Raw genomic sequence first — 58,696 nt, forward strand, 5'->3', positions numbered from 1 at the left:
AACTGAGTTTATTGAACAAAATGTGTGGGGGGGGGATGAACCTCTGTGAAGACTGGGAAAAGGAGGTGGGAGAATGGAGTGGGAAACCTGGGAGGAGGGAGCTGGAAGGGGGAAGCAAGGGGAAGAAGGAGGAGGGGAAGCTCAGGGCCCAGGATTGAGGGTCTCACTGGACCAACTTAATTTTCATGCAAACCTGCTCCTGGGTTCTCTTGTGGCCTTTGGTGGCCAGGTTTGCAGCTATCCTGCCATAGATGGCTGCATTCCTCCGTCTAGTGCGGAGATCATGGACGTTGGGGGCATCCCCCCCAAACCTGAATAAAGTCCATGATCTCCACCCAGGACTGGGAAGGCACCCGCCTTGTCCAGCCCCTGTCAGGCTCCTGGGAGCTGGCAGACTGCTCCTGGGGAGCGGTGGAGGGCTGGCTGCCAGTGGCTTACTGGCTCATGTGTTGGGGCCACTGGATCAGGGGCCCCGGTGGCCACTGCTGGCTCTGGGCTGGCAGGCTTGGAGCTGGCACAGGCACTGTGGCCAGAGTCTACCCCTTTAATAGCTCCGGGGCTGGGGGAGAGGAGAGAAAGTTTTCCTGGTTGTGCCCAGAGTGGCCACCAGGGCTCCCTGGGAAGGGCTGGAGGCCCCCTATTTTGAATTAAGTGTCTACACAGCACTTAATTTGAAATAGCTATTTCGAATTTGTTGTTACTCCTCGTAGAATGAGGTTTACCAAATTTGAATTAAGTGCTCCGCTATTTCGAATTAATTTCGAAATAGCGATTTGCATGTATAGACGCTATTAAAGTTAATTCAAAATAACAGCTGTTATTTCGAATTAACTTTGCTGTGTAGACATACCCTAAGTGCGAAACTGATTGTTCCTTCCTAAGTGCAGTACTTTGCATTTGTTCGTATTAAACGTCATCCTATTTACCTCAGACCATTTCTCCACTATGTCCAGATCATTTTGAATTTTGACCCTACCCTCCAAAATACACACAACTCCTTTGGGGTACTTGAGAAAAGTTTGGGGGGTACATCAACACAACTGAAAGTTGAAGAAAACTGAATTTTTGTTTTAAATTTTACTGCGTTTTATTATTTTTGTACTTTTTACACCCAAAAATTTCATCACCCGCTTAGCTACAATTAAGTTGTTTAAACAAATGTGTTGCAATGGTAGAAAAAAATGTGTGTATCTGAAAACTGTAGGTACTGAGGATACTTATAATTATTTTGGGGGGGAGGAAGGGGTACATTATAAAAAAAGGTTGAGAAACTGCTCTATGCCAATGGCTAAATTGTTCTTAAGGTGCTTGTAAGAACTAATTCCAACTGCCTGTGTATAACAAGAGCATTACAGTCCCAGATTCTTTATCTGGGAAGCTCAGCCCGGAAAAGTACAGTCCCTTAGTACAAGTTGAACCTCTCTAGTCCAGCACTCTCTGATCTAGCAACATCTGTAGTCCAACATGATTTTAGTTAGCTGGATGTCCAATTTTGTATGGCCAAGTTTCCTGTAGTCCCATAAGATTTGTTTATAGCCACCAGTGTTCTGTGCTGTTATTTACTCCTAAATGTCTTCTAAGAACCCAGTGAGCAGTGGAAGTGTTGGTAATACTGCTAGACAATATTGCCCTCCTGTGGCTCAGCAAATTCTCTGGTTTGGCACCGGTCAGATCCCAAGGATGCCAGACTAGAGAGGTTCAACCTGTACCACAGATGAGGAGGGGGAAAATGCTGTGGCAGTATGGCAAGAGTCAGTGACCTATGACAAGGGTTATTGTGGAACTCAGAACAGTATCTCTTTTAACTGGATTTGCTTTTTATCTGAGGTCTGGCCAGGCCAGAGAGGAAAGAGTGACTTCAGTGGTTCAAAGTATCAGAGAGGTAGCTGTGTTAGTCTGTATCTGCAAAAACAACAAGGAGTCCTGTAGCACCTTAGAGACTTAACAGATTTATTAGGGCAAATATCTTATGATATTGTTGTTTCAGTGATTCAGAAATTAAATAGCTGTATTTCCCTTCCAGTCCCTGTGCTGGGAAAAGTTCCTTCAGCTCACTGAAAGGTGGGGCTGGTTTGTTTGTTTGTTTGGGTTTTTATGCTTTCTCAAGCAGCAACTTCTTTCCTATGCGCCTCTCCTTTCTAATATATTTGCATAATTCTTGTGGAATAGATTTAACCCTAGAGGCAGTAGAGTTACACTGCAACCCAGACTACCAGAGACTTGGTTCTAGCCTCACTTGGGAAAGCTTTCAGTTTGAGATAGAGTTATGTGTATGGAGGATGGCAGAATGTTACCTGGATTTTATTACACATTTGGGCAAATGATTGAGCCACTTGCTTGACACTGATTGTACAGTACATTTGTTTACTCAAAATTCTGATTAAGGGAAAGGAATCTGGTAATATATAACTTTGTGAGTCTCTGTATCCCTTCAGAACTTCCATCAGAGAAAAGGGCTTGGAGGGAGAGAGACATTTCCAGCTGCCTATCAAAAACCTATTTTTAGCCATAGATGATGAGACTTTAATTAGAGCTTTGAATGTGATTGGAGGCCAAGAATGTTTTGTTACCCAAAATGTTTTGCCTTTTTTTTTTGTTTTTCCCTCAACAGGAAATACAGAAAAGGAGGGAGGCAGTATTAACAATTTAAGTTTCTAGAATGTCATCCATGCTTCAGGGTCCCTGAGTATAGATAGATAACATTACCTGAAGAAATTTAGCCACATGTAGAGTTGAACATGGTAGTTGTTTAACCACACATCAGCTGTACACATAATTTGTTAGGCCATAGAGTGAAAAAGAATCCCATCTCCAGTTGAAACAAAAACAGAGAAGCAAATGTAGTTAACTTGGAATTTGACTAGGTCAGTGGAATTAACACCTTTACATTTATGTGGGTTCCATGGGATGTTTGAGGCATTCAGGTGGCCATGGCTTTGGTTTAGTTTCTGATTCTTAAGGTTGCACAGCAGCATAGCATTAGCATGTAACCAGTGATTTGTTTAGAAGTCCATCTTCTGAATTTTTAGCAACACTTCCCAAAACGTATGCTTTCTTAGCTTGTGATCCATAGTATTAAACAGGAAAAGATTTAGAATTTATATAGTTTTATATTTAATTAGGTATTTTTAAAAAAGTACCGAGGAGTAGAGACTTTTTCCTGTATCCCAAGTTTTGGCTGAGCTATTCTTAGCACAGCTCACAAGAAGGTGGTGCAAAGACAGCTTTAAGCCATCTTTGCATCATCCTGCAGCTATCTGACTACCAGCAAATAGTCCCCAATGTAAACTAGAATAGCATCAGGGCTGCTGTGTTTTTAGGCTGCCTGCCAGTGCTTCACAGGGGCTAGTCCAGCTGCAGAAAATAACCAACTTATAAGGATGCTCTAGTTTGGTCCCCTTTATCTCCCTTTTCCCCAGCTACAACTCTTGCTCAGGAATCCAAAAGGAGCTGTAGGAAAAGAATGCTGTAGGAGCTACTACAGTATCTGTATGCCAACTAAGGATTTCTCTACCCTTAACTGGGAAAAGTTTAAGTAGCTTTTAGGACTCCTTTGCATTGACAGAGTGGCACAAAACAGCTTTAATGGACTGGAGGATCTGGCCCCAGATTGTGTGTGTGTGTGTGAGTATGCATGCACATGTGTGCACAATTTGTGTGGTGTCAGTGATCTTCTCTCACCTGCTTTAAGGATCAGTTTGTTGCCTGTCTAGGATCTTAAGCTTGCTTCTGAATAAAACAATCGGTGTGTATTTAATGGAGAAAATGGTGATTAAAATTCACAGCCCCACACCCCCAACATCCATGAATTACATACAGCAACAGGCTAGAGGGAAACATTCCAATTACTCTATGCACTAACGTATCCTGTTTGTGATCCTGTTTGTATCTTTGCAATATGTAGATGGCAGTGTCTGCTACAGCACAGAATATATTTGGTATCTAATTGTTACATAGATACCCACGTGATAGAAGAGTTAAAAATAAGACAGATATTTCTTTTTCTGTATCTGTGCATTTTGTATGAATGTACTTGACAGTTAGTCCTTGTGGATTTGTATGTGCGTGCATGCACATGTAAGCATGTCTGCACAGAGTTTACTTCATTCACTGCTGCAGTAACTCATTATTAAGAAATACCTTTAGTCATTATGTTGCACATATAAGGGATAAGAGTGTTGTGTTTGGCAGGGGTAGTGGTTTGTTTGTTTCACTGGGAAAATCTAGATCAAATTCCTAAAGTATTATTTATGCAAAAACTGTGAAAGTTCCCAGCTTGCAAATGAAGTAAAATCTTTACTGTTTACAATAAAACAGCTGCTGTCAGCATTTTTGTAAGCCTCAGACACCTTAGGTCTTCTATACTCAGCCTTACATCATAGCAGCTGCAATAATAAGAGGCTGAAAGAGGTCAGAAGAAGGCAGTTCAACTATACCACACCTTTGTTTAACAGTGTTTAGATGATAAAATATCTTCATTGCTGATTTTTTTAGCCTGACTAGACTCCACATAGAAGCTGAGTCTTCAAATCTATCTTGCCAAAATCACTCTAACACCAGCAATCTTAAAGACAGTCAGGACACGGACTCTTTATACATTTTCCCTAGAAATATTCTATAGATCCAGTTTATGTTCCAAGATTTTTCAAAGCTAAAGATAATTTTGATAACATAATTTTGTGCTATTGGCTTTTTAAAGGTATACAAATCCTAATTTTCATGGCAGAAATTTTCTAATTTATATTAACTGAGATACCCTTTTGAAATTATTGAACTATATTATTGAAATTATTGAATTATATATCCTGGAATGTATTTTGTCAAGATAACGAAGTCTCAACAGCATGAGAGGTGGCTACTGCACTCAACTCTTCAATCTTTGCTGAGAAGAGAGAGACTGTCATTTTTATGCTTTTATGTTTATAAAGCATGTGGGCTGAGGTTCTGTTTTGTATATATAGTGTACAAAAGTATGAAAGAAAAATTACGGTCATAAGTCAATTTAAGAACTTTTTAATAGGTTTGAAATTAAATGTCCTTGAACAATTGCTGAAGATGTGTGTGGATCAGCACATAAGTGAACGTGTACTCATTACTGTTTTATCACACTATCCAGAAATTTAGTACAATTTGTTATTTTTACTTTAAGAATGAAAATTCAGAAATAGAACTAAGAAAGAATTTAGGCTGGTATGGCTGCAAAGTCCTTGTCCAGATTTAGTGTCTTTTGTCTACCTCAGGGGGAGTGTGGCAGTATTTTATTAGGTTAAAATTACCTAGATCCATGGTGGTCACATGCAGAATAATATCTATAAAACTGTTTAGTTCCTGAGTACCAAATAGAGCCTGAGAAACTGAAAGCTTTTCTAGCCTTGGAGTTTCAGGGTGACGTCACCAACGTCTCAGTTGATATCACAGATTGCAGCAGTATGTTGCTACAGAAGAGAATGTCAAGGTTGGAATGCAATATGATGCTTAAATAAATTCCAGCTATAAGACTGTATCAAAATGACTTCTACAAGAAACCACAAAACAGGAAAGGAGAAAGGAAAAGAAACAGAGAAAAGAGCAGTGAGCTTTATAAATCGCATATAGACACATTCAGAACAAAAGTATATGCGGGAAATTGTTGGCTCTAACTTGTAAATGTTACATGAGTTACAATTATTATTATGAATTATTTGTGTTGTAGTAAAATGTAGAGCTCAAGTCAGAAAGAGGGCTTCATTGGCCTAGGCATCCTACAAACACATGGTGAGTTACATTCCCTGCCTCGAAGTGTTTCTAATCTAAATGTACAATGAACAGGCATAGGCACAGAATACACAAGCAAAGTATTTAGGTTGATGATAATTGCACATATTTCAGCTTTTTACCCCAAAACAAGCAACATACAAAGTGTGGAGAAGAGAGGAACAATCAAAATATTTACATTTTTAAAAAACATATATTTGTTACGTATATAAAAAGATACACAGAAAGTACCATGACATTTATTTTGTTATTATCAATGTTTATATATATTTATAAATAACTATACAGACACAAACTGTACATACTATAAGGTTGTACTCATCTTTCTTTAGGTTCCAGACTGGTAATGTATCTAAATCATGTTCAGCTTGGTTCTCCTGCCTTAAATATCACCAAAAGCCCATGCTAAAAATATGGCATTCTATTCTATCATACTGGTGGAGAGAATATATTCTAGTGCTCTCACTGTAGGTATAAATATGCCTGTCACATTGCAGAAAACAAATAACGGCAAAATGTATTTTTCTGCTATCGATCAGAAACTTAACAGCTAAAAGAACTGAAAAATAAGTGTATAACTAGAATCTTGTGAATAGGATACTGAAATTCTATATGCAGTTATCTTTCCAGCATTTCCTTCTTTTTCTTTTTCTATCCTGTTGACTGAAAAAAATTTAAGCAGCTGTTTCAGTGTATATCTTACTATCTCCATTTCCAGGTGAGTAAAGCAAACTGGTTTGCTTTAGCTGATTTTTAACATTAACAATATATGCCCTTCTGCTATTAGAGGAATGAAACAGGGTTGTAGATTTGAGCAGGGGGTGGATTTCTGAATAATCAGGAAATTCCAGTGAGAGCAACAGAATGTGTAGAGCAGGCTAGAATTACCATGACAACCCCGAGAGAATCAGGTAAAGAAATTACAGTTGAATTACAGTTAACTTCTCAAAATTATTTTGTAGCCATGCAGTTATGAAGAAATATCTCCTTTGACCTAACATTGCGTGGTGTGAGGTCTGGTGGAAGTGCAGCATTGCGTGCAATATTGGAATAGCTTCATAAATGTGAACAGGTAGCTGTTATGTAGATTTGCACATATGACCCTTTTTAGTCAAATTAAATATCAAATGTGAAAATCAATAAAAATTATAGCTGCCTTCAACATTGTTTTGTGTTTCGCTAAAAAGGAGTTCAGGCAATGTACTGACAGTATATGTATTGTATGTATTGTAAATACTTCCATGCGTGTTATGCCTGGAACAATCTCCTTGTTTTCCAAATGACCACCATCTTCATTCACATGTTTATTTCAGATACTCTGGTCTATGTACCTTTTTAACAATACATCCAAATATAAATTTAAAGGACCTATTGTTGGAAAGCTTATAGGAAAAATAGGTCTTAAGAAATGGCTAGAATGAAAATGGTGGTGACTTGAATAATCTCAAGCCAAAAGCTACATATTGGCCATCAATTGATTAACTATGTAATCTGTCAATTACACAGAGTTGTACCTCTGTACATAGTAAAATGGATGTATATCTGCCTAGATTGTAAATTCATGGAGCAGGGGTTCATTTTCTTTTGTTTGTTCGTGGTTTAACATGGTGATAATACTCAACAATTAATTAAAAAATAACACACACAGTTAGATACAGATATATTGATTTCCAAATTAGAGAGGCCAGACTGGGTTTTTTAAATTAAATATTCAAAACTGGAAATTTTAAAACAGATATTTGACAAAGCACAATGTTCCCCAAATAGTTTTGTTTCTGTTTTATTTAAAATATCAATGAAGATATGCTTTGTTGTTTACAGACTTGCCTTTTTTGTATACTGTGTTCACAGATGTATTCATATATTTGATCTTTATAAAAGTTGCATTTTATATCCCTTGTTTCATAGAAAGGTCTCACAAATATAAAAGATAACACTATATCGTACCATGAGATTATGTCATGCGTAGAATTCTCCTTATTTTAACAGACATGAATTTACCGTGTTTCAGCAAAATATCTTCAGAGGAGCTAATTTTATTGCTATGGCAGAAAAAGAGTAAAATGTTGAAAATGATATATAATAAAATGGATGTACATTGCTGGTTAAAATATATGACGTGTGTTTTTGTTTATCTATATATTGAGATATGCATCTAGTTCATCACCATACTCAAACTGTGTATAGCTGAGGGCTATATTTATTTTAATCTTGGAGACTGTGATGAGCTGAGCTTCACTTTCAGGGTTTATACTGTCACCAACATATCTTTAAAAAGTGTAGCTGTATAGCAGTATTTCATTTATTATGCATACATCAACCATACATGGAATCTACATAATGGGTCCAATCCTGCTGAGTGCTGCAACTCCCAATGACGTCAAGTAGATCTGATGGCATTTGGTAGCTTGCAGGATTGACTCTAAATTAACTCATACCTGCCAACATCTGAAAACTGCAAATGGGGATATTTACAGGAAAGAAAGAAGACAGCTGTTTAATTCTGTTGAGAAACATTGAAATGAAAGAGATTTCTGGTGGGAGAGAATGAGGGGAAAGGATTTCCTTCTCATTCTCTTTTCCTCCTCATGGCTCAAAAAATCCAAGCACAGATTTTCACAAATAGGTGTCATTGGCAGGTATATGTTGATGTTGTTCAAAATGGTTTGGAAGAGTGGTGTGCAATACCTCACCCTGTCCTTTCAAACCCTCACTCCCTGCTCTTCAAGAGTTAACCTTTTCTGGAACATTTATTTCACCAACTTAAAAAAAAAAAAAAACCCTGCAGAGCTGAGAGGCTGCAGATCACAAGGCCATTCTGATAGCCTCCTGTCCCCATGGCAACAGCAACGGCATTTATCAGTTCCTTATGAGAGCAGGCACAGCAAATCTGCATTGCACATGGCAGCCTTCCAGCCTTTCAAATGAAAGAGCACTTTGAACTGTTGCCAAGTGTGGAAGGAGCAGAGCTGTCAGGACTACTTAATGCTGGCAGTTTGTACTTGGGAGCCTTTCAGTTCCCAGAATCCTTCAGCTATGGCAGCCTGCCAGGTACTTAGCGGAAGCTAAAATCTAACCCACAGACCATTCACTGCAGTGCACTCAAAATTTTCCACATGTACCATGTCACAAGTGCAGACTGTACAATGAAAGCAAACGCCTGCTGCTTGGGATTCTGATTTTATTAATAACCTAGGAAAAAGCAATTGCAGATTAGTTGGCTGACAGCAGTACAGTGTAGCCACTGTTTATAACTCGGTATGAGCGTGTCTCAAATGTATATCTCACCCTTCAGAAATAGGTTCAGTTTCAGACAATGGAGACCGCACAGCACAAATTTTGCATTTGCTACTGGAGTGTAGGAAGATCAGCATTAGCAGAAAAAGGAATTTTGTTATTTACAATAGATTTTATATCTAGTGTCACCAAGTGCTGAACAGTGAGAGATGGAAAAGAAAAAAAGTTGAGTAGTGGAGGGTAGATATTTTCTACCCTTGCCTTCTGCATTTTGCTGACATGGTGAGAATCTTTCAAACCGGCTGATGAATGCAGCTGAGAGACATGGCTTTTGGTGGGCTTCCTTTCAATGGAGAGTTTTCATGAGAACTTTTATTGTTTTACATTACCCAAGGCACAAGGACTTCTATTGGCAGAAGAAACAAATTGGCACAGTTCTGTTTTTTTTTAATCTGCACTGAGATCAAGGGGATGGGCTTCATTTTCCAGCACTAGTCATAAGCCTTTAGCACAAATAGAATAAAAATTGTCTGTCACTCAGGCAGTTGGACAGGATTCAGGAAAACTATGTCTGGCACTAATTCCAAAGTGGAGGTTTGATTCAATCCACCACCATTAATTTCAGTAAACTGTTTTTACTCATCTATATCTCACTAGTCAAGAGTTGTTTATTACTTTTTATCACATTAATTTCTGTAGGAGAGTAATGCAAATTATTGTATATACAATATATATACTTTTTACCTTCCTGTTTTTCACCGTTCCTTTTTTAGTCTCATTTTTTTTTCTTATACTCCTGATTTAAAAAAAAAAACACATCTTACTAAATAGAAGACCTAATACTCAAAGTACCACATGTGGGAAAAAAAACAGATGAAAAGCCCAAGAGCAAACACATTTCCACAAATTTTGTAGCTTTACCATAGAACAAGGAAATTTGTGCTTCTTTCTCAGCTTGCAGTTATCTTGGGTTGCAGCTTGAAAACTTGCCTTCATTCATCTAATCAATACGGTCTAAAAGTAATACACCAAGACAGTGAATTTTGGCACTTGGTGTCCTTAGGAATTTTACTAACAGTATTTGCAAAAAAAGTAAATTTTATTTTTTCTGTCTTCCTCTCATACCTCATCTTGACAGACATCCACCCTCCCCACCCTTTGCTTATTCCCACTCTTGTCTTATGGCCCTAACATCCTTCTTTCAATAGCACAGTGTTAATCAGCATTTATACTGAGCTGGGGGAGGGGAAACAGTGGGAATGTTTCATTTCTCTCAAATGGCCTACTTCCAGGAGGAATAGGGAGGCTATATTTTATCCGATAGCTTATAAAGATTTGAGTTTTTTTGCTTGCTTGGTTGGTTTCTTCTTTTTCTAATTTGGCTTTCTCTCCTCCTTCCCACCTCCCACTTTTTTTTAAACAGTAAAGTTTTGTTCAATTCTCAAGTGTTATTAATCACCGGTGGAGGCCAAAAGCAGGGATATTTTTCTTGGCAGCATGTTTTGATAAACAATCTGTGTATGGGGTGAAGGGAAGGGGGGAAGACTATCTTGCTGTTAAAGCTAATGTTTGGCAGATTCTTAACTGTCACAAAAGTACAAGTGCCTATTGGTGGGAATAACCTTTAAAAAACAGAATGTACTAATTCAGTTGTTTCATTATTGCTGATTGTTCATGTCATCCCCAGGATGTAAGATAAATACATAATCAATGGATAAAATAAAAATAACAACAATGGAGGACCCAGCATTGGAACACTGTGCCTAAAATGGACCATCCAGCAATAATAATTTGCAGAGCAAACAGAATTAATTATAGGTGTCTGCTTTTGCATTGTAACATTTGGAACATGTTGATGACCAAAAATTTGTCATCACAGATTTTTTTTAAAATAATAAATACAGCTGAATGGAAACTGGTTGGAATAGATAGAGAAACTATGTATGCTTTCTGGGGAAGAAACTGGACTTATGCATGGTTTAGAAAAAGAAGTCATTTATTTTGTACATCCAGATTAGTGCTTAGCATCATCATTGGAAGCAACAGAGCTCATAGGTAGAGGAACCTACTAGTAAGCACTGGCCTGTATTACTAAATGTTACTATGTAAGCAACAGTGCAGAAAATGGTAATGTGATAAGAAAAAAGGTGGAGGAAAATCAGCAATCCCCCCCCCCCCCCCCCCCCCGAGATAGTGCATTGCAAGAAAATGTCACTAGAGAGAATGTGGCTATAAATTAAGAAGATCATTAGCACCATTTACAAAAATAAAAATTAAGGAATGAAAATCCCTACCTAGTAGACTGAAAAACAAGTTATTCATTTATCAAGAGGCCCCAGTAGCTGAAATATTTTAGCACAGGGAGTGTAATCTGATGAAAAGAGTTAACTGAAATGATAAATAGAAACACATAATTACTCTCTTTTTCTTAGCAACTAGTTGTTTTGACACTTCCTGGCAGCTTATAGAAGAATACACTGCTGTTTAACTTTTAATTTGACAAAATTCTGGAATTCCCTCCTAAAGCATTTGTGATTTGACTTCACTAACACTTCCTTGCTCAGTCTGACCTCTTTTCAGTGTTACTAGCATCATTACTTTAATGAAATTAGAGATTTTATTCTGCGTTATTTTTGTTTATATTTTACTATACAACGGTAATGTTGTGTAAATCACACTCCTGATCATTCTTTTTTTTTCCTGCTTTTTTTCCTTCAGCTATAGCGCCTATTTTGACCACTGAGAGACATGCCAGCTCTGTAGGTGAGCTCCTGCAGAGGGAATTTGCTTGTTTATAACAGCTGCATTATGTGCAAAAAATAAAAAAAATAAAATAAAATAAATAAATCACAATTGGGCAGAATATCAAGAAAGATTTAAAAATATCTCTCCACTATTTAGAGAAATAGATCTCTTATTCTAAAAGTGGGGTCCTAACTACAACTGCTGAAAACTTTGGTTTTGTACTATATTGTGCATCATTAACAGTGGTCTGGTGATCAACAATTAAAAATAATACTCTTGTTATGAGAGTAATACTAATTCCAGTATTTTGGAAGCTAATGCACAAGCATGGCAAGGAACAGAGACCAGTTAACTGGTTTTTAGCCAGGCACATATTAAATTTGTTTTTATGACTTCTTAATGGTGCTTATACTCTCTACTTCCTATATCTTCTAATTGCATTTAGAAAGGTGCCTGCTGTTTTGTATTCATACAGTTGTTATTTCTGCTGATCATTTTCTTCCTTCTCTGATGTTAAAGCTTCACCTGTACTCTTAATTAGTATTTTTGGTAAATAAAATAGGAATATAGTAAAAGGAGTTATTGATCTCAAAGGGTATGTCTAGACTACAGTGTTTTGTTGGAAAAACGGCCGTTTTTCTGACAAAACTTGAATTACGTCCATACTGCAGTTACATTCTTTCACAAGTAGATCAAAAGAACAGAGGACTTTTTCCACAATTGGTAATCCCCATTGTACAAGGAAGAACGCCTTTTTGTGAAAGAGCTCTTTCGCAAAAAAGCGTGTGTGGATGGGGAAGAAGGAGTTTTTTTAGAAGAAAAGGGAAGAGGAAAAAGCACAGGTGCCCTGGTGGCCATTCTATCCATAGCAATCACTGCTTACATACGAGATAGCATCCATACAGTCTGGATGCTATCTTTCGAAAAAGCACATCACTTTTTTGATGCGCTTTTGCAGTGTGGACGCTCTCTTTTGCAAGAAGTTTTTTCAGGAGATCTCTTCCGAAAAAAGCTTCTTGAGCAAGAAGCCTGTAGTCTAGATGTAGCCAAAAACCTGGTCTACCCTAGAGAGTTATTTCAAAATAACACCCCTTATTTCGAAATAACAAGCAGAGCATCCACACTACCAAGTCTGTTATTTTGAAATAAGGGTCTGGTAATTTCAAAATAATAACTACTGCTTTCCTTGTGGAATAAGCTTATTTAAAAATAGTTATTTTGGGAGTTATTACTTCAAAATAAGTTATTTCAAAATAATTTCCTAGTGTAGACATGCCCAAGCTGTAACATTTATTCTTAAACTAAAGAAAGGAAAATGACTTATACCTAGACTTTAGTAAGGCATTTGATACGGTCTCGCATGATATTCTTATTGATAAACTAGGCAAATATAACTTAGATAGGGCCACGATAAGGTGGGTGCATAATTGGCTGGATAACCGTAGTCAGAGAGTGGTTGTTAACGGTTCTAAATCCTGCTGGAAAGGGATAACAAGTGGAGTTCCTCAAGGGTCTGTTTTGGGACCCGTACTATTCAATATCTTCATCAATGATGTAGATATTGGGATTGAGAGTACGCTTATTAAGTTTGCAGATGATACCAAACTGGGTGGGGTTGCGACTTCTTTGGAAGATAGGGACATAATTCAAAATGACCTTAGCAAGTTAGAGAAATGGTCAGAGGTAAACAGGATGAGGTTTAATAAAGAGAAATGCAAAGTGCTCCACTTAGGAAGGAACAATCAGTTCCATACATACAAGATGGGAAGCGACTGTCTAGGAAGGAGCATGGCGGAAAGGGATCTAGGGGTCATAGTGGACCACAAGTTGAATATGAGTCAACAGTGTGATGCTGTTGCAAAAAAAGCAAATATGATTCTAGGTTGTATCAACAGGTGTGTTGTAAGCAAAACTCGTGAAGTCATTCTGCCGCTCTACTCTGCACTAGTTAGGCCTCAGCTGGAGTACTGTGTCCAGTTCTGGGCGCCACATTTCAAGAAAGATGTGGAGAAATTGGAAAGGGTACAGAGAAGAGTGACAAGAATGATTAAAGGTTTAGAGAACATGACCTATGAAGCCAGGCTTCATGAACTGGGCTTGTTTAGTTTGGAAAAAAGAAGATTAAGGGGGGACATGATAGCGGTTTTCAAATATCTAAAAGGGTGTCACAAGGAGGAAGGCGAAAATTTGTTCCTCTTGGTTTCTGAGGACAGGACAAGGAGTAATGGGCTTAAAGTGCAGCAGGGGAGGTTTAGATTGGACATTAGGAAAAAATTCCTAACTGTCAGGGTGGTCAAATATTGGAATAAATTGCCAAGGGAGGTGGTGGAATCTCCCTCTCTGGCGATATTTAAGAACAGGTTAGATAGACATCTGTCAGGGATGGTGTAGGTGGAGCTTGGTCCTGCCTTGAGGGCAGGGGGCTGGACTCGATGACCTCTCGAGGTCCCTTCCAGTCCTATGATTCTATGATTCTATGACACATTTTACTTCTGATAGTAAAAATTATATCCCCTAGTCTTTGAAGCTACTGGCAGGTCATAAACTTCAGGTAATCTAAACAGAATCTCTACAGCTGCATCTAACAGCAATTGATGATTTTGACTAGAAAGAAATATATATTTACGTATCAATTGTTTGCTGCTTTCTTGCAGCTAATCCTCCACCCTATTATTAAACAAGCTACTGTGGATTTTTTTTTCTGATTTTGTTTTTGTTTGAACCAAATCATTTACCTTAATTGTTTGGATGCCTTCCTTTCCTCCTCCAAACATCTCTCTATATATTAAAAAAGTTTTTCCTGCAGGATGACAGAATGATGTCATCATGTCACTCTGTGTTCTGCCTGCCTCTTCCCTCTCCCTCCCTCCAGCTTGAGCGTGACCTTGCTGCTTCCTGTCTCCACTTGGAATTGCTATTTTAAACTAAGCCCCTACTCACCTTCCTCCACCCCAACCCCACAGGGTTTTCAATGCCAAGAAACATGGCCCAGGAGCTAGTAGACCCCACATTGCAGTGGTAACAGCCTAGGGACTGGGGGGAGGGTACAGTGTTCAAGACAGCAGCCTGGGGACAGGCGGTAGGAGCAGGGCTCCCAGCCAGGCTTATGTTCCAGCAGACTTTTGGGGCTCCCTGCCACCAGACTCTTGGGGATTCGGAGCAAGGTGCTTGATTGCCCGAAGTCCAGTTGCCCCCGTGGAGAGTCACCCCCTCCCCAGTGGCTGCACTTACCGTGGCATCCAGAGCACCACTGAGCCGCCCAGGGGAGCTGCCACACCAACCTGTCTACTCCTTCCCTTCTGCTCCCTGCAAGTGGACAGGCAGCCTAGGCTCTGCGGGCAGGGCTAGGGCAGTGAGTAGCGCAGGCAGGATGATGGGGGGTGAGAGATTGGGACAGCAGCCCCCCAGGCTGCTGCTTTCTCCACCTCAGAAGGCTGCAGTGTCCCGGTGCACTGTGTGCAAACAGCACTAACTGCACCTTAGTGCACCCCACGCGGGGCCAATAGGCACCCCTGCATCTCCCTGGCTGCCAGGGTTAGAGCCAGGCCTGGTGCATGCCACAGCTGGGAGGGGGAGGTAGGGGTTGGGGGTGGAAAGAAAGGGCCCGTGCTGACGGCGGGTGGGAAGGAGAAGGGACCCATGCTGGTGTGGCTATTGCCCAGCCCTCTCCAGTGGGCGGGGGAGGGGGAGGACCTCGGATTGCCTTCCCCATGAGAGGGGGGTTGGCGAGTACAGTGAGCAGGGGGCACAGCACCCTAGTAATTTTAATTCCAGGATTATTTCAGAGATAAATAAACATCAGACTGGCATAAATCCACGACTAGTTAGAACTCCTATTGGCCGACCACTAGCTTGGTAAAGGACATGAAAGAAAGAAAGCAAGAAAGAAAGAAGTGACCAAAAAGTCTCAGTGTCCTTCCAGGACAAATACAGCAATGTATTTTATCTTTGTTTGTTACATTGCAACCATTCAATCTATTTTCCTTTAACAGACTAGATTGATACTGACAACCTATTCCCTTTGAAGGTGCCATGACTGTGGCATTTATTTGCATTTACATTGCAGTTTTCTTCTCCAATCAGTATTCCTGATTGCTGCTAGCTGTATTGTTGCTATGTTGGCATTTCATCCCTAAATGCGACTTGCATAATGGTACAGTACATGCCCATGACCCAAGTTTAAATAAAAGTTTAATCATTACGGAAAAACAAACGTATTTCCACAAATGTGTATCCCTTCATGTAAAAATAAAGGCAGTTCTGTCAGGTCACCAATGCTAATCTTCAGTTTCTTTCTAGTCACAAACTATAAAGGGAGTCAACATCACCTATAAATGGTTTTCTGACGCTAGATTGTATCTAAAATTATTATTTACGTCCTCTGTAACGACTGTTTTTGTGAGCCAAGGAGTCTGCCTGTTACTATGAGGTGAGTGTTATCAAAAAATGGCTTTATTGAAGGATTCAGTGGAGCGAGGAGCCAGGATGAGGGGCAGTTCAAACAGGAATGCCTTGTCATTTGTTGAGTGTATATAACCCTGGGAATGAAATACAGTCAGGATATCCTAGAGTTCTGCATTCCCAGACACTCCAGATAAAAGGGAAAGCTTCAGCTCTCTCAATTTGATTTTTTAAGGGAAAAGGTGACCTTTTCCCATAGCCCAGCTCTCCTCATATGAAAAGCAACATACAGCAGTAAAAAGGATAGAAGAGCTGACCTAGTATGAATCAGAGAGAACACATGATTGTTTAGTCAAGTGAAGTCATATTAATGTAGAAATCCTACAGCCGACACTAAATCATTGTGGTTGTAAGGAGACTTTCACGTTAACTAGCTTTCCAGCTGGCTTGGTTGAATTTTGCTTCTATGAAGTCTCTAACTTGTTCACAATTTGGATATGAAATTCCTAAGTGTGAAATCCACTTTCCCTTGAGATCCTGGTCTTCAGAAAATTTGCATAAAAGAGACTCAGATAATTCAAGGACTTTTATCTCTATCTGGTGCCTCTCTGAGCTTTCCCCTTTTTATAAATAAAATCACTTTGTCAGAAGTGAGTCTCTTATTATATTGTATTTACTCCTGCCACGTCTGTAACTTCATTATTGTGTGCATTTCTTCAAGCTTTCTCTTAAAAATAAGATAATATAAATATCAAATTATCACTGCCTTCTTCGTAGATTATCACCAGATATATTAAGATGTTTTAGACAATTAGACAGTAAATGGAGAAGTATTGGTGATTTGAAGGGCATGTATTTATTGGAAGAAATAACATCACTAAAGTTTGAAATATGAATAGAGTGCAATAAAATTGACAGATTTGCTAATACTGTATGCCTGTGCGTATATACAGTAATTCCTCACTTAACACTGTAGTCATGTTTCTGGAAAATACTACTTTAAGCAAAATGATGTTAAGCAAATACAGTTTCCTCATAAGAATTACTACAAATGACGGTGGGGCTAGGTTCCAGGGAAATTTGTTTTCAGCAGACAAAAGACAGTATATACATATACAATATAAGTTTTAGATAATGCTGTACACAGCAATGATGATTGTGAAGCTTGGTTAAGGTGGTGGAGTCCGAGAGTAGAATATTTCCCAGGGAATGTTTTACTACTAAATGATGAGCTAGCATTTGGCTGAGCCTTCAAGAGTTAACATGTTGTTGTTAATGTCCCCTCACATTCTACAGTACAGCATGGAGTAAGGCAGGAGGGAGGAAACACAATAGACAGCACAGCAGTGGCTACAAACACTTCCCTGCAGAAACTGAACATGATGATGAACTTACACTAGCCTGATGTAGTGCACCCTCTCTCCACCGAATGGCACATACGCGGCTGCACAGTGCCAAGAGGTATATGTGCGTGAGACAGAGGCACACATACTGTGTGTGGGAGAGACAGACAGATGCACACATTGTGTGTGTTTTTGAGGGGGCAGAGATGTGTATTGCTCCTTTAAGTACATTGCCCTTTTAAGTACTGTACTGTAGATCAGGAAGTTTAGACCTCTCTCAAGACTCTGTAGCTGTTTGTAACCTGCTTTGTGGAGATGGGGTACAGAGTAGAGGGGCTCAATGGGAGGACATCCTGACATCAGCATCCCTCTCCTTCCTCCTCCCTCCTCTTCCACCCCCATCCCTCACGAAAACAGGAGGCTCTCTAGAGCAGCTCCAAGGCAGAGGGCAGGAGCAACACAGTAGTGGCGGGGGGGGACGACACATACGCTGCTGCTGCCCAGACCCATAACTTACAGGGAGCTTAGGGGAGCTGAGGGGGTCTGCCAGCTCACCCAGGTTCTAAACCCCCACAAGGACAGGCTGCTTTTCCACAAAGTCCTGCAAATAGTGGACAAGCAGGAAGCTAAATGAGTTATAAGGGAGCATTGCACATGTTTAAACAAGCATGTGCTCTAATAGATAAACAATGGAACAATGAAACATTAACCGGGACAACCCTTAAGTGAGGAGTTAGTGTACAGGGAAAAGTGGAACTATGCCATAGAAATCAAAACTGCCTCAACAGGACAGAGAAAAATCAAATGCCATTTTTTCGCAGTTTTGCTTAATAAAGGAGAGAATTTAATACATGTAAACAAATAGGTTATCCAACATAGCCAGCTGTAATATCCTGCAGCTTCACCGAGTAACAATTTTCCCTGGTGAATATTGACTCACATTGGGCAGCTAGTTAGAGTGTATGAACTGGAATATGTGTGAGTGACGCAATGCTTTTAGCATATGCAGAGAAATACTTGCAAGTTTCTTAGTAATCAGATCCCAGCAGTGAAAGTTTGTTATTCTTTGGGAGTGGTCAGCAATTTCATTGTTTGCAAAAGAGAAAGTAACTGCAGTGAGAAAAATGGGTTATCCACAGCCCCTCCTTCTGAGCATGGTCATGGGTGTGCACAACAGGAAAAGGGGAGGGAAAGGTTCAATTTTCAGAATCAGTCTAGAAAGTAAAAGGTTTTTTCTGTAAATCAAATGAGCCCACAATTAATTTGCATTAATGGAGACTGCTTTGAATACTGCGCTTGTTACTCTTTTAATGCAAAGGTTTAAGGACTATTTAAAGTAAAATGAAAGCCTTGAATTCTCACAGCACTGGGGAAAGCCTATGTCTCTTCACATTAGTGAGATGATATCATGCAGATTACTCACCTGCTTGGGCTCTCTTACACCCGTGCACAATGCAAAGCGCGATGTTTCTCAGTTCAGTCATAACTGTCTTAACTATGGTTCATTTAATCATAACAAAAGTGGAAAAGTTCCTGATGTATTCATGGGATGATTGAACTTGTGTCATTTTGTCACCAGGCTCATTGAAAAAATGAAATCAGATAAAGGTTGCAAGCACGGTTAGTTTGGGTTCCCCTCCACATTTGCTTTAGCAGCCAAAGTGCATGTAAAACCCACCAAAGGACTTAGTGGCAGGAAGCTGTGCAACTGTCAGGGAAACTAAGTGGAGTGATTCGTAGTTAAACTCTTACAAACAAGACATTTGAACTTAGAAAGTCTAGCCACAGAAAAAAATTATGATTCTGCATGTGCTTCCTGGCTGCGTTTTCATTTTGGAGAAGCTGCCATGAGGGGTGGGGAGGAGGGAGAGGGAGCAATCGCGTGTTTAAGTTTCCAAACATAGCCCTTGGTATGCCTCTCCCTTTCATTTCCAGCGGTAACTTGCATCTCTTCAGCTGTTGTACACACAAAAAGGGAGGAAATAGGCAGAATGCCGAGCATGCGCAATGTCAGTGCAACAAGTGGGCTCCAGGTCCATAGACAGAGGAAGTGGGGGGAGGGGGAAGAAGCTGGTCAGTGCTGGAAAGGGGAACTGCAGAGGGAGGAGGGGAAGAAAGGGAGGGGGAAGAGGAGAGAGAGCATGGTGGTGACGTGAGGGCTCCACCCAGGTGGCATCGGAGCCGGGAAGAGAGAAGGGGGGGAGGAAAAGAGAGGGGGGAGTGCAGGGGGAGGAGGGGCACAGCCAGGCTTGGAACGCAGAGTAGCACACAGTGACACTCAGGATTCCAAATTCCAATTCCGAGGAGCGAACGAGGATGTGAGTGTGGAGCAGGCGGCGCCGCTCGCCATGCTGCTGCTGCCGTGAGGAGTCGCCGCCGCTGCCCTCGGGCTGCTCCCTCATTTTGTACGCTTTGCACTCGGGAAAGTCGCCAGGGCTCCTGGGACCAGACAGCTCCGTGTGGTCCCTGCTCTAATCAGCGGATCAGCAGGTAGCTGAGTTCGACCTCGTAAGGCATCAGCTGCGAGTAGAGAGGGGACCCCCATCTTCCATTGTACCTCCCCCTTCTCCTGGAGGAGGAGCAGCAGAAAGGAGCAGCGGAGAACAAGACAGCATAAGGAAACAGAAACGGCTAGAAGGAGACCCCGACTCCTATCGGAGCAGTAGAAGAGATCCCACACCGCACGGGGCAACAGTGTCAGCACCAGGTAGAAGAAGCCGAGTCCAGCAGTCACAGTGAGTGAAAAGCTAGACAACCCCTGCCCAAAGGGGCAATAGCACCAGGACTCAGAGCCCCCTCTTCAGTACCAGTAGGGGGTGGAAGAAGCAGCAATACCCTCTCCCACCCCCACCCCTTCCATAACAGCAGGCAGCTCCAGCAGCCAGCTTCACCATGTCTGCTGCACAGGTGTCCTCGTCTCGGAGACAGTCATGCTACCTGTGTGACCTACCCCGCATGCCCTGGGCCATGATCTGGGACTTCACTGAGCCTGTGTGCCGGGGCTGCGTGAACTATGAGGGTGCTGATCGCATCGAATTTGTGATTGAGACAGCCCGGCAGCTGAAACGGGCGCATGGCTGCTTCCAGGATGGCCGTTCCCCAGGACCCCCACCCCCTGTTGGGGTCAAGGCTGTACCACTCTCAGCCAAAGAAGCAGCGGCCCAACAGCAGCTCAACCATGTGGATGCTTCCTCTAAAGTAGCATCTGCTGGGCTTCCCCAGTCCAGCCTGGACCGCTATGGACTCAGTGCAGCTGCAGCCGAACAGCGCAGCCGCTTTGAATATCCACCGCCCCCAGGAAGCCTGGGCAGCAGCCACGCTGCTCGCCTGCCCAATGGATTGGGCGGCCCCAATGGTTTCCCCAAACCACCTGAGGATGGCCCCCCGGAGTTGAACCGCCAGAGCCCCAACTCATCCTCCTCTTCTTCCTCCTCCCGCCGTGGGGCACATGGGGGGCTGGTGCCTGGCCTTCCCCCAGGGGCTGGTGGGGCCCAGATGAATGTGCCGCCCAACCTCCTTCCACAGACTTTACTCAATGGTCCCACAGCTTCTGGTGTGGCGCTGCCTCCACCTCATGGGGGGCTGAGTGGCCGTGGTGGGGGACCCCAGGCCTCCTCTGCCTCCTCTCAAGGGGGCACGTGTGGCAGCGGGGGTGGCAGCAGCTCATCCTCTGAGGCCTGCGGTAAGCGCCCTGGCTCAGTGTCCAGCAGTGATCAGGAGCGGGAGCTAAAAGAGAAGCAGCGCAATGCAGAGGCTCTGGCCGAGCTGAGCGAGAGCCTGCGGAACCGGGCTGAGGAGTGGGCCAGCAAGCCCAAGATTGTGCGGGACACGCTGCTTACCCTGGCTGGCTGCACCCCCTATGAGGTCCGCTTCAAGAAGGACCATGCACTTCTCGGCCGCGTCTTTGCCTTCGATGCTGTCTCTAAGCCCGGCATGGACTATGAGCTGAAGCTCTTCATTGAGTATCCAAGCGGCTCAGGCACTGTCTTCTCCAGTGCCTCAGGGGTGGCCAAGCAGATGTATCAGGACTGTATGAAGGACTTTGGCCGCGGCCTCTCCTCCGGCTTCAAGTACCTGGAGTACGAGAAGAAACATGGCTCTGGTGACTGGCGGCTCCTTGGCGACCTGCTGCCTGAGTCTGTGCGTTTCTTCAAGGAGCTGGTGGGTGCAGACATGCTCCCCCAGCCCTACCTGGATGCCAGCTGCCCCATGCTCCCCACTGCCCTGGTGAGCCTGCCCCGGGGGGCAGCTGGAGTCGGAGGGGCACAGGGGGCTGGAGCTGCCTCAAGAGGCCCTGGGGGAGGTGGTGGTGGTGGGGGAATGCGCAAGAGGAAGGCATCCCCAGAGCCCTCGGATTCGGCTGAGGGAGCCCTAAAGCTGAGTGACGAGCAGCAGCGGCAGCAGTGGATGGCCAGCCAGAGTGAAGCGCTTAAACTCACCATGTCAGCTGGAGGCTTCGGGGCGGTGCATGGAGGGGGACCCCCGCCCCCACCCCCACCTCCTCTGGGACCTCACTCCAACCGGACCACCCCACCTGAGTCGGCCCCTCAGAATGGACAGTCCCCCATGGCTGCACTCATGTCAGTGGCTGATACACTAGGCAATGCCCATTCGCCTAAGGATGGCAGCTCAGTTCACTCCACCACTTCTACCCGCAGGAACAGCAGCAGCCCCGTGTCACCAGCCTCAGTGCCCGGCCAGCGTCGCTTGGCTTCCCGTAACGGGGACATGAACCTACAGGTGGCACCTCCTCCCCCTAATGCCCACCCTGGTATGGACCAAGTGCACCCCCAAAACATTCCAGATTCCCCCATGGCCAACAGCGGGCCCCTGTGCTGCACAATTTGCCATGAACGCTTGGAGGACACCCACTTTGTTCAGTGCCCATCTGTGCCCAGCCACAAGTTCTGCTTCCCTTGTTCCAGAGAGAGCATCAAGGCTCAAGGGGCAACTGGTGAGGTCTATTGCCCCAGTGGAGAAAAATGCCCCCTAGTAGGTTCCAATGTGCCTTGGGCATTTATGCAGGGTGAGATCGCTACCATTTTAGCTGGGGACGTTAAAGTGAAAAAGGAGAGAGACCCTTAAAGATAGGAAAGCAAACTCCTTCAGCCTCCTGAAGATGTAGAATTGTGAATATAACAAACTGCAAAAGTTAGTCTTATGTATAGACATTATTTTCGTCGTATGTTTCTATATTTTGAAACAAAGGTATGTACTCTTCTTCATTTGAAGGATAGAGCTGGTTTTTGTTAAACAGAATATACTATTGTTTGGTTACTACATAATATCTGTTCTCATTTCTTTGGCAGTGTGTTGGCTAGATACAAAGTTAATAGCCCTTAGCGATTACCTGCTGCTGGTGTGTATTTTTGTAAATGTATGCACTTCTTGAAAGAAGAAAAACAAAAAAATACAAAAAAATATTTTTTTTTGCCAAGGCCAGTGTTGATGCCTAAAAAAATTGCTACAAAAAATGGTGACAGCTTATCTTTTATGAACCCTGAGTGTTAGTCTTTCACTTTATTTCTTTTTTTGTTTTTTGTTTGCAAAACTGGGAGTGGTTTGGGGGGCGTTTTTTGTTGCAAGTTTGTAAGGAAAATGTTTCAGTTTATTTCTCTTGATCTGAACGTTTTTAATCTTCATGTGTTTTTTGTTTTTGCTTTATTGATGCACGGATGCTTTTGAACAGTAGAGCAAAATGCTGTACATGGAAAACATGCTCTGTTTGTCCTTTATACATTTCTGTAGTTAACAGAACACTGTAATGTGCCTTGGAGCTTAGTAAATTGTAATAAATTCAATTGATATTAATACTTCCTGAGTAGCAAGTTTTATTTTTCTCAAAGCTTGGGCAAGAGATGCAAAACATGTTGCCTTTTAAAAAGTCTGTTTATCCAAAAGCTTGCAATTCATTCTGATAATAGTGGCATTTGTATACACACTCCCATATATGTATGATGATGATGATATCAAACTTATCTAGATCTTGGCTCTGTGCCTGTTTACATTTCACCTTTAATGTTGCAGTAACAGTTGCTGACTAAGCATTTTCTGTTGACTGTTTCTGCATCTCATTTCCCCCCCTAAACCTTTTCCGCTGCAAAGTATTTTTTACATAAGATGCATTCTTTGCGTATATAATTTAATGAAGACTGAAATCTTAATTCAACCCTCTTTTATGCAAAAGTCTAGCATTGTGGTTAATAACTTTAGTCAATTAAAAACATGTTCATTGAAGCTTGGCAATGAAAATGGACTCTGGCTAATACACGATTATGTAATTGAGCTCAGCACAAAAAGGAGAGGTAACAATTTATGCAGTTGTGCTACACTTGAGTATAGCTAATGCCTCTAGTAACCGGATTTTTATTTTGTTTTGGTGAACATATTAAGTGAAAATTAAACTGATAGGCAGTTTAGGGTTTGTAGTGTCCCTCATCTCCACACCCTTCGGTGGAGAATGATTGTTCACTGCACTCCATTAAAATCTATTCTTACTGGCAATAGGAAAATGTGATTGTTCATATTATTAACTTTGTAAAGTGACATTTGCATTTTCTGGAGAAGAGGGGGTGGGACAGTAGAATACCTATTAGGTGGTCAACAGGCAAAGTAAATACACAGGCCTCTTACTGGCTAGAAAATACAAACAAACCTAGTGTGAACTTTGTCCTCTTTGTGAGAGAAATGGGAGGAAGGATAGAAAACCTTAAACAAAAACATCAGTATAAGTCCCTTTGCAGTATCATTAACAGAACAGAGAAGTGTCCCTAGGGCATTGTGTCATAGGTTGTGAGCAGCAGATTTCATTGGGGACCCTGGGGAAAAAAAACACTATGAGGTGAAGAGGCACTTTTAAAAGTCTAGTTGGCATTTGGCCTTGAACTGTATCTGGTTGCCGCTAATAATAAACTTGATTGCTATTCCTGGTAGAAGTGAGAAATGAAATGGTGGGAGCCTTAAGTCTATGATCTTTTTGTATGCATTATACATACTTACTCCTCTTTGTAGCTACAGTCTCCAGGTACTTTGGTGGTTTCCTTTTCTACCTGTTTTGAGACTCATCCCTATTACAGTATACTCATGTTTTAAGAAAATTACCTTGTGGGTTTTTTTTTTAATCTTCTGCCATGTGTGGTATTGTTGCTTATGGATCTCATAGCCTATTGTTCTGAGATAATTGACTTGGGCTAATAAAGTACAATAGAAGGTTCTGAGTTCATTATTGACTACAAATTACACATTTTTTAAAAGTGCGGGTTTATACCGAGAGTATTTTAAGTGCATATTTGTTAAACATGGAGCTACCACGTAGGATTTTATTCCCCAGTCAGAGAGCGGGATTTAAATTTTGTTATATTGACTATCCAATAAGGTTTTTAATTACTGCAAATGCATGAAGTTTTATTTTAACCCAGAATAAGAATTAAGTAATATTAATGTGTGGATTGTAACCACCTTTAAAACAGAAGACATTACTGGTGATTCAGTATTTAATCATGACATAGAAACATGAATATTCCGATTTAAATAAATATATAAAGCAGAGTTTCATAATACTTACAATCAGTCATCAAGTATAGAAAACGCTGTTTTGATGGATTTATTAAAGGAACTATAGCTAAGTATTCCCCAAAAGCTTTTGTTATTATTTAGTATTTTTTAAAATAATAGTCAGTTTTGAGTAATTGCTCATCTGATATTAGCATGCATGGGAAAGGTGAGACATCTATGGAATATAAGCTTGAAGTGAATTGTAATATTGCAGTTAATTAAAGTTAGCCATAGCTAAAAGGCATTTGTTGCATAGAGATTTGTTGAGGTTTTTTTGTAATCATATTACCTTTTCTTTTACTGTGACCCATTAAACAACCAGTCTGGGCATATCAGCCAGTGTTTCTTTGATCTCACTCCATCAGCTTTTTTCTTTTTCATTTGAAGATGTCCACAGCTGGCCAACAAGATGTAATCTTTTTTGGGGAGATTCAGTTGATTTATATATTTTGTACTGTCATTTTCCCTTTAGGCTTTTGTCAGTTACTCAAGTTAAAACCTAATCTTTGTTGGAATTTGTGTTAAATATTATATACTCATTTATTTTTCAGGTGTTCATTTTTCTTATCTCTCATTTTCTTTTAGATGATGAAGTATTTAAACTTTTTTGGCAAACAGCTTTTCAAGAATAGATCATTTTAGCCATTTCCTTGAGCAACTTTGAATCTTTAGTTGCTAAGAAATGAGGCAGCATATTTGCATGACGGGGGTTATTTTAAAAAATCTTTGCAGATCTTTCTAAGCTGGAGATTTATATGTTTTAACAAAACTTAACACCATTGTTGCAAAGGTATGTGTTATATATGTTGAAATGTTGCAAAGTTTGGTTAAGAGATGTGATTTTAGTAACCTTGACAAGTCTTACTTAAAACAAAGCCTTTTATATGTTTGTGGTCATTTTTTAGAAGTGTTATATCCACAAAATCTGATCCTAGCTCCTCTCAGTTTTTTAGCCCCGAATTGGTCATGTGTGCCTTTGTTTTGAAATGACAGTCTCTTTAAACTCAGGCTGTGTGCCAACATACCTTTGAAAACATACAGTAGTCACTTGGTTAGGTGTCCTGTCAAGAAAAAAATCTGCTTAATTGCCTCAAGGAAAAGCCTTTGTTTCCTTGGAGGTCTGAAATTCACAACTGTACTACTCTGGAGTGGTTGGTTTGCAGTTCTTGCCATTTTCTTTTTTCCGGGATGCAGCCATTCTCCATTTGTAGCAGGGTGGTTTATGTTGTGCCTTAGCAACCTCTCTGTGCCAAAGTGACACATCCTGTAAATTTTCAGTAGAATATTGAACTGTCAATGTAATGCTGACTCTTATTCCTGAGGAAGAACAGCTTCCTTCTTGCTTTCAGCCATCAGAACCCATTACAGAATTCATCTTTTACCAAAACCACCACCCATATTCCCTTATATCCATTCTCCAGAGGAGAAAGTATGATTATACTCTACAAAATGAAAGGAAAAATATGTTTTAAAATATCAGCATTGGTATAATTTGCATTAAGATATTGGGTTTGTTTTCAAAGTCTTTGGACATTTTATAATGAGATTTCATTCTATAATTCAACCAATAGACTTGGAATTGTTAATAAAAAGAACATTTGGAAGGAATGGATTCCATGTGTATTGTAAAATATGAAAACAATTGCAGACAAGATCCTTTTTTCCATGTGTTTAAAAGGAATGTCATGTCTGTTGTGAGGCTGTTTCACAATTAATCTTCTCAGAGAGGAAAGTGTCTTTCTCTACACTTGTTTGCTATGACATTATAATGCAGTCTAAACCCACATTCCTTACCCTCCAAGTTGGGGTTTGTAGCAATTAAACTCTGTCTTGCTATATGTTGGTTTTTACCCCATTAAAAGAATGAGAACCTATACTGTTATTTAAAGTTTCTAATGACAGACCCACCACTCCCTCTCAGCTACTAAATTAAAAACAATAACCTGTCCATAGAGAGTGAAAAGCAAAGAGGAGCAGTTAAATAAGTGGTGGAGGAGGTACAGAGGGAGATACAGCTTGTCCAAGATGATTTTCAGACAGGTTGAATGAGCTAGGTTACTTGGGGCTAGCTAGTTTAAAGGTAATTATATAGTACAGTCCAGCTAGCTTCCTGTCTTTGTGAAATGGAGCTTGTTTGATTTCTTTCTTTTGCTGATGGTGGCTGCTGCAGCAGCCAAAGAAATGTGTCTCATACACACATACAAGCCTGCTGACGGAGTGATATTGCATTCCTCCTGCTGCTGTGCGGATTGCCTTCCCATTGCGCCCTTCTAAGGTTATTTGAAGGAGGTGGGGGTGGGGGTAAGGGTGAGAAGGGTCAGGCTTCTTACATTTCAGCTGAGTTGGCATCAGATCAGAGCCCTTCCTCCTATCCATGCAAGCCAAATGCAGCTAAAACACAGTCTCTGTTGGTTTTATGTCCTTTCTTCAAGAAAGCTTAAAATTATTTGCAGCTACTCTGCATTTTAGGAAAAAAACGGTTTCTTAGAAGGAAAATAATTACTCCTTCCCCATTCTGGTCTGGTTTTCCTCATTGTTTCCCTCTTTAACACAGAGCTAGAGCAAAAGCTATGCATTCTTCCCAGCTGTGAACATTCTGTGAGTAAATACCTGGAGCTGTCAAGGGGATTGGTTGGCCTGAAGTCTGGTTTATTTTCTTGCTAAAGAGAAAGGAACTTTGCTTTGTTTAGCTCTACTGTGAATAAAGGTTCAAGCTAGAAACCCCACCCTAGTTTCTTGCTGCTGTTGCAGCAGCAGCTCTGTTCTTGGCGGCTTTGCACAGGCAAAACTCTGGGAGAGGCGGCACTGGAATGCTATGGCATGTGAACACAGATGGAATTAACTCCACTTGACTGGGCCCCGGACTAGACAGTCATGTGACACTCTACTCCCTCCCTCTGCAGAAAGGATTGGAATGGGGGACACGAAACGTGTCTATGCAGCTTCAAGAGACGGAGCAGAATTCCCCACTGTCATCCTCCTCCGTCCCTCCCTCCTTCCCTGCAGGCTGCCAGAGGGGAGGGCTGATTACAGTTTTGCTATTGTTCAAGTAACTTACAACTGGATTTGCATGGAAACTGATTGGGAGAGGGTAGAAGTGGGATTTATCAGTAGAGGCTAAACTCAGTCAGAATTATTGTTAGGCTAAGAGATTCTCAAATGGGACTTGATCCCTCTGTGAGCTCTGGGGAGTGATAGTTTCAGTCTCCTTTTTGCATGTGGGTGAAGGGATGACTGGCTTCATGAAGCAGAGAAAAGCAGGATACAGCTGGTTGGAGGAGAGGGAACTTCACCTTGGCTTAAACTGTAACTCTCCACTCAAAGCATGTAGCTCCTGGCAGCCAGGCTCATTCCAGAGCCTTGACTCAGGGTTATCTGCAGGCTGGGTAATAACCAGCATCAGTGGAGGAATGTGCAGAGAAAGCAGCCATGGTGAAAGCATAAGCCAGTATACCTCCGTCTTTTGGAGCAAGCAATCACTTAAGCATCCTAACTTTGCCTGTGCTAGCTGCCTTCTAATTTAGTGTGTACTGTCACTGGCCTTGGAGTACCGAAGCCCAAATGCGATGAGGAGGGTGACCCCAGTGGAGTATAGGGGCCAGTGCAGAAGTGTCTCATAATATTTTCCTCTGCTGTAAGTAAGGCATTTTCATACACAGTTCTGAGTGCTTTACTAATACTAATTAAGGATCCCAACACCGAGGAAGCAAGGGTATTCCCATTCTGTGTTAGTTTACTCATTTTCCAGAGGTGTAAAAATGATTTAACCAAGGTCAGATACTATGACATTTTGATTACTGCTCCAACTACTGATCGTTCTCTTCCCTACTGGGTAGGGATAAGGGAAGCTGTGTAATAACCACAAAAGGCTGAAGTACTTGCATTAGTGTGCATACTTACAGTTTCAGGCCATTTGCTTCTTTTCAGTATCCTTCATACAAATGGCTTCAAGGCTAGAATGTGCTGCAGTTCTTGCTGATGCAATACACCAAGGGCTGGGGTGAATGGTAGTGTGTGTGTCAGAGGATAGGAGCTCCCCCTTGGCTGCAGTAAGAGTTCAGTACACTCAAATCAAAGGTAGGAGAGTTGCTTTAAATGATTGTGATCAAAATCTGTCTAAGGCACTCTCATCTCAATACAATTAATGGAGTCAATACAAAGGGAGAAGGAATGCGAGCCAAAATAGGGAAAGAACAGGTTAAAGAATATTTGGGTAAATTAGATGTATTCAAGTGGGCAGAATCTGATGAAATTCATCCTAGCATACAAGCTGAAGCAATCGCAGAACTGTTAGCAATTATCTTTGAGAGCTCCTGGAGGATGGGTGAGGTCCCAGAAGAGTAAAGAAGGATGAACATAGAAGCTGTCTTTAAAAAAGGGGAAGAAAAAGGACATGGGGAATTATAAACCAATCAACCTAACTTCAATACCTTATAAAATACTGGATAGGTCTGCAGTGAAATGTCCTTGATTTCAAAAGGACAAACTAAAAAATTAAGGCCTCAGAGGGGTAGCCATGTTAGTCTATAACTTAAAAATTCTAAAAAACAAGAAGTAGTCCTGTAGCACCGTAGAGACTAACAAAAATATAGATAGTATCATGAGCTTTCGTGGGCACCACCCGCTTCTTCAGTTGAATGGAGCAAAAGGCACAGAGAGAAAAATATAAAGCAGAAAAAGAGGGGAGAGAGGGAGGAGAAAAAAAAACCCTGTCAATTAAAGTGTCTGTGCTAAATGAGGTTAATAGTCCACAGTTTCTCTGTAAGGAACGTTATCCTTGATGACGCCAGTGCACACCTGGTGACTGAGATTTGTGACTTTGTCCTCACCCACAACTATTTCCAGTTTGGGGACAAATTATCTTCAAGTCAGTGGCACAGCTATGGGACCCGCATGACCGCACAATATGCCAACATCTTTATGACTGACCTCGAACGTTTTCTCAGCTCTTGTCCCCTAGCACTGTTACTCTACTTACACTACAGTGATGACACCTTCATCATATGGACCCATGGGAAGGAGACCCATGAAGAATTTCATAGGGATTTTAACAACTTATACTCTACCATCAACCTTAGCCTTGAGCAGTCCACACAAGAGATCCACTTCCTTGACACTACAGTACAATTAAATGATACCCATATTTCCACCATTTTATATCAGAAACCTACCAACTGTTATTCTTCCCTCATGCTTCTAGGTTCCATCCAGGACACATCACCCAATCATTTGTTTACAGCCAGGCCCTAAGATACAACTGGATTTTCTCCATTCCCACAAACAGAGGCAAACACCTACAGGATCTCTGTCAGGTATTCTTAAAACTTAAATACCACCCAGAGAAGTGAAAAAACAGGTTGACAGAGCATCATCTTATTCAAGATAGGCCCAACATGAGTCAACAGTGTGACACTGTTGCAAAAAAAGCAAATATGATTCTGGGATTCATTAACAGGATTGTTATGAGCAAGACATGAGAAGTCATTCTTCCACTCTACTCTGCGCTGATTAGGCCACAATTGGAGTATTGTGTCCAGTTCTGGGCACCACATTTCGGGAAGGATGTGGAGAAATTGGAGAAGGTTCAGAGAAGAACAACAAAAATGATTAAAGGTCTAGAAAACATGACCTATGAGGGAAGACTGAAAGAATTGGGCTTGTTTAGTACAGCCGCTCTCCGAGTTACGAATGAGTTACGGACCAACACTTGGTCCATAACTCGAACTGGTGACTGCGCTGTTCGTAAGCGCAGATTGCCCTTTGTAACTCGGATCCACATTTACGACCACTTTGGTCGTAAGTGCGGATGGTCGTAAATGGAGGTGGCCGTAAGTCGGGGAGCGGCTGTATGGAAAAGAGAAGACTGAGAGGGGACATGATAGCAGTTTTCAAGTTTCTAAAAGGGTGTTACAACGAGGAGGGAGAAAAATTGTTCTCCTTGACCTCTGATGATAGACAAGAAGCAATGGGCTTAAATTGCAGCAAGGGAGCTTTAGGTTGGACATTAGGAAAAACTTCCTGTCTATCAGGGTAGTTAAACACTGGAATAAATTGCCAGGGAGGTTGTGGAATCTCCATCACTGGAGATATTTAAGAGCAGGTTAGATAGACATCTGTCATGGGTGATCTAGACCAGTGTTTCCCAATTTTATTTAGCCACAGAACCCTTTTCAGCTTGAAAGAATTTCAAGGAACCCCTACAGTTGCCAGGATTAAAAAAAAAAGCACCACCAAATCCAGCCGCAATTTGTCAAGCAAAAAGGAATAAATAATTAAAAAAAAGACCCGCTGAGTCCCACCGCAATTTCTGAAACAAAAAAAAAGGCTCTGTCTCTTTAAGAGGGGGCAGGGGAGTGCTGAGTTCTCACGGAACCCTGACTTTTGCTTTGCGGAACTCCAGGGTTCCACGGAGCACCAACTGGGAAACACTGATCTAGACAGTGCTTGGTCCTACTGTGAGGGCAGGGGACTGGACTAGATGACTATTGAGGTTCCTTCCAGTTCTATGATTCTATAAAACAACTGCAAAAAAACCTAATGTAATTTTTGGGTGTATTAACAGGAGTATTGTATGTAAGACACAAGAGGATATTGTCCTATTCTACTCAGTACTGATGAAGCCTCAGCGGAAGTATGTGCCCAATTTTGGGTGCAACACTTGAGAAATGTTGTGGACAAATTAGAGAGAGTCCAGCAGAGAGCAACACAAATAATAAAAGGTTTAGAAAACAAGACTTATGAAAGTTTTTTAAAAAGTAGACATCATTAGTCTTGAGAAAAGCAGATTGAGATGGGACCTAATAGCAGTGTTCCTTCCTATATGTTATAAAGAGGGTCTCTATCAGTTGTTCTCCATGTCCACTGAAGGTGGGACAGGAAGTAATGGGGTTAATCTTCAGCAAAGGAGATTTTAGATTAGCTATCAGGAAAAGTTTTCTAACTATATGGATAGGTGAGCTCTGAACTAGGCTTCCAAAGGACATTGTGGAATCCCCATCATTGGAGGTTTTAAGTACAGGACAAACACCTGTCATGGAAAGTCTTCATGTACAGGAAGCAAGACTTGATGACCTCTCAAAGTCTCTTCCAGCCCCACATTTCGATGATTCTGTCTTTCCTAAGCATATTGCAGAGTAAAAGAGAAAAATCATGCTTCAGTCTGGATTTTTATGAATATGTTTAGACTGGTGTATAGCTGGGGTAGGACAGCCAGTTTTTGTGGAGAAAGAAGGCAGGAGTAGGAGGACAGTATCTGGCCTATCTTTGGAATTATAGATCTTAGAATTTATAGACCTCAGAACGTATGTGGTTCTGGGTACATATCATTAGCGTTACATAAAGCTACATCTCCTACCTCCCCTGCTTGAAGCAACAGCAAACAATCTTTTTGAACATTTTCCCCCTGGTTATCTATGCAGACTCCATAGCAGGGCAAGCATGGACTCTGTTCAGCATCAAAGTGCTATGGAAATCATAGCAAACGTCTTATGCCTTCTGCTGTAGTATGTCCAGAGCCTAGCCAGGAGCCGCCAGAGCAAGGAAGAATGTGAGGAGGTCATGAACAGACAAGTGATGTGAACAGAAAACTGGTTAACTGGTTACCAAGTAAACATCACCCCCTAAGGGCTTTCCTAGTATTGGTTAACCAGTATCTGGGAGCATCCCCTCCCCCGCCTACAGCCTGTTGTGGGTTGAAGGCTGTTCTGCTCTAGCCCATGGGCGGGGGTGGGGAGGACAGGTAGCAGAAGCTTCAAGCATGAGGAAGCAGGAAGCAGAAGCCAGCCCACCCACACTTGGGGCTGCCACCTTCTGCTGCCAGCCCCCCAGCACAGGATCCTGCTTAATTGGTTAATCGGTTAAACCTAAGGTTTAACTGGTTAACTGATTAACCAGGTGTCACACTGTGACCCTGGGGCCAGAGAAGCAGTCCCTTTTATTACTAGGAGCAACTAAACAAAATTATGGTTCCCTTTACCGACGTTCCCCCATTCGGGTCTTTTAGGGGTGTAAATACCGTCAAATCACCCCTCATGGTTCACCGTTAAGTCCCACTACCAGTGGCCGTATGGTCTGCCCTGCCCACGTCCACAGACCAGGGTTTCTCTCTGAGCAGTAATACAGCGTGTTTGGCCACAGTTCACGGTCTATGGCTTCCCTGGCAGTGCTGATGGACCTCCCCTCTATCTGTAGTCTTGGAGGAGGCCGAAGTCTACCCACTAAGAAAACAGAGGAGGTACGGAGATCCGGACCCGCCCTCTCTCACGGGTTCCGACCCAGGGCCCTAAGGACAGGGTCAATTAAGCTTCTATCTGGCTGACAGAGTTTCCTCCTGAAACTCGCCAGCCTGCGGGCTATACAAACAAGCCCCGCCCTGGGCCACTTCCTACCCCTGTGGTTCTCACCGCTCAAACCCGAGCGTTACCACCGGTTTCTACCTGTCGGTTGTGGCGGCCAGCGCACCTTCCCCAGTCACCATCGGGCCTTCCTATTGGCACTCCTCCCCCTAGTAGGCAGGGGACAACCTCTCTCCCCTGGGGAGATTGTCCTTTCTCTGCCAGCCCCCCCTACCCTTTCTCTTCCTGGCAGGCTTTTAAACCCTCCTGCTGCTCGTCTCTCCTAACTTCCGCGCCCTCCAGGGGTGTGCACTGAGCCCCACCCTACGGCGCCGGATGCCACGCCGACTTGGCCCAAGGCTCTGTCCACGACGTCGTGTGCCCCGCTGATGACGCTCCAGGCCTCGCCCCCCAAGCGTGGGCTGTGGCGCGCTGGCTCCCAGCTGTTCCGCAGCCTGGGAACAAGCAGCACAAATTGGCCACTGCAAACCCTGCCTCCCGTACAGAGCATGGGTCGGGGCCGCGGGAGCTCAGCCACCCCGTCACACCAGGATAACATCTCTAGAGCAGACACATGTATGAAACACTTGATTGGAGCAACTGGCAGATCCTGGCAGCAGTCAGTCCTATTGACACAGGGGAATGCCAGTTCTGGTGCCATGACACAAGCATAGACTGGTAGGACCTCATAGTTATGCCACTGAGACAATCAACAGTATCTGCAAAACTTTTGCATTCGTAAGGCCACTTTCATGAAAGTTTGCGAATTGCTTTTGCCAACCAAGAAGTGCAGCAATACCAGAATGAGACCCACTCTTACAGTTGAGAATCAAATGGTAATAGGCCTGTGGAATCTTGCTACTCCAGACAGCTACTGGTCAGCTGGTAATCAATTCAAAGTGGGGAAATCTACAGTGGGGGCCGCTGTTATCCAAGTAGCCAAGGCAATCTGCTGTGAAACCCTTCTGCTGTGAAAGGTAGTGTGACTCTAGGAAACACAGAGGTCTTAGGGGATGGCTTTGCCACAATGTGCTTCCCTAACTGCGGTGGGGCAGTAAATGGAACACACATCCCTATCTTGGCACCTGGCCACCTTGACAAAGAACACAGAAATCGAGGTACTTCTTGATGGTGTTGAAGGTGCTGGTGGATCAGAAGGGCTGTTTCACCACCATCAGCGTGGGATGGTCAGGAAAGGTGCATGCCATGTGCATCTGTAGGAACTCGGGTCTCTTCAGAAAGCTAGAAGCTGGAACTTTCTTCTCAGACCAGAAAATTACCATCAGAAGCACTGAAATGCCAATAGTGGTTCTTGACAGCCTAGCCTATCCCTTGCTCCTGTGGCTCATGAAGCCGTACACAGTCAGCCTGGACTGCAATAAAGAGAAGTTCAACTTCAGGCAGAGCAAGTACAGAATGATGGGAGGATGTGCTTTTGTACATTTAAAGGGAAGGTTTTGCAGTTTATTGACTAGGTTAGACCTCAGCAAAAGCCACATTACCATTGTTGAGGCAGCCTGCTCTGTGCTCCATAAGGGAGAAATTTTTTACCAAGCTGGAGGCCCAAAGCAGATTGCTTAGCCAGTAATTATGAGCAGTCAGACACCAGGGCTGTGTCTACATTGGCATCCCTTTCCAGAAAAGGGATGCTAATGAGACACTTCGGAATAGCAAATCCGCGGGGGATTTAAATATCCCCGCAGCATTTGCATTTACATGGCTGCTGCTTTTTTCCAGCTCGGGGTTTTTGCCGGAGAAAAGCGCCAGTGTAGACGCGATTCTCCGGAAAATAAGCCCTTTTCCGGAAGATCCCTTATTCCTACTTGAAATTTGCAATTCCGAAGTATGCAATTCCGAAGTGTCTCATTAGCATCCCTTTTCCGGAAAGGGATGCCAATGTAGACACAGCCCAGGGCAATAAGGAGAGCACATTAAGGGGCATTGAAAATCTGAGAAGCTTTGAAAAACAGCTTTTTGAATGGCCAGATGGTGATATGACAGTCATCTTAATAAGGTGACTCCTACATTAAGTGTGCTTACCTGCAAATCCTGTATCATCTTCTCTTCCAGTTGCAACTCAAGCAATAAAGGTATTCTCGCTGAAAAATCATGCATTTAATTTTTTTCATTTAGGGAACACGTAGAAGCAGAGACAGAAAAGGAATTCAGGATGGGAGCTTCTGGGGTGCTGAGGGGGAGGGAGGAAGGAAAAGGGAAAACAGTATATTTCAGTCCTCTTGTTCAGCAATTGCACAGGTGTGAGAATGACAGCCTTTTGTTCCAGGAGACATTCCTGTGGGTTAAGTGTAAGGCTACTCTTGACTTCCCCTTTCAGCCCCTCTAAGGCACCCTGGGAGAGGAGGGTATGGAACTTGGTGAGGAGGGAATGTGGTTAAGCATGGGCCAGAGCAGTCAACTTGGGGCCTATGCCCCATCCCCCTGCGAGAGGGGAAGGGGTGAACCGCACCGCCAACCGAATGGGAAGGGTCATGTGGCGGTGCAGCGCCTCTTTTAAAAGAGGCTTGCTGCTGAGTAAGGGGGAGGAGGTCTGGCACGGAGACGCCGGGGAGGAGAGGTAATCAGCCCGTTCCCTGAGAGTGCCGGGATTGGGGAGCCTCTCGGGGGGGGGGGGTCTCCCACAGCTCCTAGCCTGTAGCGGGAGGTGAGGCTGGAAGAGAGGTGAGGCCGGCAGAGAGGCACAAGTGGTAGGAAGGGACCCAGGGCAGGGCCTTAAGAAGCCCGTGGGTCGGTGCGTTATGGGCGGCATCCCCGTCGACCATATAGGGATGGAGCGAGTGTGCTCTCTGACCCCTCAGGGCCCTGGGTCAGGACCCAGTGGTGAGGGCGGGCCCGGGTCTCCCTACCTTCTCATCCCCACCGTGGTTCTCGGAAAGTGGGTGAGGGAGAGGTGAAGGGGGAGAAGATATTTGATATATTGGCTGAAAATTTGTGGATCTTAAGTATAGGCTCAGAGGGTTCTTCCGAAGCCAAACCATGGACTGTGTAAAAAGAGACTCTGAAAAGGAGGAGGTCCATAGGTAGGAAGGGGTCTGGGGTTCGCTGTTTTCGAAGCAGGCGGCCTGTGGAGCCGAAGGGAGGGTGCCCCCTTAAGGATCATTCCCTCTCTCACAATTGGCTTATAGCAGTGGTCCCCAACGCAGTGCCCGCGGGCGCTATGGCGCCTGCCGGGGGATTTCTGTGCGCCTGCTGAAACATCTGGGCTGGCCCCGCCCCCGGCGCGTGGCACATGCATGGTGCCAGCTCCAGGCGCGGGACGCATGAGCGGCCCCTCCCCTGGGCGCGCGGCACATGCGCAGGGGCGGCCCCAGCCCCGGCCCCAGGGCACATGTGCGGTGCCGGCCTGGGGGGCGTGGCTCGTGGGCGGCCCTGGGCGCGCGGCCCATGTGCGGTGCCAGCCCGGGGTGCGTTGCTGGCCCCTGCCCCGGGCGCGCGGCACATGCGCAGGGGCGGCCCCAGCCCCGGCCCCAGGGCACATGTGCGGTGCCGGCCTGGGGGGCGTGGCTCGTGGGCGGCCCTGGGCGCGCGGCCCATGTGCGGTGCCAGCCCGGGGTGCGTTGCTGGCCCCTGCCCCGGGCGCGCGGCACATGCACAGTGCCGACCCCGGGCGCATGGCTCGTGGTGGCCCCGCCCCCGGGTGCACGGTGCATGTGTGGCCCTGCCCTCGTGTGCCCGGCACGTGAGTGGCTCTGCCCCCGGGCGCCCGGCAGCCACGCAACGTTGGGGACCACTGGGTTATAGCATCTTTTCGTTTGTATGGTTTTATTTTCATGTTAGTGAATTGCATATATTTTACAAGTTAAGGCTGGAAACCTCATCATGGTGGAAGATCCTGTCATTTAGTAGGTCTCCACCCTTTTCTCCTTCCCTGGAAATCTGCAATCCTCAGCTGTGTTGTGACATGCCTAAGGAGGCAAGTGTAAAGAATCTGGCTGGATCATTAACACTTGACAAATTTTCTACAACTAAATATTGCTTAAATGAATGGGGTCATTATAAGAATTTTTATCCTCAAAGCAGTTAACTGGGACTATTGGGTGCACCTTGCTAAAAACCTTTTCCATATGGGCTTTTCCCTTCTGGGCCATAAGTCTGTATATGACATAAGGATGTTGCCATGGAAATGCATATGACATCAAAATAAGCATTGTCTTTGCTGTCCAGCTATGTAAGGCCCAGTGGCAAGTGTGGCTATGCAGCATCATTGTTTGAGAGATAATATGAGTTTAAAAATCATTTAAAAATCAATTAATCTACTTCCTGGTGTTATAAATAAAGCATCCAGCAACTACTACAAACCTGGCCCCTGACTAGGGCTTGTACATGCTATGAAAGTTTGAATACTCATAACTACATAATTTTATGTTACTTTTTAAAAAACTACTTTTTAATGTTGCTTATTTATATTCTGTGAGGGTAGATGTATCAGGTAATTGTAATCCATTGCAGTAGATCAGTGCTTGATTTGCAAATACCTCACAGGAGAGTTTACCTATTGGTATAAGCACATTCTCTTCATGAAATTTTTAAAACATAACGAGCATTTGTATTAATATTTGTTTTTTACACTCTTTTTATTTAAAAAAAAATTGGGTCAAAATTTTATTTTCACCGTCTACTTAAAAAACTTTCCTATCTACAATATTTAGCAAACAAAAGAGGAAATATATGAAAGCCAAGGGAATCTTGTGTAAAATGGCAACCAACATGTTTAGGGAGAGCATGAATGGAATTCAGTCTTTGCTACCCAAGACATACAGATTCACTCAACCCCATCCCACCCCTTCCCTGCATCTGTATTATAGCAATGGAAAGGTGGAAAATGCTAGATTCTTTAGCTGTTATTCATATAAGTTGTTCTCATATTAGTAAAAGCTACAGGATCGTGCCCAAAGATACTGTATCCTGAAGCCAATTCTCTTGATAATCCTGAGCCATATCAACAAATGACAGGCCTACCATACACTGCTTGGCTGTGGGGCAATGATTAGTGATGTAAAATCCTATTTCAAATTTGAACCAGTTAAACTGTACATTTAACCAGTTAACCAGCTTGCCGCAGTGCTGTATGGTATGGCTGGCCGGGCTCGAGTGCCCCCCACTCACAATGCAGCATGGCACTACAAGCAAAGTAAAACAGTGCTACTGTTGGGTCTTGAAGCAAGGTGTCCCTTCAGTCACATGAACTACATCAGTGTGATGAATGAACTACATCAATGACATTAACATAGAATATTTTATTGGAAATAATTTCTTTTATATATTACTTGGAGAAATTAACATAGCTAGTGATGTGCTTACAAAATGACAAATCCCATAGGATCTCTTTTCTCAATCCCCACAAATCAAGAAGGCCCATCTTCCCTTAAAGACTCTATGCAGACCAATGCCTGCAGCCTCCTTCCCAGAAGCCCCAAGAGATGGAGGGGATGTCTCTTGGGCTCTGCAGCAGCAGCAAATCACTGCTCCCCAAGTAGCCACTCCCTGGGTATCTCTACACTACAAAGTTAATTCGAACTAACAGACGTTAGTTCGAATTAACTTTGATAGGCGCTACACTAGCGCTCCGCTAGTTCGAACTTAATTCGAACTAGCGGAGCGCTTAATTCGAACTAGGTAAACCTCATTTTACGAGGACTAACGCCTAGTTCGAATTAGCTAGTTCGAATTAAGGGCTGTGTAGCCACTTAATTCGAACTAGTGGGAGGCTAGCCCTTCCCAGCTTGCCCTAGTGGCCACTCTGGCCAACAACAGGCAAACTCTACTGCCCCCCTCCCGGCCCCAGAGCTCTTAAAAGGCCACGGGCTGGCTACACTGTTTGTGCCAGTTGCAAGCCTGCCAGCACCCAGCCAGCAGAGCCTGCACCTGCCACAAAATGAGCCAGCCACCCGATGCCGCCCAGCCCTCCACTGCTCCCCAGGACCAGCCTGGCGGCTCCCAGGAGCCTGCCCGGGGACGCAAGAGGCGGGCGCCCACTTGGTCAAGTGCAGAGATCGTGGACCTCATCCAGGTTTGGGGGGAAGCCTCCAATGTCCATGATCTCCGCACTAGCCACAGGAACGCGGCCGTCTACAGCCGCATGGCTGCCAGCCTGGCCGCCAGAGGCCACCAGCGCAGCCGGGAGCAGGTTCGCTGCAAAATTAAGGACCTGCGGCAGTCCTACTCCCGGGCCTGCCAGCCAGGGGCTGACCCGGAGGCGTGCCCCCACTTTCAGGCTCTGGACCGCATCCTCGGGGCTCACGCCGTCTATGCCCCCCGGGTGGTGATTGACCCCGGGGCAGAGGGACCACTCCCGGACACGGAGGAGGAGGAGCTGGAGGACGCCGAGAGCCAGGAGTCTGCCCAGGACCCCCAAGGCACCCCACTGAGCACATCTCTTGTGTCGTCCGAGGCTGGGGAGGCCTCCACCTGTGAGTACCATCATGCTCCCCTTATGTGTACGGGGGGGTGGGGGGCAGAGGGAGCCCAGGGACCGTGCACCTGGGCCTTGCCCACCACGGAGCAGCAGCTGGGTGTCATGCAGGGGCCCTGGCCTTGCAGAGGGGGGCTGGGTTTCACCCACCTGGGCCCAGGGAGAACTGACCACTGCTCTTGTTTCACCACAGCCGCAGCACCTGGGACTGCAGGGCGCACCACCTTGCCTGCAACAGCCACCCGTGCCCGGGCCAGCAGGAGAGCCAGGAACCAGGAGGACTACCAGCAGCGGCACCTCTGGTTCCTGGAGTGGCTGCTCCGCAATCAGGAGCACTGGATCCGGGAGGACCTTCGGCCAGCTCAGTTTGGAGGTGCTGGAGGAGCAGAGCCGTGCCCTCAGAGGCCACCTCCAGACCCTGGTCGACAGGTTCCTGCCTTCTCCTGCTCCAGCTCCTGCAGCTGCCCTAGCTCTCGCTCCTCCTCCCACCCCTGCTTCCCCTCCCGCTTCCTCCGCTCCCCCGTCCCTCCTGCCCCACCCTCCAAACCCGCTCCCCCACAAGGTCCCCGCACCCACAGTGTTGCGAGACGGAAGAGCCAGCCAGACCCCCCAAGCCTGAGCTTTCCCTTCCCTTCCTCCCCTTCCACCCCCTTCCAGCTCCCCCCTCCCAGGTTTCCCCCTCCGCTCTCCCACCCTCACTCCTCCCTCCCCCCACCCCAGTTATGTACAATAAAAAGAGATTTTGTTTGCCAAAATAAGTGTCTTTATTTTACATTACTTAGGAGGCACGGTTAGGGAGGGGAAAGGGGAAGAGCGGGGAGGATGGAAGAAGGCCCCAGTGGGGCATGCAGGGAGAGTTCAGTCCTCCTCCTCCACTTGGAAGTTCTCCCACAGGGCTTCCCAGATCCGGACGGCCCCCCGCTGGGCTTCCCAGATGGCGGCGGTGCAGGGCTGAGCGTACTGGCCAGCCATGCGGTCAGCCTCAGCCATCCAGGCTGGCAGGAAAGCCTCCCCCTTTCGCTCACACAAATTGTGTAGCACAGAACATGCTGCCACCACGAGAGGGATGTTGTGCTCGGCGAGGTCGAGGCGGGTGAGGAGGCACCTAAATCAGGCTTTCAGTCACCCGAAGGCCCCCTCGATCACGATGCGGGCCCTGGTCAGCCTCGCATTGAAGGCCTGGCGGGAGGGTTTGAGGTGCCCCATGTAGGGCTTCATGAGCCAGGGCTGTAGGGGGTAGGCCGCATCCCCCACCAGGCAGATGGGCATGTCCATGTCCCCGACCCTGATGAACATGGAGGAGTTCCGGTACACCTGTGCGTTGTGTGCCTTGCTGGACCAGCCCACATTAATGTCCGTGAACTGTCCCCGGTGATCACACACGGCCTGCAGGATCACGGAGAAGTATCCCTTGCGGTTCACGTTCTGGGAGGCCTGGTGTTCCGAGGCATGGATGGGGATGTGCGTCCCGTCGCTGGCCCCCCCGCAGTTGGGGAAGCCGAGGGCGCTGAACCCCCGGATGACGGTGTCCAGGTCGGCGAGGCGGACCACCCTGCGGAGCAGCACCCAGTTGATGGCCTTGACCACCTGCGGAGAGACACAGCAAAGCACGAATCAGTGGGGCACCCGGGTGGCTGGGAGTGTTCGTGCCCTGGCAGTGCCCCGCGCCCCACTCCCGGAAGCAACCCCCCCCCCCCGGGCGGCTTGTAGTACGGCCGGGAGAGACCGGCCCCTCCAGTGCGGGACACTTTTGCCTCCTTCTCCCCCAACCCCCGTTTTGCCTGGGGCGGCCCATCTCCTCCTTGCAGCCCCCCCATCACCCCCGGTCCAGTGGCCGGTGAGTGCCGTACCTGCATGAGCACCGCTCTGACGGTGGATCTCCCCACGCCGAACTGGTTCCCGGCGGATCAGTAGCTGTCCGGCGTGGAGAGCTTCCAGAGGGCGATGGCCACACGCTTCTGGAGGAGGATGGCGGGCCTCATGCGAGTGTCCCTTCTGCGCAGAGCAGGGGCGAGCCACTCGCAGAGCTCCAGGAAGGTGTCCCTCTTCATCCTGAAGTTCTGGGTCCACTGTTGGTCTCCCCAGCTCTCCAGGATGATGCGGTCCCACCAGTCGCTGCTGGTGTCCAGATGCCAGATGCAGCGGGGCACGCCGGCACCCGGGCGCCGCCGCATCTGCACCATGGCCCCCAGGGTGGCCAGGCGGAGAGGCAGGGAGCTGATGTGCACCAGGTGGTGCACGGCAGCCTCCACCCATAGCTGGCAGGCTTGCAGCAGCAAGTCCAGAAACTGCACCAGAAAGTGCAGGAGGAGCTCTGGCTCCAAGTTGCCACCTGTGGCGGTGTCCCTGAAGGGAAGCACCGACACACACGGGCGCAGAGATCAACGCTTTGCTGTCCCTCAGCGAGGTAGGCAAGCAAGCAGGAAAAGCTGAGAACCGGCTGTCCAGGGGGGTCCCTTTAAGCACGAGCCTCAGATAGCCTCAGACATCAGCCACACAAAGCAACTACTGACCTGATGCCCTGCCAGAACCGGTTTCAGCTGCCCTTAAATGCGCCCCTGCGTCCAATCAGTGTGGACGTGCTAGTTCGAATTAGCAAAACGCTAATTCGAACTAGTTTTTAAGTCTAGCTGCGCTAGTTCGAATTAGCTTAGTTCGAATTAACTAATTCCAACTAAGTTAGTTCGAATTAGCGCTGTAGTGTAGACATACCCCCTGAGTGCCTTCAGTGCACGCTCCATGGGGCAACCTGAATGGACTTCCTAGCAGCAGCTGGACCGGTTGCATTGATCAGACAAAGCGAAACACCTTCAGACCAGGTGCAATTAGTGATATCTAGATGATCAGAACATGCAGTACCTGTTCTAATGAGACTAGGCTGTTCTGAGTGTACCGTGTCCTCCTCGGGCTCCACGCTGCTCAAGACCTTGTCCTCCTACCCACCTCCTCTTTGTACTGTGAACTGAATCCTGCAAAGTGCATAAAGCCCGTGGTGCTTGCTGATAATGCACACAGCCCTGCCAGGAGAACGCATGCAGCCCAAAGGAGGCAAGTGGTGGGATCGCTCGTTTGGGTGTGGGGGGCAGGAAGCAACTTTAGTTTCCAGAAGGGGTTCAGTCGGAGCCTGGCTGCGTGAAAATGTTGAGAGGCTGTGATAGTTGGAGGCTTCTCCCAGCAACAATTAGCAAGGCTAGACCCCAGCCAGCATTAGCCACATTTGGTGCCCTAGTATAGGGAAGGTTGCTGATTCTCTGCCCCACTTCAGCCTCTCCCCCATGGGCTTTCCCTTGATGGTGCTGGAGGTGCCCACATGCTTTATCCTCTAGGATCTCATAGTTGCAGTTTATGTGACACGCTTAGCAGAAGAATCCAGCAAATGCCTATGATCAGGCACTACTAAAAGCTAATTATCAGTGGGCCCAACTGGAGCTCTGGGGGAAATGATTTCAATATATAACCAATCCAGTGATTTAAGTTAGGAAATCAGGAGCATTCGTGCAAAATGTTGTGTTTCTAGCTCTTACCATTTCAGAGATCTTTTGGAATTATCAGTGGGTCCAATTGGGGTTCTGGGAATATAAGGAAATCAGTAGTATCCATGCAATATTGGTGTTTGTAGCTCTTACCATTTCAGATCTTCCATTTTGGAGATCTTTCAGAATTATCATTGGGCCCAATTAGGGTTCTGGGGAAACCGGGAGAACCGATTTTGAGATATAACCAATCCAGTTATTTAAGTTAGGAAATCAGGAGTATCTGTGCAAAATTTGGTGTTTCTAGCTCTTACTGTTTCTGAGATTTTTTGGGACAAACAAACAAACAAGAACACAAACAAACAAACAGACTTTCAGAAATATTTATAAGAAGATTAGCGAAAGGTGTGTTAGTTGCTTCACAAAGACTAAGACATAGTCCCTTATTTTAAAAGCTTCTAATTTAAATATTATAGAAGATGCAATGAGTAGGAATGATGAAGAGTAGGAAGGGGATGTGTGAGCAAGGACAAAGCTTATAGCAGTAGTAGTGATCACACTTATAGTAGGTGAATAGGTGGCAGATTAAATTAATGAAAAAAGAGAGATATGCACATTGGAGGGAATATTATAAAATATTTTCATACCATACTGAGTTCTAAATTAAAAGTATTAACCCAGGTAAAGGACCTAGGCATCACTGTGGACAATAAAAGGTTTTCTGCACAATGTGCAGCAGTGGTCAAAAAAGCAATCAAAATACTGGGATACATAAGAATGGGGTGTTGACTAATAAATAAAATATTGAAATGCCATTATGTAAATCAATGGTTCATCCAAATTGGAACACACACTGGTCCCCTAATCTCAAAAAGATATTTCAGAATTCTAAGGGGACCAGAGGCAGGCAACAAGAATAATTAGGGGCGTGGAAAAGTTGTCATATAAAGAGTGATAGAAAAACTTAGCGTCCTTTATCTCAGAGAGGAGATGAATAAAAGGGAACATGATAGAATTATATGAAATCATGATACAGAGAAGGCAGGTCTAGAACATTTATGCTCCCTGTCCCATAATAAGGAGACATTCAGGACACATTTACGCTATGAGATAAGGTCGACTCCAACATGGTCGATTTCTGGGCCCCCAATTTTAGAAAGCGAAGGTCTGTGTCCTCACTACGGGCAAGAATCAAATGTAGTTGAAAGTAGTGCATCTCCATTACAGAGCCTGCTGTCTACTCAGGGTATGTCTACGCCTGCACCCTCTTTCGAGAGAGGGATGCAAATGCAGCTGAGCAAAATTGCAAATGAAGCGCGGATTTGAATTTCCCGTGCTTCATTTGCATAATCATGGACCACCACTATTTCGAAATACCCTATTTTGAAATAACAAACACTGTGTAGATGCGGTTATTTTGGGAGAAAACCCTTCTTCTGAAATAACCCTTATTCCTCATACAATAGGGTATTTCGAAATAGTGGTGGTCCGCGATTATGCAAATGAAGCACAGGAAATTCAAATCCGTGCTTCATTTGAAATTTTGCTCAGTTGCATTTGCATCCCTCTCTCAAAAGAGGGTGCAAGTGTAGACATACCCTCAGAGAGTGAGTCACCGTGGGTAGCTCAGCAGTCTGGGCTATGCTCCAGGTATCTACGGGGTCCAAAAAGCAGCAGTGGGTGATTAGTGGGGCTCATGTCAGCTGTGACTTATAAGGCACTCCTCTAGTCCTTCTTCCCTCATGCGAGATAAAGAGGAGGCAGTGTGCTCATGCCTTTTCATGCCCTGGTTGCCAGCATGGATGCCAAAGCACTGTGAGCATTGAGCCTGGTATGCTGATATAAGCAGGGGCTGAACTGCTGCTTGCTATCAGCTAGCTAAAAGGAGAGAGCTGCCCTGGGGTGGGTGTGCCCACTACAATTGTTTAGCTCTGAAAGATAATTAACTGTTAACTGTTGATATGTAAATACAGCTTATGCCAGGATGGGGAGGGAATATGAAGTATGGCTATATAAATCCAATTCAGCCAGGGCTGATGGAGGATCAGTGTTGGAATGGAATGTGGTGTATTGTAAATAATTTGGGGCTGTTGTGTGGGTCGCAAGTCATGCTACCCCTAAATGTGGGAACTGTAAAACATGCCACCAGTGCTTGCAGGAGAGACACCATCATCATTGTAAGAGGTCTCTGAGGAACAAGCCTCCCCCCTTCCAGAGTTGAGTAAACTGAGCTGGAGGGAAGGGTTAAAGGGCTTGAGTCAGCCTGCTTCACACCTGCTAGGTGTGAGCTGTAAGACTGGCCCACCCTGCCCCTTTCCTCCTTTGTTAAGGACAGACCTAAAGCAGATTCCATGAGGAATCATTTTGCTAGTCCAGTGGAAGCTGGAATCCTTTGCCAGTCCAGGTGGTGGCTAAAGAGTTGAAATCACTAAGAGCTGAAATCACTGGTTTGGCTGGGAGCCAGACCCATTGCAGCCAGCGAAGTGGCAGCAGCCAGCAGAGTGGCTGGCGGGAATCACTGGCTGGTGGCATGGCCGGTAGGAGTGGTGGCAGGTGAGGACTGGCAACCAGCGGCGTGGCAACCAGCGGCGGCAGGCGAGGAGCGGCGAGGCACGGAGCGGCGGCAGGCAAGGAGCGGCGACCAGAGGCGTGGCGTGGAGCGGAGCGGTGGCAGGTGCGGAGCGGGAGCAGGTGAGGAGCGGTGACCAGCAGCGTGGCGTGGCTGGTAGGACCAGCAGCAGGCGAGGAGCTGCGGCAGGCAACAGTGACACAACGCAGCTGGTAGGAGTGGCGGCAGGTGACCAGCGGAGCGTCCGGTTGTGTGGAATGAGACAGCTGGTGGAGTGTGGTGGAATGGCTTGTAAGGTGCCCCCATCTGTCCGCCCACCCCATTTCTACCCAGGTTGGGAGGTGAAACCCTGTGGGTGAATTTTTGAACTCTGGGTGGCACTGACCAGGGACAGAGACTTTTGGGGTGTCGGACTTTGGGACTTCAGGTGATTCTTGGAGGGGGGAGGGAGGCCTTAGCTCATGTTTGGGTTATGAACTCTGTTTGTGGTATTTTCCTAAGTTAATGCCGTATGACTTCTCTCTCTGTTTCATTAAATGTTTCTTTCCTACACTCAGACTCTGTGCTTGCGAGTGGGGAAGCATTGCCTCTCAGAGGCACCCAGGGGTGTGTGAATTTCCGAAGTTACTAGGTGGGGGCTCGAGCCGGTTCTGTGTGAGATGGACCCCAAGATATTGAACCCGGCCCTGGTTGCTGCCAGGCTACCCGGCAGAAGGGTTACACTGAAAACATTTTCATGCTCATGTTTTTTGTGGTGCACCTCATGGTGCTCTACTTTGAGAGCTACCACATGTTGCTCCACCAGCAAGAGGAGGAGGAGAAACCTCAGCGTGGCACAAAGGAATCGTTCAGGCAAGCTCTGGTGCTCGTGCTAACATAACCACCAGTCAGTCTACTGGACACAGTGCAGTGCTGGTTCTAGCATTGAAGACAAAGTTCAGCCTGGTAGAACTGCATCATGATGCACAGATGGGAAAATCAGCAGTGGCTGCAGAACTTCTGCATGCACAAAGCCATGTTCTTGATACTCTGCAAATGGCTTGGCCATGCCCTGAAGCTCCAGGATACCCACATGAGACCCACTCTCATCATGCAAAAGTGAATGGCAATTGCCCTCTGGAAGTTTGTCATGCTAGACAGCTACCGGTCAGTCAGGAATCAATTTGGGATGGGGAAATCTACGGTCAGGGAATATTTTTATACAAGTAGCCAAAGCCCATCAACCACATCCTGCTATTGAGGATTGTTGTGACTCTGGGGAACATGAACAACATCATAGAGGGCTTTGTTACCACAGGCTTCCCTAACTGTGAGTGCACCATAGACGGCAAGCACATCCCCATCTTAGCCCCCGAACACCATGCCTCGGAATACATCAAACGCAAGGGGTACTTCTTCTTTGAGTGATGTCCCCAAGGGTGCTCCACTCTGGGTACCGGTGCATCCTTCCGCTGGCAACTGGAGATTTTTGTAGCAGTACTTCACTGCGCTGCACACGTACCCTGATGCCTACTCGTACTGTTGGTGTCTGTTAGGCGCATGTGCAGCATGGCTCCCTCAGTTCTTTCTCTACTGTCCTCAGCGGTAGACAGAGCTCCGTTCTCTCGCCCCATTTTTTACAAAAAACAAAACCAGTTAACTCTCCTCAGTTTTATTCTCCTTTCCAAGTTTAGAATCCTTCCCTACACGGTACCAAAAAAAAAAAAATGTTTGTCATCGTTCATTTCCTACTGCATTTGTCTGATGACTGGGTTCCCAGGCTTCAGATGTTGCAAATCTTGCCACGAGGCTATGCCCATCTCCGACAGACATGCCTCGTGTATAAAGTGCCTGGGAAAGTCCCATCTGATGCAAAAGTGTGTGCACTGCTCAAACCTCACAGCTAGAGCACAACGCGACTGCACCAGCAGGCTGAAAACATACCTCTACAGCCGTGATCACCAACCAGTAGATCGTGATCTACTGGTAGATCTCAGGGGCTCTAAGAGTAGCTCTTGAGCCCTCTCCGAACTGCACGCCTGCACAGTACATTTACATTAGATTTCCTCATTTGAGGAGCAGCTACTCACCGAGCAACAACACAGGTGAGTAGCTGCGAGGAATGGTGGGACCTGGGAGGCCGGGAGGGCTGCAACACCCCAGCAAGCTGACTGTGGCTTTCAGCTGAAAGAGGCTGCCCCGCGCTCCAGCTGATCGGCGGCTTCTCTTCTGCGCCTGCCCATGTGGAGCTTGGTGCGTCCTGGCTGAGCGCCATGGCCAGCTGGCCGGGCAGTCACTTCTCTTCCCTCCAGCCCGGCTGCCCTGCGCTCAGCCCAGGGAGGCTGCGTCTAGCTCCAGCTGTGCTGGAGCAAGCTTCCCAGGCTGAGTGCAGGATCACAGATGCCCATCTGATGGACTGTATATGACTAGCAATCTCAGACTACAACCCAGATTTCAAGACACTGGCAGATACTGTTCAGTCACAGGTGTCACACTGAGACTTTGTTATTGGAAGAAAAAATATATAATTATCAATACTTGATTTTAGATTTACAAAATAGCAGAGAACAAAATGTATAAATGTAAATGCTTCATTTGACATTTAAATAGCATGAATTAAAAACAGACCATTTATTTCATAACTATAAACGTGATTTTAATTGTATATATTTCATAATTTAAAAATAAACTGTTTAACAGAGTGTATAAGGGCTGGGGATAGCAAGTGATGGACAGGAGAATAGAGGGGGCGGGGCTTCAAGGAAGGGGCGGGGTGGTAGATCTTCGCCTGTTCTGAGACTTAAAAAGTGATCTTGGGTGTAAAAAGGTTGGAGACCACTGCTCTACAGGAAGTCTCTTCAGCCTCCAAGGGATGACTCACCTCCCAGTGCCAAGGCATCAGATAGGCCAAAGGTATGGACAAAACCTGTCCCTCTATCTCTGCTGACAAACCAAAGTGAAAACCTGGGTCTTGTCGATGGTAAGCATAGGCGATAAGCCCAGCACCTCTGGTTTAGCGCCGCCTAAATCATAGGCACTGCAGAAAAGGGCACATTGCGAGGCATCAATGGCACTGTCAGACCCTCTGCACTCACCAGACATAAATCAGTGGTGAAGACAGCACCGGAGGTGGCACCAGATGCAGCACCAAATAGACACTGCACCAAAATACCCCCTCCCAAGGCACCGTTCTTGATAACACCAATGGCACCGATTACTACATACCCAGTCTTGGCACCAGAATGGACACGGCACCACATGCCTGCTTTAGTCTGTGGCCTGTCAGCATCACCATTCCCGTGCTTCTCGGTGCGATTCAGCCACTCCCTGAGGTCCCTGGTCCCATTGATCTCTCCCAGTGAGGCTGGCACCAAGCCACATATCTGGTTTTCATCACAGCATTCTAGCCCGACGCAACAGTACCTGCCTTGGGAGTCCCGTCCCTCAGGACACTTTCACGTGCCTCCACCACCACCTTGGGACACACAATACTGGCCGTATCCACCCCCACCACTGACCCTGGACAGTGGTATCCCTTGGAGTTCTCCTCCTCTCATAGGAACCATCACACCGCTCCTTCAAAAATATCAAAAAGCCACCTCAATCCACGCCATCTGCCACTACACCAAATTCTCCGCAACCCAGTCAATCGGATTTGGAAGACACTTTATCAGAAGGGCCCCTCTACACAACTCCTCTTCTTCGCTGAATGAAGCCATCATTCCTACTACTCCCCCTACCTGACGTTTCTGAACAATTCCAGCTCTTCAAGAGAGTAGTCCTGGCACAAGAGTGGGACTTGCAAGAGGTACAGGAAAAACAGTACCGACTCTTGTGCATACTACAACCTCCTGCATTACCCTCTCAATGGACAAAGCCATTATGGACCCCACCAATAACATCTGGCAAACTCCAGTGTCTATTACTATCAAGAAAAGGGCCAAACTCAAATACTTTGTAAAGTCCAACGGCATGGACTTGCTTTTCACCCACCCTTCCCCCAATTTCTTAGTGGTGGATTTGGTTAGACACAGGTCAAACTAACCCAATATGAGATTGACTCCCCTGGACAAGGACCATAAATGGGGTGTAAGGTCTATTCCTCCACGACTTTAATCCTCAAAGCAGCAAAGTACATTGCCATGTTGGTAGATTGCAAGTGTAAGCAGGGTCTGAACCTCTGCTTTCAATGCAGCCAGCTGCCCTGCAAGGTATTCAACTGTTGATATGTAAATACAGCCCATGCTGGAATGGAAAACGAATCTGGGGTGTGGTCATGTAAATCCAGTTCAGTCAGTGCTATAGGCCTGATGGATGGTCAATTGTTAAATGGAATATTGTGTATTGTAACTAATTTGGCTGTTGTGAGGTCGTAAACTATGTTAACCCTAAATGTAGGAATTGTAAAATATGACCACCAGTGCTTGCAGGAAGACACTGTTGTTCTCTTAGCCGGAGATGAAGTAGAATCAGGCTGTAATACTGAATTCCTCTTACAATTCGAGCTAGTCTGGTCCATCTACTCCACAGTCACTGCTCCCCTAATGACAGCTCTCTGTAGCAGCCTCTCCAACCGCTGCATATAGGCTGAAACCTTCTCCCCCTGATGCTGCTTAGCATTGAGGAACTTATAATAACCATCTTCCAGGCCCTCTATGCTCCCGAAGATGTGATCGAGGGCCTCTAGGCAGTCCTTTATCCTGACCTTAGGTTAACGAGCTCCAGGGTGTGTTCTAACCAGGGTTCAATCTCCTCTTCCTCTGGAAATAACCTTAACTTATGATAGGAGCTTGCCATAGCATGGGGTAGCACACACTTTTCCAATGTCTGCCCCAGTGCTTTTGCCCAGTCATTGGCCGAAGCTGCCGCCCCTGAGCTAGAGGCATCTCAAAGAACTCCCGTTACTGCGCAAGATGAGTAACTCTCTTTTCTCCATGGTGCTGCAGGCGCTCATAAATCACAAGGGCCATTTCTCGGACATCAACGTGGGATGGTCAGGAAAGGTGCATGATGCCCACATCTTTCAGAACTCCTGCCTCTTCCGAAAGATGCACACTGGAACTTTCTACCCCGCCTGGAACATCAGAGTCAGAGAGGTGCTGTGTTTACACTAGCATAACTTTGACCATGCACAGTCGAGAATAATGTTGCTCCTGGTGTAAAGCAGCAGTACAGAAATTGACCTCAGTGACCCTTATGGGCAGCACAACTGCCTGAGTAGTGTGGACAAATCACTTGGGAAACCAACCATGGGCAGTTAAATTTGGTGTAAAGTCCTAGTTTAGATCAGGCCTCAGTGAAATTGAAAGGTAAATAATTCAAATTGAAAAACAATAATACTTCCCCCCATAATTAGACTGTGGAACTCATTGTCACAGGATGACATTGATTACAAGCTAAAATCAGAAAGGAATTGGTCATTTATATGAACAACAAGAATATCCACAGTTCTGATACTAGTCAATATTAAAATATTGGAAGAGATCTAAAACCTCAGTATTAGGGCTTAAGGCCGGCTCTAATGATTATAATATTAAAAGTTATAGGATTCCCAGAGAGGCGCAGAGTATCCTGCATCTCTCTACTGCTGATTTCTTGCACCTTCCTCTGAAGCACTTAGTGTTGGACCTTGTTTTAGAGACAGAATTCTAGACTAAATAGATATAGGAATGATTTAGTATGTCTGTACCTATGTTCTAATGAAAGAAGTCCAGACAAGAGGCACATCTCCCTGAGGGTAACCTCAGTCCTCCCTTCCAGAAATGAGTCATCATTAACATATAACACTTTCTTGGGATGGGAAATAATCTTTTCCACTATACTGAATACATAAAACACATTCTAGCTATATTTTTAAGTAGGTCTGTTAAGTGATTAAAACATTAAATTGCGATTAATCATACTATTAATTGCTCTCAAAAATAATAGAAGAACATTTATATAAATATTTCTGGATGTTTTTTACATTTTCAAAGGTATTTATTTCAGTTACAGTACATAATACAATAGAAATGTTGCTTTGGTACCTTCTTTGCATTTTGTCAACACTGCCATGAAAATGTTCTTGAAACGAACAACATGTGCTGGATCATCATTCAAGACTATGATAACATTACATATATGGCAGAATGTGGGTAAAACACAGAACCAGAGACATACAATTCTCCCCCAAGGTGTTCAGTCAAAAATTTAATTAACACATTTTTTAATGAGCATCATCAGGATGGAAGCCTGTCCTCTGGAATGGGGGCCAAAGCATGAAGGGGTATATCTGAATATTTACCGTATCTGGCATGTAAATACCTTGCAGTGCTGGCTACAAAAGTGCCTTGTGAACATCTGTTCTCACTTTCTGGTGATAATGTAAATAAGAAGCGGGCAGCATTATTTCCTGTATGTGTAAACAAACTTTTTTGTCTTAGAGCTTGGTTGAACAGAAAGTAGGACTGAGTGGACTTATAGGTGCTAATGCTTTACATTGTTTTGGTTCTGGGTGCAATTCTATATAAAAAAACTACATGGCTACGTCTAGACTGGCATGATTTTCTGCAAATGCTTTTAACGGAAAAGTTTTCCGTTAAAAGCATTTGCAGAAAAGAGTGTCTAGATTGGCATGGATGCTTTTCCGCAAAAGCACTTTTTGTGGAAAAGTGTCCGTGCCAATCTAGAAGCACTTTTGCGCAAAAAAGCCCCAATCGCCATTTTCGCGATCGGGGCTTTTTTGCACAAAACAAATCTGAGCTGTCTACACTGGCCCTTTTGAGCAAAAGCTTTGCACAAAAGGGACTTTTGCCTGAACGGGAGCAAAATAGTATTTCCGCAAGAAGCACTGATTTCTTACAGTAGGAAGTCAGTGCTTTTGCAGAAATTCAAGCGGCCAGTGTAGACAGCTGGCAAGGTTTTCTGGAAAAGTGGCTGATTTTCCCGAAAAACTGGCCAGTCTAGACACAGCCGTTCTGTTTACTGCCTCTGGGCATCTGGCTTTGGCCACTGTTGGAAGACAGGATATTATGCTAGATGGACCTTTGGTCTGACCCAGTGCTGATTTTATGTTCATTCCTTGCTGACAGCCTTTCTGGTCCTATGATAGTCTGCTTCTTCTTGTGACTCAGCACCCAGTGATAAACCAGTAGTCCAATAATTAACAGTACTGCAGATTCACATTGTGCTGGTAGGGGAACCCAGGTCCTCTCTGTCTCCACTGGGTTCTGGTCCACTGACTCTTGAGAAGGTAGCCTCTTTGGACTCTTTCCTACATCGCCCTGTCTTAAGCCTTTGTTTCAGCCTCTTCTTGGACAGACTCCCAATGCATCATCAGCTTCCTTCTCTCTGAGTCTTCCACAGGCTCACGTCAAAGCTTTGTAGCACTATCTGCCCCCCAGCTGGTTCTGCTGCAGCACAGTTTTCTCCTTTCTCCTCACATGGCAGTTCCTGAGTCAGAAGAAGTCTTCCTGTTCCTTTCAGGTCCTTTAAGCAGCCTATAGAGTGGTCAGTAGACTCAATTCCTAACACTTCTTTTTGCAACGTCCTTGGTCTGTTTCCCTGTGTAGATATACCTTTCCTCTAGGAGATTTTATCTTCCAGCAGTCCCGCTCAGTTCCGTGACTCCAGATAGGCTTTTCTCTCAGAGTGAGAGCCAGAGATCTGTTCACCTTCCTGGTCAGGACCTAATTTAACCAGATTCAGTCCTTTTAACTCCTCCCTCCTCCTGGTTTGACATTTATGCAGGAATAGTGGGGTAAGGCTGATTGCACCCACAGGCTCTTGTTAACTCTTTTAGGTTCAGTGTGGGATTGGTATACAATTGTTGGGGTTCCCAGTACTATGAGACACTTTGTTACCCACCTCCAGCATGAGGAAGTCTTGCTTGTGGTAACTGGGTATGAACTCCCTAACATCACCAGCTTTTCAGCCACTCAAGCTCTTTCCTAGGGCTATATCAGGCCTTTGCAGGTTAACAAGATATGCACCCCTGTCCCTAAGCCACTTTGAATAATTGAATAATTCCCCATTAATAGCCATCCCCTGATGCTGGCTACTGACAGAAATACCAGAATCTCTGCTCCAGAGGAACAGTATGCCCCAGTTTACCAATTTTACCTTCAACCACTACTCTTGTATCATGCACAGCACTTGTATTAACATAAAGCAGATTATAAGAACTTCAGCTAGAAACCAGAGATGGAAACAAATAATTACAATGCAAAACAATATCATCAAATATGAAGTAAAGTGTGCATGTTAATAACCACCTTGCCTATGTAATGAAGTGGGTTTCCTCCCCAAGATTCACTCTGTTGCTGAGAAGACTGACTTTACAGGAACCAGGATTCAAACAATCATGACAACACCTCTTCTCACAAGGTATTTCCTCAGTGAAGTGTACAGAGTGCCTGTATTACACTGAAACAATCCTTTGTCTCTAGTCAGAGGCATGGCAATTCCCTTTCTTTTGTTTTTGTTTTTTGTTTTTTGCAGTTGTTTCTGGTAATTTTCCAGATAGCCCTGAGATAGAACAAAGCTTGCATAGCATCACTGGCTAACCAGATAGGATGACAACTACTTCCTGTTTGAGTGGGCCAGGGCTACTGATAGAATTGCCGGGACCTGGACAAGGTGTGTGGGTGCTCTGAGCCCCTGATGGTGGATCCTCTGGCAGGTAACCTCCCCCTGCCAGGCTTTCAGCACTGCCCAGCCCATGCCACCTGGAGCTCTAGTGGCAATTTAAAGGTCCTGGGGATCTCGCCATTACTACTACTGCACTAGTGGCTCTCAGGGGCCCCTATCCCTTTTAAATCACTAGGCCCCAGGGCAGTTGCCCTTTTTGCCCCCTGTCAGCAGTCCTGGAGTGGGCCATGATTAAGAACATATTATCTCTTAGGCTACATCACACTGAACATTAAGTTTGAAATAAGCTATTCCGGAATAGTTATTCCGAAATAGCTTATTTCAAAATAACATGTCTACATTACTAGGAAGCCTCAAAATTATTCTGAGGTAGGCTTCCCTAATTTGGATGTGCTGTCTCGATTTGGATGTGCAGTCCCAGGAGGCACTGGGGAAGAATAACTTAGAATGGCCCTGGTAAGGAGCTATTTTGAAGTAGCAGCAGTGGAGCGTGTACACACATCTTATTTTGAAATAGCTATTTTGGAATAGACATCATTTTTGGTAGAATGAGGTTTACAGATTTTGGAATAAGTTGCCCTTTATTTCGAAATTATTTCAAAATAGCAGAATAGCTTTGTAGATGCTCACATAGTTATTTTGGCATAACTTTACTGTGTAGACATGCCCTTAGACTATGGGTACGTCTAGACTACATGCCTCTGTCGCCAGAGGCATGTAGATTAGGCTACCAGACATAGTAAAATGAAGCGGCGATTTAAATAATCGCCGCTTTATTTAAATTTACATGGCTGCCGCCTCATCTCAGGAGGCTTACCTGAGTGGTCGACAAATACCTTTGATGTCGCCACCCATGCATCCAGACTATCGCGCTGAGCCGACAAACAGCTGATCAGCTGATTTAAATCGCCGCTTCATTTTACTATGTCTGGTAGCCTAATCTACATGCCTCTGGCGACAGAGGCATGTAGTCTAGATATACCCTATGTCTACACTGGCAGCTTCTTGCGCAAGAATTCTTTTGCGGAAGAGTTTTTGTGCAAAAACTCTTCCACAAGAGAGCATCTACACTGGCATGTGCTTTTGTACAAGAGCATCCGTGGCAGTGTAGACGCTCTCTTGCGCAAGAAAGCTCTGATGGCTTTAACCATAGGGGCTTCTTGCGCAAGAAATTCATGTTGCCTGTCTACACTGGCCTCTTCTGGAAGAGTTCTTGCGCAAGAGGGCTTCTTCCTGAAAGGGAGCGTCAGAGTTCTCGTGCAAGAAGCCCTGATTTTCTACAGTATGACGTTAGTGTATTTGCGCAAGAACGCGCGGCCAGTGTAGACAGGCGGCATGTTTTTGCGCAAGAACGCGCCAGGGTAGACACAACCTCTGTGACTAACTTTTATTCCAAAATCATAATCACCCACTCAAATATAAACACATTATTTCTTAAATATTACCTTTGCAAACATCTCCCAATAATTATGAATAGGTCAGCGTGTTTCTGTAGATACCTTACTTGTTACCCTTATAGATAAAAAATACCCTTCACAATGGGTTTGATGTAGTGAGTTTGTCAGGCTTGAGGTGAGAGCTGTTTGCAAAGAACAGGGGACCCTTTGCCAAACAGTGTCTGTGTTACATATATCCCTCACAATCCCACAGACTCTAAAGGAAGTATTTTCAACTAGCTTCTTTTTTCCGGAATGTACAGCTGGTTTTGTATGCCAACCACATATTTGTACACACTGACTGGCAATTGGGTTGCATGAATAATGGAGAAAAATCAATGAATATTTGAATTCAAAAGCAATTTTTGATGCAGCTGTGTTTACGACTCTTTGTTATTCTCTTTCCATGAACATTCTAGTACTCAAGCTTTATTTGTGCAGATATTGACAAAATTGAATTTTAAGCTTTCGTATTCACTGACAGCGAATTTTAAATTGTAGATTTGATTGCAGAATTCAGTGTGTTCTACGTTGGTTAGTTATAGAAGGTATCCAAAGAGAAAACAGAACCAATATCACTTCATTTACATAATTAAACAGATTAACCTGAAATAGTCACAATGAACACTTCCCAAACAATATTCAAGGTCCTAAATTCTTTGTTTATGAAATAGACAAATAATTTTGAAGAAAAATTAACAATTTTTAGTCGGGTAACAGGCAGTTTGTGAACTTGAAGAAAATAATATTAATAGTACTACTTTTGTGTTGCACATTACTTGCTCAGTTCTAACATTACATATTCAAATCACATAATTTTGCACCTAATTACCCAATTTACATGCATAAATGCAGATTGTACACATGCACATGATTGCATTCAAATTTACAATATCCCTATAATGGAGGGTGTATGCAGTGTTGTGGTAGCTATGTTGGTCCCAGGATATCAGAGAGACAAGATGCATGAGGTAATATTTTTTATTGAACCCGTTTTTGTTGGAGAGAGAAACAAGCTTTGGAGCTTACACAGAGCTATTCTTCAGGTGAAAGAAGAACTCTGTGTAATCTTGGGTGCTTGTCTCTCTCACCAACAGAAGTTATTTCCTCAGCCTCTTTGTTTCTCTAAAATGGAAGGTGGCTGACAATTTGGTGCTATCTGTATTAAAAGCTTTGTTATCTGATATGTGGGGAAAATGGGGCAGGGGAGTTCCAGTTAGTTAAATATTCTGGTTAATGGAGAGTTTAGAGTGTGGGAGGAGGCTTCAGAGTGAGCCAAGGGGATGGGCGTGGGAGGCGTGAGAGCTCTGGCTGAAGGTGCAGGCTCTAGGGTGGAGCCAGGAATGAGGGGTTTGAGGTGCAGGAGGGGCTCCATGATGGGGTTGAGGGGTCCAGTGAGCTGGAGGGAGGTGCAGGGCATGGGCTCTCTGGGAGAGAGTTCGCATGCAAGAGGGAGCTCAGAGCAGAGGGGTTGGGAATGGGAGGGGTTTCAGGGTGCTGGATCCAGGCAGCACTCACTTGGGGTGGCTCCTCACAAGCAGCAACATGTACTTTTCCTCCTAGGCAGAAGGGCAGCTGTCACCCTGTGTGCTGCCTCTGCCTTCAGGCACCACACCCACAGCTCCCATTGGCCACAGTTCCTCACCAATGGGAGCTGCAGAGCCAGTGTTTGGGGTAAAGTGGGGGCAGCATACAGAGCCCTATGTCTGTTTCTCCACCTAGGAATGATAGGGACAGGTCACTGCTTTTGCGGGGCCATGTGAAGCCAGATAGGGACTGCTTACCAGCCATGCACCAACAGGAGTATAAACTTGACTTTCAATGAAGATAAAAAATGTTGGTTTATAGAGCTTTCTAACTGGTACAGAGGCAGATAACACATCTTCTACTGTAGGTAGATTTGAACTATTTATAGAATCATACAAATGAATGACTAAAGGGGACTCTGAGAAGTCATCAAGTCCAGCCACATACGTTGAATGTGGCAGGACCAAGTAAACCTGATACGTTTGTCTTATCTGTTCTTAAAAACTTCCAATCATGGGGATTCCACAATCTCCCTTGGAAGCCTGTTCCAAGCTTAATTACAATTATAGTTGGAAAGTTTTCCCTAATACCTATCTTAAATCTCCTTTGCTGCAGATTAAGCCCATTGCTTCTTGTCTTACCTTATCACCATGGAGGACAGTTCTCCACTATCCTCTTTATTACAGTTCTTAACATATTTGAAGACTGTTATAAAGTTCCCTCTGAGTCTTCTTTTCACAAGACTAAACATATCCATTTTTTTTAATCCTTTCCTCTAGCCCAGGTTTTCTGAACTTTTATCAATTCTGTTCCTTTCTTCTGGACTTTCCAAATTATCCAAATTGATCCTAAAGTATGGTGCTCAGAATTGGGCATAGTATGCCATCTGAGGTTTCAGCAAGGCTGAGTAGCACAGGGCAGCTACCTACCATGTCTTACGTACTACACTCGTGTTAATGCTCTCAAGAATTATATTTACCTTTTTCACAATCACATATTGTTGAATCATACTGTGTGTGTGATTCCACTATAGCCCTAGACCCTTTTCAGCTGTATTTCCACCCAGCCAATTATTCCCCATTTTGTAGTTGTGCATTTGATTTTTCCTTCCTCCAAAAAGTACTTTGTACATGTTCTTTCTGAATTGTATCTTGTTGATTTTCTTTTTCTAAAAAGACAAAATGTAAACTCATCACCATTTTAATAGGTCAGACTAAACTATATGTGAGCTTCTTCTGATGGTTTTGCAGAAGCAATAACCCAAGGCCTGTGCACTTTTCTGCAGAT

At 44.8% G+C, this 58,696-nt stretch overlaps 2 protein-coding genes across 2 annotated transcripts; both read left to right on the top strand.

The window, feature by feature from the left end:
- Positions 1 to 19,702: 19,702 nt before the first annotated feature.
- Positions 19,703 to 23,293, top strand: IRF2BPL (interferon regulatory factor 2 binding protein like). Its single transcript, XM_006117791.4, has one exon. It carries the CDS (start codon positions 20,373 to 20,375, stop codon positions 22,563 to 22,565), a length of 2,193 nt encoding a protein of 730 aa, XP_006117853.2. The 5' UTR covers positions 19,703 to 20,372; the 3' UTR covers positions 22,566 to 23,293.
- A 15,832-nt stretch (positions 23,294 to 39,125) lies between these two features.
- LOC142829028 (uncharacterized) lies at positions 39,126 to 40,592 on the top strand. The gene is made up of 2 exons (XM_075926094.1): positions 39,126 to 39,795; positions 39,991 to 40,592. Exons 1-2 carry the CDS (start codon positions 39,261 to 39,263, stop codon positions 40,590 to 40,592), a joined length of 1,137 nt encoding a protein of 378 aa, XP_075782209.1. The 5' UTR covers positions 39,126 to 39,260.
- Positions 40,593 to 58,696: the final 18,104 nt, after the last annotated feature.

This window comes from Pelodiscus sinensis, chromosome 4, assembly GCF_049634645.1.
Source record: "Pelodiscus sinensis isolate JC-2024 chromosome 4, ASM4963464v1, whole genome shotgun sequence".
In the NCBI taxonomy this organism is placed as follows: domain Eukaryota; kingdom Metazoa; phylum Chordata; order Testudines; family Trionychidae; genus Pelodiscus; species Pelodiscus sinensis.

Excerpts from the sequence above, each read along its gene's own strand:
- LOC142829028 (XM_075926094.1), top strand. The coding sequence starts at position 39,261 with ATGAGCCAGCCACCCGATGCCGCCCAGCCCTCCACTGCTCCCCAGGAC. Across the intron at positions 39,796-39,990 it reads GGCTGGGGAGGCCTCCACCT|CCGCAGCACCTGGGACTGCA; the intron begins GTGAGTACCATC and ends GTTTCACCACAG.
- IRF2BPL (XM_006117791.4), top strand. The coding sequence starts at position 20,373 with ATGTCTGCTGCACAGGTGTCCTCGTCTCGGAGACAGTCATGCTACCTG.